This window comes from Neoarius graeffei, chromosome 14 (assembly GCF_027579695.1).
Source record: "Neoarius graeffei isolate fNeoGra1 chromosome 14, fNeoGra1.pri, whole genome shotgun sequence".
Classification (NCBI taxonomy): Eukaryota; Metazoa; Chordata; class Actinopteri; order Siluriformes; family Ariidae; genus Neoarius; species Neoarius graeffei.
Genome location: NC_083582.1, coordinates 14,029,323 through 14,101,411, shown reverse-complemented (window position 1 = coordinate 14,101,411; position 72,089 = coordinate 14,029,323). Strand labels below are relative to the sequence as shown.

The following is a 72,089-nucleotide window of genomic DNA, read 5'->3' as shown; positions in this document are numbered from 1 at the left end:
CCGCCTTTGAACTGCTGCAAGGCGCCACAGTGTTCACCAAGCTAGATCTCCGGAACGCTTACCATCTGGTGCGAGTGAGAGAAGGCGACAAGTGGAAGACTGCGTTCACCACCCCGACGGGACCTTATGAATATCTGGTCATGCCATTCGGTCTCACCAATGCCCCAGCAGTGTTCCAGGTGCTGGTAAATGACATCCTTAGAGACATGCTCAATACGTTCGTTTTTGTTTACTTGGACGATATTTTGATCTTCTCAAAAACCCTGTCTGAACACACCCACCATGTCCAGTTGGTCCTGCGCCGCCTGCTTGAAAATTCGTTGTTTGTGAAAGCAGAGAAGTGCGAGTTCCATGCTCAGTCTGTCTCGTTCCTGGGATATGTGGTGACCGAGGGCAGCATTCAAATGGACCCTGTGAAGGTGTCGGCAGTGACATCGTGGCCGGTTCCAGAGAGCCATAAGAAACTGCAGCAGTTCCTGGGGTTCACCAACTTCTATAGGAGGTTCATCTGGGGCTACAGCACCATGGCAGCCCCACTCACCGCACTGACCAGCATCAAGCAGCCCTTCCAATGGACTGCAACAGCTGACAAAGCCTTCGAAACCCTCAAGGCCCATTTCACTTCAGCTCCCATCCTCCGGATGCCTGACACCGAGCGGCAGTTTGTGGTGGAGGTAGATGCTTCAGATGTGGGAGTCAGGGCAGTGCTTTCCCAGCAAGCAGCAGAGGATGGAAAAATGCACCCCTGTACCTTCTACTCCTGAAGACTGACCCCAGCAGAAAGCAACTACGACATCGGCAATTGCGAGCTACTGGCTGTCAAGCTCGCCCTTGAGGAGTGGCGCCACTGGTTGGAGGGGTCCAAGGTTCCGTTTGTGGTCTGGACAGACCACAAAAACCTGGAATATATCCGGACAGCCAGGAGGCTAAACTCCCTCCAGCGCCGGTGGTCACTATTCTTCACCTGATTCAACTTTGTCCTTTCCTACCGTCCTGGCTCCTGCAACATCAAGCCCGATGCACTCTCCCGGATGTTTCAGAGGGATGAGGCATCCAAGGAGGAATTAACACCCATCCTCCCAAGCCCCTGTGTCATTGCTGCCCTGACCTGGGACATCGAGGAGCAGGTTCGAGAGGCCATCAGGGACCAGCCAGGCCCCAGTGTAGACTGGTGGACCAGTCTACACAGTCTGGCGACTGCTCCGCTCTCGATGAAGGGGTAGGGGCATCCAATACTTGGTAGACTGGGAGGGTTATGGTCCTGAGGAGAGGGCATGGGTCCCCGCTGGAAGGATTTTGGATCTGGCCCTCATCGCCGACTTCCATCGCCTACACCCTGACCAGCCCTCCATCCAACGGGGTTGACGTAGGGGTTCTCACCATATGGAGCCACTTCCGGACCCTGCCACCACCCCTGCTCCAGCGTCTGAGTCTTCTGACAGTGAAAATGGTGTGGAGGCTATGGACACTGACCAGTCAGAGGAATTCTGACCCTCCACCGGTATTCCCCCTCCTCCCGCCCATCTTGGTGGGTCTGTGCCTAGGGACTTCTGGAGCCGTCCCTTGGGGGGGGGGGGTTCTGTCATGGTCCTACCTGTGGTTTTCCTCTCTTCAAGTAACAATTCCACTCCTCTCCACTCAGTATTACCTGCCACGCCCGCATACTCCTCCTCTTATTAACTTTCAGTAGCTGTCATTGGCTGTTGCCTATCACCTGCTCCTCCTCTGTGGGTATTTAAACTGCAGTCCTCCCAAGCTTCAGTGTCAGATCATCTTCAAGGCATCGACTCTGTCAACTCTTCAGTCCTGGTAACCTGACCCTGCATTTCTGTCCCTTATCTTGCTACCTGATCTGTGACTCTGTGTTCCAGCCTGTTCCCTACTACTGCCTGTTGTGCTGTCCTGTCTGTCTGCTGAGGGACTGCTTGCTGGGAGACTGCCTGAAGCCCAAGTGCTGTCAGCTTACAGCCATGCTACTCTGACAATGCCTGATCCCGTCTGATCTCAGAAGCTAAGCAGGGTTGAGCCTGGTTAGTACTTGGATGGAAGATTACAGCTATCCCTGCCTCTCTGGCCACTGCACTTCACACATGCACATCCTCCCAACTCCCTTCCCCTGCTATCAATAAAACTCAACATTTAACTTGCGCTCTTGGGTCCTCATCTGTTTATCCTGACAGGGACCAAGTACAAATTGTAAATAAAAACGGAATGCAATGATGTGGAAGTTTCAAAATTCCATATTTTATTCAGAATAGAACATAGATGACATATCAAATGTTTAAACTGAGAAAATGTATCATTTAAAGAGAAAAATTAGGTGATTTTAAATTTCATGACAACAACACATCTCAAAAAAGTTGGGACAAGGCCATGTTTATCACTGTGAGACATCCCCTTTTCTCTTTACAACAGTCTGTAAACATCTGGGGACTGAGGAGACAAGTTGCTCAAGTTTAGGGATAGGAATGTTAACCCATTCTTGTCTTTTTTTTTCAGCTTTATTGGGCATGACTTTTCACATCAAATTACAAAAATACAAAAATAAATAAACAAACAACAACAAAAAAAAGAACTGACAAGAAAGCCACCCAAAGGGGTCGGTACGAACGGGACCCGAAAGTACCCATGCGAGACACCGCCCAAATAATTAAAACTATGTATAAATGAATAAACACAATTAAGGTAAGCTAAAAAAGGACAATTGACATGATACTGATATTAAACTCTAACAATGACAAGGGCATGATCTCACAAGCGACCAAGTGCATGGTTGGTCGACATCGAAAGTGTTTTCCAAAAGGTGGAACAAGGTTTGCCTGACGTAGGTTTGAAAAGAGGTCGGAGTAGAAAAACAGATTTTAGGGACATAGTTACAAGTAGAATTCCACAGTTTGACAATTCTATTAAAATAGGAAGCCTGAAAAGTAGACTTTTGCAGGGAGGAGTCTTCAGATTTAGCGAGTTGCTCTGTCTTGTACGGCCGTGTGACACAAATGATACAAAGTTATGTACATTTAGATTGGTATGTCCGTACAAACATTTGTAAAAAAATACAAGGTCTTTCAGTTCCCTATCATATGCTAATGGTAGAAGATCAAGCTTAAAAAGCCTGTCTTTGTAGGACATCTCGCCTACACGGGATCTTAAAATCCAACGCGTGGCCCGCCTTTGCACCCTCTCTATTTTGGCCATCAGATAGAACTGGCTGGGCGACCAAACCTGGGTCCCAAAATTGAGTTGTGACTTGACATATCCAAGATAGAGTGTCCTTCTAGCTGTCATGTCCGTTAGCAACGGGCAGGTGTGCTTTAGGAGCCCAAGCAGTTTATTCACTTTTGCAACAACAGCATAAATGTGGTTTTCCCATGACAGTTTACAATTAACTATCACACCAAGATCTTTCTCTTCAATAACGCGCTTGAGCGGAGCGTCGTTAAGAGTGTATACGTGGTTGATAGGCTGCTTTTTTCGTGTGATTGTTAGTACCTTGCACTTTAAAGTGTTAAACTGGATATTATTGCGTCTCGACCAGTCGTCCAAGTTAGATAGACTGTCTTGTATGACTGCACAATCTCCAGCAGATTTCACAGCAGTGAAGATTTTTGTATCATCGGCGTAAAGTGCAGAATGAACTCTGGCCTTTATTACATCTGGTAAGTCATTAATAAATATCACGAAGAGTAAAGGTCCAAGCAGACTCCCTTGGGGCACCCCGGACGTGACGGGAGCCCATTGTGAAAAGGCACCCTGAAGTACGACCCGTTGCACTCGGCCTGTTAGGTAGTCCTCCAGCCATGATAAAAGACGACCGGAGACCCCGTACGCGCGTAGCTTAGCTAGAAGGATTTTATGGTTCATGCTATCAAATGCTTTTGCAAAGTCTAGGTAAAGCACATCCGTTTGGATGTTCTTGTCTAAATTCAGTCCGATAATATGAAGAACTGAAAGCAGCTGTGTTACACATGACCTGTTTTTCAAAAACCCATGCTGAAGATCTGTTATCAAGCATTTTAAATGGTCATAAAGACGGGTAAACACACAGCGTTCAAGGACTTTACTAACAATTGAAAGCAGCGATACCGGGCGATAATGTTCGACTGGTTCCTTGGAGTCTTTTTTATGTATTGGTGCAATGTCAGCAGATTTCCAATCTCTTGGGAGGCTAGTGCTATTAAGTGATTGATTAAAAATTGCACATAGACTTGGGGCAATTTGATTGCAGCATTCTTTAAGAAGTCGGGCGGGAATTCCATCTGGTCCGCTAGCTTTAGAGGTGTCAAGACTATTCAAGTAATCCTGCACTTCATCAACAGACACCTCGACCTCCGAGATTTCTATGTTGGAAATGCAAATCGAATCTATATTTACATCGGAGACTGGTCGAAAAACAGAAGAAAAGTACTGATTGAAAAGCTCAGCTTTATCTTCTGGTTTCTGTGCGGAGTTACCCTCATAGGTGATCACAGATTCCATGCCAATCTTACTTCCCAAGAAGGCCTTATGGTAGCTCCAGAACAGTTTCAGATTATCTTTGAATCCGGATTCAATTTTTACTAAGTACTGTCGGTGTTTCCCACGGATTAACTGTTTAAGTTGTTGACTGAGCTCACGAAGCTTTTGCTTGAGCTCGGTGGTTTTATTATTCCTGTATTTCTTCAGGGAAGCGTACTTTTTCCGGATAAGGCGACGCACCTCGGCATCAATCCACGGCGGAGAGTTCTTATCGCGCACTGTCTTAACTGGGATGTGCTGTTTGACTGCAGCCAGAAACAAGTCCTTCCAATTTGTCCAGTACTCATTAATGTCGGGTGAAGCTGCTGAACTAAAAGGAACTCTTTCCAGGGAGTCCTTCAGGGCATTGAAATCCCCGTTCTTGTAGTCGTAGATAAGACGCTTCATCCCCTTAGTATGCTTAAACTTGTGCCGGATCTCAAACTCAATTACATAGTGATCGGAGGGAATTTTTCCTTCCCTTGGATGAGAGGTAAACACATTTTCAATTGCCTCAGGACAATTGCAAAGTAGTAAGTCTAGTTTATTTCCCGTGATGTGGGTAGGGCCATGCACAAACTGATGGAAGAAGTTATCCCCCATAAGATCGCAGAAAATATTGTGATCCTCTCTGGCTCCCTTGTTCACAGGAGCACAGCAGTCCGACCAGTCTAGTTCGGGAAGATTGAAATCACCGACTACTATGACACAGCTAGACTCGCTTCTTTCCAGAAGTGAAGAATTCATTTCCACAAGCGGCTCCAGTGCTTTGTCAGGGTGGTAGAAGCAGTACAGAAAGACTGTTTTTCCGTTGTCCTTGTTGAGCTCCAAAACAACTAGTTCGACTTCGTCCCTCTCAAGATCAATTCGCCTGGAAGCTTTTATGTCGGGCTTTACAGCTACGAGTACCCCGCCTCCAATGCGATCCTTTCTATCTTTTCGAAAGATTAAGTATCCCGGAAGTATCTCGCCATCAAAGACCGTATGATTAAGCCAGATTTCAGAGATACAGACAATGTCAAAATCTCCGTCATATACGAGCTGTTACAATATGGTAATCTTACATATCTTGGTTGAACTTTCTTCTGCCAGGCGAACCATAGCTTTCAGACTCTGAGCGTTTAGATAAATTGCACGAAAACAATCGCTAATGCGATCAAGCCCAGGATTCGGGCAGCCATCTTGAAAAATGGCGGCCATCTTGACTCCTCCCCCCTAGTTGGCTAGTTGGTAAATGAGACTTTTAACTTGTCTAATGTAGGATTCTAGTTGCTCAACTGTCTTAGGTCTTTTTTGTCATATCTTCCGTTTTATGATGCGCCAAATGTTTTCTATGGGTGAAAGATCTGGACTGCAGGCTGGCCAGTTCAGTACTTGGACCCTTCTTCTATGCAGCCATGATGCTGTAATTGATGCAGTATGTGGTTTGGCATTGTCATGTTGGAAAATGTAAGGTCTTCCCTGAAAGAGACGTTGTCTGGATGGGAGCATATGTTGCGCTAGAACCTGGATATACCTTTCAGCATTGATAGTGTCTTTCCAGATGTGTAAGCTACCCATGCCACATGCACTAATGCAACCGCATACCATCAGAGATGCAGGCTTCTGAACTGAGCGCTGATAACAACTAGGGTTGTCCTTCTCCTCTTTAGTCCGAATGACACGGCGTCTCTGATTTCCATAAAGAACTTCAAATTTTGATTCGTCTGACCACAGAACAGTTTTCCACTTTGCCACAGTCCATTTTAAATGAGCCTTGGCCCAGAGAAGACGTCTGCGCTTCTGGATCATGTTTAGATACGGCTTCTTCTTTGAACTATAGAGTTTTAGCTGGCAACGGCGAATGGCACGGTGAATTGTGTTCACAGATAATGTTCTCTGGAAATATTCCTGAGCCCATTTTGTGATTTCCAATACAGAAGCATGCCTGTATGTGATGCAGTGCCATCTAAGGGCCCGAAGATCACGGGCACCCAGTATGGTTTTCCGGCCTTGACCCTTATGCACAGAGATTCTTCCAGATTCTCTGATTCTTTTGATGATATTATGCACTGTAGATGATGAGATGTTCAAACTCTTTGCAATTTTACACTGTCGAACTCCTTTCTGATATTGCTCCACTATTTGTCGGCGCAGAATTAGGGGGATTGGTGATCCTCTTCCCATCTTTACTTCTGAGAGCCGCTGCCACTCCAAGATGCTCTTTTTATACCCAGTCATGTTAATGACCTATTGCCAATTGACCTAATGAGTTGCAATTTGGTCCTCCAGCTGTTCCTTTTTTGTACCTTTAACTTTTCCAGCCTCTTATTGCCCCTGTTCCAACTTTTTTGAGATGTGTTGCTGTCATGAAATTTCAAATGAGCCAATATTTGACATGAAATTTCAAAATGTCTCACTTTCGACATTTGATATGTTGTCTATGCTCTATTGTGAATACAATATCAGTTTTTGAGATTTGTAAATTATTGCATTCCTTTTTTATTTACAATTTGTACTTTGTCCCAACTTTTTTGGAATCGGGGTTGTAATAACATATGGGTCTTGATGAATAATTCTCTGGACCACAAAAACAAATATTTTATGCAAATTCTATACCCAAACTAATGTTAACAACAAGCTTTATAGGTTACTGGTATCACTTATCAGACGTCATCAAATGCACATAACAATCGTAACGCCCATAACACGTGTGTAACAGTATCTAATGGCATTAATAGCTGCGTGTTACCTTCTCTTGGTGAACTAGACATACTGTAAGTGGTCTGTGCTTTATTTTACATCTCCGATAACTGACATTTTTCCTAGACATGACAGAAATTGCTGTAATAGGATAAACAAAATGCACCAAAATGAACAAATAATTCCAAGTTCCACACAGTGTGGGCAAAATTTCTAAGTATTTCTTGGTTATTATCATAGTAAGATGCTTTGAAGGGCATTGACCATAGACAGTACTATTTAAACAAGGGCTCAACCTCCTTACAAAACCCAATCTGTCCACTGCTGGTAAGGTCAGGTGTCTCTCAATTTGGCTAGAAAATAAGCCAGTAAAATATTTGTACCATGTATTTTGAATAGTTGACAGGACTTCAGGAAGAAGGCCAGTGCCTCCACACACATATACTGACCTAGGTTTCTGCCTGTGCATTTCTTTGCTACATAGACCGGAACATGATTTGTGTCTGTCTTATGTTCAAAAAACATGTAGAGTCACAGATTTTTCAGGATGTGTGTGTAAACAAAACCCTTAGGTGAAGTTGGATACCAGTGGTACTTTGTGCTCATTTTTAAAACAGGTTTCAACATTTTTTATTTCATTTCTAATGTAGGCTTTCATTAAATTAAGTATTCCAAATGCACACATTATTTTCTGAAATGTTTTTAAAGAAGTATCACCCAAACTCAACAGATCTAAAGGCACGAGTCAGACAAAGAGTGATTCTAATGGTTCTCGTTAGAAAAGACTAAGTGTAGCCAAACTTCAATGGGTATGTTATCTAATCTTTCTGCTTTCTTGTTTTTAAAGCCTTTGACACATTTAACCATTTCTTCCATGGATATGTTTTTGTTGTTTATGGGCAGGGTTTCTTCCACTACTTTAACTGTGGCCTTTGATGACACAGTGGGTGGTTGGCCAAGCATATTTAAGAAGTGGTCTTTCCATTTCTTGACATGGTCATCTAGACTTTTAGCTCTAATTTGACCCCTGTTTGTACCTTTTCTACCAGTTAGCTCATTGACTGTTTCCCGTGCAAGTCCTAATTTCTGATGTTTGATCGCATTTGTAATGGCACGCACTTTTTCATTTACATACTTTTCTTGGTCTAAATTGTATGTATTCTGAAGTTCTTTCTTGGCTTCCTGTACTTTTCTTGTACTTTCATTTGTTTTCTTTCAGACATTCTCCTCATAAGCCTTCCTCACATTCTCTCTTTTTGCAATGATGTTCTCGTTCTCCCATGGTACACACTGTTTTGCCTTAGTTTTCACAGGGATGCCATATCTTGGTGCTTCTTTTTGGGCTGACATGATGTTCTTGTATATTTGGTTTGCATCCTCATCACTATCAAGCTCTTTCAAAGCTTTGTATTGATTTTGTACTTCAACAGTGTATGATTCCTTGATGTTGTTGCCTGTGAGGAATTTCTGCCAGTAATACCTGATCTTCTTCTTACTAGATGTTTTGTTTTGATGCAAACTCAGTCTTATTATCAGTGATGATGTGATGGTCAGATCCAACTGTGTAAAAGGTATTATATCTCTCATAGTTTAAAGCACTATTTTTCAATTTGTTATTGATAAGGATGTAATATATCTGGGTTCTTGTTCCAGTTGATGTATGTGTCCAGAGTTTGCCCATGCATTTGATATAACTAGTATTCAAAGCTTTCAGATTGCATTCTTGCATGTAATCTAGAAAGTATTGACCGTTCTCATTGGTTGTGGCATTGTAGACTGAGCCCTTTACATTTCTGCTTCCTATAAAGCATTGTGTTTCGGGATCTTCTTTGTCAGTTCTGCCAATTCCGTGTAGAATGCCTCTTTCTCATCCTCATTTGATACGTTTGTAGGGCTGTAACATGAGATGACAGTGACAGCAGGATTTCCGTTGAAAGTAGCAATGAGTATTCTAGGATTAATAGCTTCTACAGCATTTAAAGACTTGTGTGCTTTTGGACTGAGTAGTATGCCAACACCTCATATTTATGAATTGTTTGTAGCTTTTTCAGCTGAAGATGTTATGATAACCCATCCTTTTTTTTCATGTTACAATGTTTGATGGTTATATCATCGTGATAGATCAGATGTTCTTGGAGACAAATGATGTCAATGTTCTGTTCCTGAGCTAGAGCAGTCAATTCTCCCATCTTTTCATTTGAGCTCAGAGAACAGCAGTTCAGTGTAGAGAAAAAGAGTAGTCTTTCTGCACTTCAGAATCCAGGTATCCTTTGAAGAAGTATTTTGGTCAGTAGCATTCTTTTCAATCTCAGCCTGACTTCCCACTGGGGGACATGCTCCTTGTTGTCCCACATGATAAGTGATGTGGTATGAAGAAATGGAATTACTAGTCATGGTGTTTTTCTGTTGTATTCACACTTCCAGAGGGAGTGTGATTCAACTCTAGTGGTCACAACTCCTACTAACAACCACAGTATTCTACTAATTAGAATTGGTTGATCCATCCTGTTGTGGTTGACTGTTGACATCCTCCACCATTGATCACTACATACGGTATCAAACCAAAGTACTGATCTATTGATATTTGCCTATCAGTGCAACTGGAGAGTTCCTGCCCATTCCAGGTTTTTTGTCATTGAGGTTTTCTCCTCTCAGGTGATTAAGATTTTGTCTGGCTCCTGCCCTTTGACCTGTCTGGCTTGGTTGAAGCTATCGGGACATGAACTCCCACCAGCATAGCTTTCCAGATCGCAGGAGCACACAAGCCACTCCAACACATCAGGGTACTTAATCATTGTACCTTAACCAATTAAGGAAGTGACACCAGGAGTTATACACATTTTAGTGTGAGGTAAACACTCAGCAGTTTCCAGAATTATAACTTTTACTGAGGTAAAATGTAGCATATCGACAGTCCCCATGGGAAGGGTTTCCTACAACATTTATACTGTATTTAGGAACCAATCAGAAACTCCACCACCTGTAATAACCTATTAATGAACAGTATACATTTGCATGTCCCAATCAATTTATATACATACGTTCCTTGTGTGCTTAGTTTGGCAGCTCACAGTTCAACTCAAAACACACAGCAAGTTTGGCTTAGCTCCTGTATTTGGGCTGATTCAAGATTGAATTGCTTTCTTAGTGCAACTCAAATGCTATAGAGTTTGACTGGAACCATACCAAGCTTCAGTAATAGTTTACAGGTTTTACTAGTGAACCTGAACAGTTGATCTGGTATATCCTCTTGACCAATCCAAGATTCTTTATCTCTTAATATTGATTCATGCCCATCTGCCACTCCCTGAGTCTTTATTGACTCATGATGTCTATTTTTTACCCATTGTAGCCTTTCAGTAGTAGTGATCTTTTCAGAATTGAAAATTGTTCTTTCTTTTGCACTTTATACATTGTTTACTCTAGATTAGGTATTGCTGACACTGATGCAGGGAGCATTTACAGATTTTTCATCATCTATCTGCTTAAGATTCTTCCTTTACTGGAATTGTGTTTTGTGCTTATATGAAACTGCAACAAATAAACAGTTTCAAGTTTCACTAAAAGTTTTGGTGTGATGATGAGCTAATTTGCTAGAATGGCATATTCTCTCTGCCTCATCAAGTGTTAGATTAGCATCTCTCCAAAAAATGTTCCCTGACATTTTTGTCATGAAATCCAAGGAATCTTTCAGGTGTGTAAAGTCGCAAGCTTGCAGTTACTTTCACTTTTAAATCAGTGATAGTGATCAAAGGTCTCATTCATGTACAGAACACGTATCTTAAATGCTATGTTGCTCTGTGGTGAATTCTAACACGTCGTCAGGTCAGGTTACTTTATTTATACCTGTAGGTAGATTTGTTTTGCAGCAAAATAAGACACCTCCAATTTGGCACCAGATTACAGAACAACCATAACATGACACCAGACAACAATAAAAAAATAAAAAATAAAATAAACATTTGTGGGACCATATACAGCTAGAATTGTGACTTCAAAGTCCTCCAGGTACTGGCCAGGATTTTAGGAAATTTTCAACATGCTGGAAGTCGGAAACTTTCAATAATTGACACCACATTTCAGTAACTAGACATTTACCGCTGGAATCATGTTATAATTTCTTCAGTGAACACAAAGCGTTTTCGCAACATACAGCTTTTTCTATTCCCCCCCTTAGGCATTTAGCAGACACTCTTATCCAGAGCGACATACAACATACCCAGAACAGCCTGGGGAACAATTGGGGGTTAGGTGCCTTGCTCAGGGGCACTTCAGCCATTCCTGCTGGTACAGGGAATCGAACCAGTGTCCAGAGACATGCAGTTAGGTTAACATGGGATGGCCTTGGGCTGAAGTGCTCAAGAGTGGCGGTGTGCACATATGCAGTGGTTTTGCTCTCCTATGATGAACTAAAATTTTGTTGTACATTTGTGCAGTGACAATTAAGGCATTCTATTTTATTCTATTTTGGTCCCAAAGCTGCTTCTCTTACCATTAGGCCATTAGTTCTTTGTTTGAATGTTTTGTCCATTGGTTGTGGCATAGCTCCAGACCCAGGTTGGGCATCAGTTTCCTCAAGCCTTGGCCCGCCATGGGTGATGAGTGTTCTGCTCCCTATGGACTGCAGTGAGCTCATTGTTCTTTTTAACATAGGCGTTGTCCAGCGCTCTGTGCAGTGTTGCTACTGTGCTCGCTTTCTGGATCCAGGGAGAGGTCTTTCGAGTGCTGTTACCTGGTGGCGTCATGGTGGCTGTGCAGGTGGTGTGGGATTTACTGTACCTTCATGCACATTTTGGTGGGAATGTGGCCAGCTACACCACTGGAGTTACATCCTGACCTCTTTTGGTGGACTTTTTTTTTTTTTTTGGTAATTGTGAAATGACCTTTGGTGTGAGAAAGGCACTATATAAGTTAAAATTATTATTATTATTATTATTATTATTATTATTATTATTATTATTATTATTATTATATCCAAGCATACCAAACCACTCCCACAATGTAGTTATGTGTTATCACACAGTGAGGTAGTGATGTACAAAAGTTTTGTGTGTTGAGTGAAAAACCCATGCAAACTTGATAACACAAGCAAGGGAAACGCAACAGGATTTGATAACAGGGACTACTGAGGAGTAATAAATAAGCAAAACAGGATTTACACTACCGTTCAAAAGTTTGGGGTCACTTTGAAATTTCCTTATTTTTGAAAGAAAAGCACTGTTCTTTTCAATGAAGATCACTTTAAACTAATCAGAAATACACTCTATACATTGCTAATGTGGTAAATGACTATTCTAGCTGCAAATGTCTGGTTTTTGGTGCAATATCTACATAGGTGTATAGAGGCCCATTTCCAGCAACTATCACTCCAGTGTTCTAATGGTACAATGTGTTTGCTCATTGCCTCAGAAGGCTAATGGATGATTAGAAAACCCTTGTACAATCATGTTAGCACAGCTGGAAACAGTTTAGCTCTTTAGAGAAGCTATAAAACTGACCTTCCTTTGAGCAGATTGAGTTTCTGGAGCATCACATTTGTGGGGTCGATTAAATGCTCAAAATGACCAGAAAAATGTCTTGATTATATTTTCTATTTATTTTACAACTTATGGTGGTAAATAAAAGTGTGACTTTTCATGGAAAACACAAAATTGTCTGGGTGACCCCAAACTTTTGAACGGTAGTGTATCTTCTGTTTTGCATGTTTACCTTGGGTGTTTTTACCTTAAAGTGATAAATACAGCCAGAGTCTACAGTTAGATTAATTGAGTGCCTGTAGTGTGATTTTACTGCAGCCTGGAAATCACTTCAGGAACAGAAACTGAACAAGCAAATTAGTAATGAATGAATAAATGAATGAATGACAGGTATTATATTTGTCAAGTCCTATTTTTACCAAACAAAAGGATACAGGCTTGCTCATTGTGGATAAATTAGGGATAAAATTAGTTCATGTTTAAAGACTTTAGTTTTCTGTAAAGCTGCTTTGCGACAATGCCTGTTGTTAAAAGTGCTATACAAATAAACTTGACTTGGCTTAATGTACCATTTATAAGTTTTACTAATGATACAGGTTATATATAATAACTAATATAATCAGGTCATAAGGTTTCTTAAAAAGATGACACAATACAAATCAAATCAAATCAAGTTTATTTGTATAGCGTTTTTAACAATAAACATTGTCACAAAGCAGCTTTACAGAATTTGAACGACTTAAAACATGAGCTAATTTTATCCCTAATCTGTCCCCAATGAGCAAGCCTGTGGCGACGGTGGCAAGGAAAAACTCCCTCAGACGACATGAGGAAGAAACCTCGAGAGGAACCAGACTCAAAAGGGAACCCATCCTCATTTGGGCAACAACAGACAGCCTGACTATAATATTAACAGTTTTAACAGGTATAACCCTCAACTGTCCTCATGGGGCCGTCCTTCACAGGAGCAGTGCGATAAAACTCCGACCAGACACAGGGCACCAGGATGGATCAAGCAGGTCTGAGGGGCAGAAGAGGCCAGCATCTCAATCCCAGGATCAACATGTAACTCAGAGGGACAGATTGGGGGGGGAGAGAGAGAGAGAAAGAAAACACAGGTTGTTAGGTATGCCCTAAAAATGACAAGTATTAAATCTGTGTGGTAGGCTCGCAGAGACGAGAGTCTTTACATCAGGCATAACACACAACAATGGCATGTTAATATGGTAAAAAATATCATGACCTGCTCTGGCTGGATGCTTGATTGGGTGATGGGAGCACACTCCTCAGCAATGATGAGATGCAGATGGGACCCTTAGGGCTGGCCAAGACAATTCAGTTACATTTCACCAGGTCTGGGACATGCGACAGAATGTCTGACGGCCGATTCCCTGCAGGCTACGATAGCCAGTCGAGGTCTCCACCCTCTCCACCAAAAGATTTCCTGTTGACTCCATGTAACTCAGAGGGACAGATTTGGGGTGGGGGGGGAGGGAAAGAAAACACAGGTTGTTAGGTATGCCCAATGTCACCTGAATAAGTAGGAGCAGTATACATATTGCACTGAGTACAAGCAGGGACTCCGGCAACTAACTATGGCATGCATAACTAAAAGGAGAGAGCCAGAAGGTAACACAGGCATGAGGGAGCCCCGGGACATAAAGCAGCCAGCCACTACACCGTCAACAAACTCGAGTGAGCAAGTGAGTGGGGACTGACAGCATCCATACATCCCAGTTTACCAAAACACTCTATGTCTGAGGACCCTCCAGATCTACTCCTTTACCTCATAAACACCATTAACAAAAGGCTTGACTAAACAGATATGTTTTCAGCCTAGACTTAAATGCTGAGACTGTGTCTGATTCCCGAACATTACTTGGAAGGCTGTTCCATAACTGTGGGGCTTTGTAAGAAAAGGCTCTGCCCCCTGATGTAGCCTTCACTATACGAGGTACCAGCACATAGCCTGCACCTTTTGATCTAAGTAGGCGTGGCGGGTCATAGAGGAGCAGAAGTTCAGTCAGGTACTGTGGTGCGAGACCATTTAGTGCTTTAAAGGTCAATAGTAGTATTTTATAATCAATACGAAATTTGATTGGGAGCCAATGCAGTGTGGATAAGACAGGCGTGATGTGGTCATATTTTCTAGTTCTAGTAAGGACTCTTGCTGCTGCACTGCGTTTTGAACTAACTGGAGCTTGTTTATGCACTTATTGGAACATCCAGACAGTAAGGCATTACAATAATCCAACCTGGAGGTAATGAAAGCATGGACTAGTTTTTCTGCATCATGCAATGACATTAAATTTCTTATCTTTGCAATATTTCTGAGATGAAAGAAAGCTATCCGGGTGATGTTATCAATGTGAGTTTCGAATGAAAGACTGGGGTCAATAATCACTCCGAGGTCTTTTACTGCTGCACGTGAAGAAACAGAAAGGCCATCCAGAGTCACTGTGTAATCAGAAAACTTACTTCTAGCTGTATGTGGTCCTAGCACAAGTACTTCAGTCTTGTCAGAGTTAAGCAGAAGGAAATTAATAAGCATCCAGTGTCTAATGTCCTTAACACATTCCTCAATTCTATTAAGCTGGTGTCTCTCATCAGGTTTTGCAGAGACATACAACTGTGTGTCATCAGCATAACAGTGTAAACTAATACAATGTTTACGAATAATATCGCCCAGAGGTAACATATATAGAGAAAAAAGCAGTGGACCCAAGACAGAACCTTGTGGAACACCAAACTTTACCTCGGTACGTCTAGAAATATCACCATTTATATCAACATACTGATAACGATCAGTTAGATAAGACCTGAGCCAGGAGAGGGCCATTCCCTTAACTCCCACAACATTTTCTAGTCTATCCAGAAGAATGGAATGATCAATGGTATCAAATGCTGCACTAAGGTCAAGCAACACAAGTAGCGAGACACAGCCATGATCAGACGCCAACAGTAGGTCGTTTACTACTTTAACCAGTGCTGTCTCTGTGCTATGATGAGGTCTAAATCCTGACTGATACATTTCATGGATGTTATTCCTATGTAAATATGAGCATAACTGCTGTGCCACAGCTTTTTCAAGGATCTTGGAGATAAAGGGGAGGTTTGATATTGGCCGATAATTGGACAGCTGACAGGGATCAAGGTCAGGTTTTTTAATCAGGGGTTTGATAACTGCTAGTTTAAAGGATTTGGGTACATAGCCAATCATAAGAGAAGAATTTATTATTTTTAGAAGTGGTTCAATTACTCCAGGCATTATCTGTTTGAATAGATGTGTCGGTAAGGGATCTAGTACGCAAGTTGAGGCTTTTGATGTAGAGATTAATGAAAGTAATTCAGTTTCTTTTAGGGGAGTAAAACATTCTAACTGATGATCTGATACAGTTATATTGTTAACTACAAGGTCACTTTCATTGTCTAACCTTAAATTAGTAGTTTGAATTTTTTGTTGGATATTCTCAATTTTGTCATTAAAAAAATTCATGAAGTCGTTGCTACTACATACTGCAGGTGTGCATGTGTTGATAGTGGACTTATTCCTGGTTAATTTTGCTACAGTATTAAATAGGAATCTAGGATTATTTTTGTTATCTTCTATTAGGGAGGAGAAATATGTTGATCTCACAGCACTAAGACCTTTTCTATACTTCAGGAAACTCTCCTTCCAAGCTAATTTGAACACAACCAATTTTGTTTGACACCATTTACGTTCCAATTTTCGAGTGGTCTGTTTTAATGTGCGAGTGTCATCATTATACCAAGGTGCTAATTTTTTGTCTCTGACCATTTTCCTTTTTAGAGGAGCTACATTATCTAAAGTATGGCGGAATGTTGACTCTAAGCATTCAGTTGCCTGATCAAGTTCTGCAGGGGCTGACAGTGACCCAATCAAAGTTGACAGCCCTGGGAGATCATTTATAATGCTCTGTGCAGTAGTTGACCTGAAAGTACATTTAATACAGTAGCGTGGTGAGGTGCATATATTATTACTCAGACATGTCTTGAATGAGATGAGACAATGATCTGAGATAACTTCAGACTGTGGAAGTATGACTATATTATCTACGTTTAATCTGAATGTTAGTGTTAGATCAAGGGTGTGACCACCATTATGGGTCGGTCTTATGACATTCTGCTTAATCCCGACTGAGTCTAAGATGGACACAAACGCTGTTTTTAAAGGGTCTTCTGGGTTATCGAAGTGAATATTGAAATCTCTGACAACTAAAGCTTTGTCTAAGGAAATAACCAGATCTGAGATAAAATCTGCAAATTCAGAAAGAAACTCAGAATATGGCCCCGGGGGCCTGTAAATAATAAGCAATGGAATTAACTGGGTAGACTTATTTTTCGAGGCTACATACATTATATGAGTATGAAGAACTTCAAATGTATTAAATTTATAACCAGGTTTTTGTGTTACACCTAGATAATCATTATAAATAACCGCGACGCCTCCTCCTCTGCCAGTTAGACGAGGCTGGTGTATATAACTGTATCCAGGAGGACTCGCTTCATTTAATGCTATATATTCATTTGGCTTAATCCATGTTTCTGTTAAACACAGTACATTAAACTCCTGATCAGTAATGAGTTCATTAACCATTACCGCTTTAGATGTAAGAGATCTAATATTTAATAGCCCCACCTTTAGATCAAAGGTGCTGGCAGCAGCTGTACAGTCAGCATGATCTAATTTTATATTGATTAGGTTACTGGAACAAACTCTCTGAAAATTTCGACCTTTTTGTTGAGCTCGGGGAACAGACACAGTCTCGATGTAGTGGGCCCTGAGTGACGACTCTGTGCAGCTAGCAGACAGTCGGTTTAGCCTGTTCGTCTGCTCCCTGGCCTTGGCTCTGTATTGTCAGAAATTAACTAGGCCTGTTCTGAGACTATGACCTATGCTGCAGGAAATGAGAGCAGCACCTTCCCGAGTGGGATGGATACCGTCCCACCCTAACAGGCCAGCAGTGCCCTCAAAATTAGCCCAATTATCTATAAAGCCCACACTGTTTTCAGAGCACCACCTGGACAGCCAGCAGTTCAGCGACCATAACCTGCTGTAAGCTACATCACCACGCTGCATTGGGATGGGGCCAGAGCATACTACAGCATCGGACATCGCCTTCGCTAATTTAAACACCTCTACAAAGTTACTCTTAGTAACCTCAGACTGACGAAGGTGTATATCATTAGCTCCTGCATGGATAACTATCTTTGAGAACCTGTGCTTGCCTAGGACCCTAAGATTACCTGCTATGTCCGGTGCCCTGGCTCCCGGTATACACCTGACTAAAGCTGCTGGTGCCCCTAAAGGCTGAACTAATTTCACATGCCGTATGATAGAGTCCCCTATAACCAGAGTTCTTTCAGGTTTCTCAGTGGGTGCATCACTAAGGAGAGCAAACCTGTTCGACACGTGACGCGGAGAGGAGTGGTGCTCCCGTGGGCGAGCCTCAGTGGTAGCTTTGGCTCTACGCTTATGCCGCCGAGCCGTCACCCATTCGCCCCGCTGTAAGGGCTCTAATGCCGGAGTTGGGGGATTGCTAACTCCACCTAGGGCGTCCAGACTTTCCCTAACAGAAACTACACTGTTCTCACACTCACTAACCTGCTCTAAAGCCTGGACACGCGCTTCTAGCACTGTAATCTTCTCCATCAGAGAGCTAACTAATCTGCACTTATCACAAGTAAAGCTAATAAAGCTATCGCTAGTGACGGAGGAAGAATGACTAAACATCCTGCACTCAGCACACTGAACAGGCTGAAGGTGTGCCATGATGAAAAGATTCACGTACCTTAAATGAAGATCTGTTGATATTAAAGCAGATCAGATGTGGATGGCCTCCGCTTGTGGTCTTTACACAGGAGGAGAGAAAAAGAAAACAATACAGTGCTGTAAATTTGGTTTAATATTAAATTCACACCTCACACTTCTAATGCCAACAGAGCCAGTGAAAAAGTGCATTCTGAACAGAAAATCGTTCGCATGCTTTGAGCTTTACTTCCATAGTATGATTGATTTCTGATGTTAGTACTGTATTGAAGTGAAAATAAACCTCTGCATCTGTTTTTACAGGTTCCTAAACATCCCATACACCAAGCGAGCCTCTCAAGTGAGTTGTAGTTTTGAGCCATAAAAATAGAAATTCCTATCTGAATGATATCAGTGGTCATTTCCATCCATTGGTTTTGTTGTGGCAGGAGGAAAATGAGGACAGATTCACGTAGGTTTGGCAGGTATGAAACAAATCTCTTTGAAGGACACATGAAGGTAGAAGACTGATTGACTGACTCTCTGACTGACTGCTTTCTTTCCATTTCAAATATGCTCTAAGGTCACTCCTTCTCTCAGTACTGCTGAGGGATTCTCAGATGTTCATCTTATTTCTTAGAGCGTCAATGATGGAGCAGCATCTGTTCATAATCCTATATTTTGCTGGTGAGAGAAAACATCAATGTGTGTTAATTTAGCTGTCGTAGATCAGCATTTATATTCACATCTTAAATAATGTTGATTGTTTTTATTTGTGTTTGAATATTCACTAACAAACAAGACAAGTTTTGTAAAGATGTTCTTGATTGATGACCCAAATAGCTGTAAGGTTCAAATACAGCTGTAGCTTGTCAGTAATTTTATCTGGTAGAAATATTTCAAATCTTGCTTTTGTAAACATCATGTTCCTGAACTACAGGATCAGGCAAAAATAGTGATGATGGAAAAGTCAGTGGAAGAATTTGATACTGATACATTTAGGTGTGTAAGGTCCTGCGAGTTGTCTCAGTGTCCTTCTGACAATTGTCAAAATGCCAGGTCTTTCAAGCAGAGAGAATGAGATGCACTGTAACCCTTTACTGTAAATTTACAGATAATTTCTAACGGTATTTTATTGTATTTCCTTAAAACAATAACATACAGTATGTGTTATAGAATGCCTGTAAAAATACAGCAGTTTTCTCTTTTCAGCTTGCTTCATCCCCTAATATCAGCTCATACTGTTGACTTTTTCATGGTTATTTCAACTTCTAGAAGATTCTAGGTCTCAGTGTATTGTGTTTAAAAAGTGTTTTATTATTATTTTACCCTTCAGGCTTGAATGTGATGCTAGGAACAGATGCTTGTCCCAAACTTAATTTGTCAGGGCAACATTAATGAATAGAACCCACAAATAATTCATTTTAATAAGATAAGCCAGTGGTGTGTGAATTTGTGTGTTAAGCTTTTGTGAGCTTCAGCTCGCTTTCTCAGCATTAGTTTGCCTGTGGTGAAGGATAAATGGACAGTGCTGAGTGAGAAGATGGAGAAATACATTTTCATCTGAATTAGCTAACATCTTCCCTGTGATGAGGTTAAATGGACTTTAGCACATGAAAAGATGAATAAATAATTATTCATCTGAGTATTGATCTGATAAACCAATCTTTTTTTTTTTGAGCTATTCATTTGCACTTCTACTTTGTTTCCATGAAGGTTTGACCTTGGGAATGTTAAACTTTAGTGATGTCCACACTAACTTAGCATGTTTAGCGCTCTTCCTGAGCAAACAAGTTACTCTGTTCTCAATTCTTCACCCAGTAACTGTGATATTTCATGTAACACAGCAAAAGTTACCATATACTGTATCCTTCGTACAACCGCCAATTTCAAAATATTTAGGACACTGTGTAAATAAAAACAATGCAATGATTTACAGATCATGGAACCTTCATATTTCATTGAAATATCACAAAGACAAAGATTTATTTACATTTTACACAGCATTCCAACATTTTTAGAATTGGGGTTGTAATATGTGCCTTGGAAACGATTTTGGTAATTTATTTATTAATTTATTGTCATTTCAGGCTCAATAATCTGAAGAATGAAAGTGAATGAACAGCTGGAGCTAAAAGTTCAGCTTGTTCATAAAAGGCAATTTGCTGTCCTTTGCTTTAAAAAATAATTGTTTTAAAACTCAAAGTAGATTGTTTTCCATTTCCTATTGCCAATATTATTATGGAAAATTACAAAAGTATGATATTTTTTAATTATTTAATTACAAAAAATTAATCAAGAAATACAACAGGAAACACAACATAACAGTAGGATATTGTATCTGGTAATAACATTACTATATTGTTAGTGTTGATTACAGTATCAGTCCTGCCAAAAAATACAGTACTTGCAGGTGAAGCTGCTGCCAGTATTTTACTGTAAATCTACAGCAAAGAGTTTTACAGTGTGGAGCATTATGCAAACCAATAAAGCTTCTTCACCTTGAAAAAAGAAGAGTATAAACAAACTTGATAGCACATGCAAAGGACATGCAACGGGATTGGATGGCAGGAACTACAGAGGAGTATGTCTTTCAAATAAGCAAAAGAGAATTTGTCTTCTGTTTTTCATGTTTGCCTTGGGTGTTTTTACCTGTGTTTTAAAATGAAAAACATAGTCAGAGTCTGAGATGAGTCTGTGAGATGGGTTAACTCAATATAATCAGACGGTTTCTTAAAAAGATGCCAGAAGAGCCTATGAAAAATAAAATGTTCTTAACATGGTTCTTTATATTGGACATACAATTATGCATGTGTGACAAAGCTATCTGCTGTACCTCCATGCCAACTGATTTACATTTTTATTTCCTGACATTAACATAATGCCAGCTAGTAGTTTTCTGCTTGTGAGGTAAAGTTATCTTTCTGAACCCAGTACAAAAACATTGGACAATTTTATTTTCTATTTCTAAATAAAGTAATGCAATGCTGTAAATAAATAGCCTATATCATTGCTTAAAAGATGGACAGGAATGGGAGATGGGTTGAAGGAGAAAAAAAAAGTTTTCACCATTATGGCCCTTTTCCACTACCCTTTTTCAGCTCGCTTCAGCTCACTTCAGCCCGACACGGCTCGCGTTTCGACTACCAAAAAAGAGCACGACTCAGCTCGCTTCAGCCCTGCTTAGCCCCTAAAACTCGCACCGTTTTGGAGTGGGGCTGAAGTGAGCCAAACCGTGCCGAGTGAGGCTGGGGGCGTGAGGAGACACTCCCCTGTGCACTGATTGGTGAGGAGGAGTGTCCTCACATGCCCACACACGCCCCGCGAGCACGCTGGGATCTGTAAACACCGTAAACCCGGAAGAAGGAGAATTACGAATTACGAGAATTATGAAGCCTTATGCGCCTCGCCTCATCTATGCACTCTTGCCAGTATCTGTTGGCGTTGTCGGTGACAACAAGCCACAGCACCAAGACCAGCAACACTAATGATTCCATGTCCTCCATGTTTATTGTTTACTATTCGGGTGGTGAGACTACCGCTTAAAAGCTCACTGATGTCACTGTTTGCGCTGCTTAACAACATCACGTAACGTCCACCCACTTTTGCTAACTCCACCCAATGTGTCCACCCACTTCCAGCCAGCACGGTTCAGCATGGTTGTAGTCGAAATGCAACTCCAACAGCCCCGCTCAGCTCGACTCAGCCCAACTCAGCACGGCACGGCTCAGCCCGACTCAGCCGCGTTTGTAGTGGAAAAGCGGCATTATAGTACTCTGTTTTATTTATATATATCACACAGCACCCTCCACAATTATTGGCACTCCTGGTTAAGATGTGTTAAAAGCCTTAAAATAAATTCAACTTTTATTGCAGAAGCATAATCTCACACTGAAAAATGTAACCTTTAACTCAAGTGAAATAAAAAAATAAAAAATCCCTGATGAAGAAATAATTATTTTTCATAAAATCACCTGTTCCAGAATAATTGGCACCCATAACAATTCCTAGAAAATAAATGTAATTGAAGCATTTCTGTCATTTCTGCTGTAGTTTATAAAGTTGATTAGAGTATCTAGGAACCTTTAATTAGTAATTCATCACATCCTTTTTCCATGGGGTATAAATATGATGTGACACAGAGGCCTATTTCTCTTATCCACTCTTCAACATGGGAAAGACAAGAGAACACACCATTCAAGTAAAGGCAGATGTGTGTCGACCTTCATAAGTCAGGCAGTGGCTACAAGAATATAGCCACTCGCCTACACCTGCCCATATCTACAGTCAGAGGAATCATCAAGAAGTTTAAAACAACTGGAACAGTGGCGAACAAGCCTGGAAGAGGATGCAAGTTTATCTTGCCACCACGCACAGTGAGGAGGATGGTAAGAGAAGTAAAAAGTTCTCCAAAGCTCACTGTTAGAGAATTGCATCAAAGAGTAGCATCTTGGGGCCACAAAGTCCTCATAACAACCATCGGGCACTATCTACATGCCAACAAGCTGTTTGGGAGGCATGCACGGAAAAGCCTTTTCTCACTTACAAGCATAAACGTAAACGTCTGGAGTTCGCTAAGCGGTACTGGGACTTCAACTGGGACCATGTGCTTTGGTCAGATGAGACCAAGATAGAGCTTTTTGGCAACAAACACTCTAAGTGGGTCTGGCATAACACAAAAGATGAGTATGCGGAAAAGCACCTCATGCCCACTGTGAAGTATGGGGGAGGATTGGTGATGCTGTGGGCCTGTTTCTCTTCCAAAGGCTCTGGGAACCTTGTTAGGGTGCATGGCATCATGAACTCTTTGAAATACCAGGACATTTTAAATCAAAATCTGGTGGTCTCTGCCCGAAAGCTGAAGATGGGTCGTCACTGGGTCTTTCAGCAAGATAATGACCCTAAACATGTGGCCAAATCTACACAAAAATGGTTCACCAGACACAAAATCAAGCTCCTCCCATGGTCATCTCAGTCCCCAGACCTCAACCCAGTTGAAAACCAGTAGGGTGAGCTGAAGAGGAGAGTGCATAGGAGAGGACCCAGGACTCTGAATGATTTAGAGAGATTGTGCAAAGAGGAATGGTCAAAGATCCCTCTCTCTGTATTCTCCCATCTTGTGAAATGTTATAGGAGAAAAGTAAGTGCTGTCTTGTTGGCAAAAGGGGGTTGTACAAAGTATTAACATCAGGGGTGCCAATAATTGTGGCACACATGATTTCATGTAAAATAATTATTTCTTAATGTGGGATTTTTTCCAACTGAATAAATGCACTTGAATTAAAGGTTGGATTTTTCTCCTTTTTTTTTGCATTGTTGTCCTATATTATTTAAAAAAATGAATTTATTAGAAGCCTAAGAACACATCTTAACGAGGGGTGCCAGTAATTGTGGAGGGTGCTCTGTGTGTGTGTTATATATATATATATATATATATATATATATATATATATATATATATATATATATATATATATATATGTGTGTGTGTGTGTGTGTGTGTGTGTGTGGCTGGCATAGTGTACAGAAACATCTGTGCCGAGTAGTGTACAGAAACATCTGTGCTGAGTATGGACTGGAAGTCCCAAGGTCAATGTGGGACAAACCTCTGAAGGTGTTTGAGAATGACCAATCTAAAATCTTGTGGGACTTCCAGATACAAATGGACAAACTGATAATGGCTAACCAATCAGACATGGAAGTGGTGGACAAACAGGAGAACAAAGCTGTGGTGATAAATGTGGCAATACCAAGTGAAAATAACATCAGGAAAAGGAACTTGAGAAGCTCAAGAAGTATCAAGGGCTGAAAGAAGAGCTAGAAAACATGTGGAAGATGAAGACAACAGTGGTCCCTGTGGTGACAGAAGCCCTGAGTGCAATGACCCCCAAACTGGGAGACTGGCTCCAACAGATCCCAGGAACCACATCTGAGATCTCTGTCCAGAAAAGCGCAGTCCCAGGAACAGCTAAGATACTGCACAGGACCCTCAAACTCCCAGACCTCTGGTAGAGGACCTGAGCTTGAGGGGGAAAAAATGCCCAAAGGAGGGGCGAGTGGGGTATTTTTCTCATATATATATATATACATATATATATATATATATATATATATATATATATATATATATATATATATATATATATATAGTCAAGTTTATTTTTATAGTGTGTTTAACAATAGACATTGTCGCAAAGCAGCTTTACAGAATTTTAATGACTTTAAACATGAGCTAATTTTATCCCTAATCTATCCCCAACAAGCTTGTGGCCACAGTGGCAAGGAAAATCTCCCTCAGATGACATGAGGAAGAAACCTCGACATGAACGAGACTCAAAAGGGAACCCGTCCTCATTTGGGTGATAACGGATAACATGATTATAACATTTTTAACAGTTTTAGCATGAAGTCTGTTTCGCTGATGTTATAAACTGTTCACTGATGGAAACTTGAGTGCAAAACTGTTCATGACAACAGCAGTCCTAAAGGTAGCAAGTCAACTGTACTCCTCAGCCATAAAAGCATGACTGTAAGTGTCCAGAGCATCTACCAAGTGTGACTTTCAACTGTCCATACTGGGCCATCTTCCACAGGAGCAATGTGATGAGACTCCAGCCAGAAGTAGGACAACAGGATGGATCAAGCAAGTCTGAGGAGCAGAAGCAGAATCTCAGGATTGACATGTAGCTCAGAGAGACAGACAGAGTGCGGGGAGTGGAGAAAAAGAGAGAAACAGAGCAAGAGAGAAAACACAGGTTGTTAGGTATGCCCAATGTCACCTGATGATTAGGAACAGGATACATTTTGCACTGAGTGCAAGCAGGGACTCCAGCAAAACTAACTATGACAACACAACTAAAAGGGGAGAGCCAGAAGGTAACACAGGCATGAGGGCACCCCGGGACATAAAGCAGCCAGCCACTACACCATCAAAAAATTCGAGTAGACAAGTGAGTGGGGGACTGACAGCATCCATACATCCCAGTTTACCAAACACTCTATGCCTGAGCACCCTACAGATCTACTCCTTTATCTAATAAAACTATTAACAAAAGGTTTGACTAAACAGATATGTTTTCAACCTAGACTTAAATGCTGAGACTGTGTCTGATTCCCGAACACTACTTGGAAGACTGTTCCATAACTGTGGGGTTTGTAAGAAAAGGCTGTGCCCCCTGATGTAGCCTTCACTATATGAGGTACCAGCAGATAGCCTGCACCTTTTGATCTAAGTTGGCATGGTGGGTCATAAAGGACCAGAAAACCATTCATAAAGGTGGCACAAAACCATTCGGTGCTTTAAAGGTCAATAGTAGTATTTTATAAACAATACGAAATTTGATTGGGAGCCAATGCAGTGTGGATATGACAGGGGTGATGCAGTCATATTTTCTAGTTCTAGTAAGGACTCTTGCTGCTGCATTTTTAACTAACTGGAGCTTGTTTATACATATATATACAGTTGTGCTTGAAAGTTTGTGAACCCTTTAGAATTTTCTATATTCCTGCATAAATATGACCTAAAACATCAACAGATTTTCACAGGTGTGAGTGGGCACCCTGTTTTATTTAAAGAACAGAGATCTATCAAAGTCTGATCTTCACAAGACATGGTTGTAGAAGTGTATCATGGCATGAACAATGATTTCTGAGGACCTCAGAAAAGCATTGTTGATGCACATCAGGCTGGAAAAGGTTACAAAACCATCTCTAAAGAGTTTGGACTTCACCAATCGACAGTCAGACAGATTGTGTACAAATGGAGGAAATTCAGGACCATTGTTACCCTCCCCAGGAGTGGTCTACCAACAAAGATCACTCCAAGAGCAAGGCATGTAACAGTCGGCAAGGTCACAAAGGACCACAGGGTAACTTCTAAGCAACTGAAGGCCTCTCTCACACTGGATAATGTTTATGTTCATGAGTCCACCATCAGGAGAACACCAAACAACAATGGTGTGCATGGCAGGGTTGCAAGGAGAAAGCCACTGCTCTCCAAAAAGAACATTGCCCTTCATCTGCAGTTTGCTAAAGATCATGTGGACAAGCCAGAAGGCTATTGGAAAAATGTTTTGTGGACAGATGAGACCAAAATAGAACTTTTTGGTTTAAATGAGAAGCGTTATATTTGGAGAAAGGAAAACACTGTATTCCAGCATAAGTACCTTATCCCATCTGTGAAACATGGTGGTGGTAGTATCATGGTTTGGTCCTGTTTTGCTGCATCTGGACCAGGACAGCTCGCCATCATTGATGGAACAATGAATTCTGAATTATACCACCAAATTCTAAAGGAAAATGTCAGGACATCTGTCCATGAAGTGAATCTCAAGAGAAGATGGGTCATGCAGCAAGACAATAACCCTAAGCACATGAGTCGTTCTACCATAAAAATGGTTAAAGAAGAAAAAAATTAATGTTTTGGAATGACCAAGTCAAAGTCTTGACCTTAATCTCATCGAAATGTTGTGGAAGGACCTGAAGTGAGCAATTCATGTGAGGAAACCCACCAACATCCCAGAGTTGAAGCTGTTCTGTACAGAGGAATGGGCTAAAATTCCTCCAAGCCAGTGTGCAGGACTGATCAACAGTTATGGGAAATGTTTAGTTGCAGTTATTGCTGCACATGGGGGTCACACCAGATACTGAAAGCAAAGGTTCACATACTTTTGCTATTCACAGATATGTAATATTGGTTCATTTTCCTCAATAAATAAATGACCAAGTATAATATTTTTGTCTCATTTGTTTAACTTGGTTCTCTTTATCTACTTTTAGGACTTGTATGAAAATCTGATGATGTTTTAGGTCATATTTATGCAGAAATATAGAAAATTCTAAAGGGTTATAAAAGTATATATATATATATATATATATATATATATATATATATATATATATATATATATATATATATGGCAGCATGGTGGTGTAGTGGTTAGCACTGTCGCCTCACAGCAAGAAGGTTCTAGGTTTGAGCCCAGTGGCCAATGGGGGCCTTTCTATGTCGAGTTTGCAAGTTCTCTCCATGTCTGCATAGGTTTTCTCTGGGTGTTTCAGTTTCTCCCACAGTCCAAAGACATGCAGATTATGCAGATTAGGCTAACTGGTGGCTCTAAATTGACCGTGAGTGTGAAGGGTTGCTTGATGGATATATATATATATATATATATATATATATATATATATATATAAAGATGGCGGGCGGCATGGTGGTGTAGTGGTTAGCGCTGTCGCCTCACAGCAAGGAGGTTCTGAGTTTGAGCCCCGTGGCCGACAGGGGCCTTTCTGTGTGGAGTTTGCATGTTCTCCCTGTGTCTGCGTGGGTTTCCCCCGGGTGCTCCGGTTTCCCCCACAGTCCAAAGATGTGCAGGTTAGGTTAACTGGTGACTCTAAATTGACCATAGGTGTGAGTGTGAATGGTTGTCTGTGTCTATGTATCAGCCCTGTGATGACCTGGCAACTTGTCCAGGGTGTACCCCGCCTTTCGCCCGTAGTCAGCTGGGATAGGCTCCAGCTTGCCTGCGACCCTGTAGAAGGATAAAGCGGCTAGAGATAATGAGATGAGATGAGATAAAAGATGGCTTGATCAAAGCACCTCAACCCCAACTGCTCCCCAGGCTGCTCTGGGTATGTTGTATGTCACTCTGGATAAGCTGTCCATTAATGTAATGTAATGAACATAAGTTTGCATGATGACTCTGAGGCCTTCAATGAACTCTTTGAGGGTACAGTGAAGGTCTATGCTTCGTTGATCATGTGGTCCGCTTGTTGCCACTACTGATCTCCCAGTCACCAACCTGCTGGAGTGCCTGGACCTGAAGCAGGTCTTCTTGCAATGGCTCAGCCACACCCTGGAACAGCACCACCAGTGCTTCTGTTTGCAGATGTTCAGTGAGCTCAGCCACCCAATTTGCCTTTGCCCAACAGCTCCACAACACTTGGAAGTGGCTACTGGGTGAGGAGAGCGACGCCGATGATGTCATTGACCATGCGGTACTGGAGCAGTTTGTTGCTCACCTGCTAGAGGGGATGGCAGAATGGGTCCATTGCCATTGCTTGGCATTCCTAGAGAAGCCAATTCAACTGGCTGAGAACCATGTGATGGCATTTCCTGAGACAGGCGGACACCCTGCCCCTTCTTGTTCTCTCTCTTTCTCTCTCTCATCCTTCCCCTTCTTCACCCTGCTCTTTCCCAATCCTGGCACCATGGAAGCAGGGGCCAATTCCCTTTAAACTGGCTCCCCAAACCCATATTCCACTCTGCTTTTGCTCACCCCATTCCTCTTCCTTATCAAGGTTTCCACTAACCAGAGGTGGGACAAAGTCACTAATGTGCAAGTCACAAGTAAGTCTCAAGTCCTACCACTCAAGTCCGAGTCAAGTCACAAGTCAAGGCACTTTTGACCAAGTCAAGTCCAAGTCCAAGTCCTACCCAAGCCAAGTCGAGTCCAAGTCCAAGTCTCATTTTTTTCCAAGTCCCTAACAAGTCACCATTTATTCTACAAGCAATCAACACATTTTTGATCACAAATGTATTACCTCTCCACACTGCAGTGTATGTCCTCCTTTGCCAGTCACCTTGGATAAAAATGTCTGCTAAATGTAATGTAATGTCAATGATTCATAGAGGCAGCACAAGTAACTACAGTACACCCATTCTTTTCCATTTTAAAATGTTTGAGCTTGTGCCCCAAGACAATCAAAGAATCTCAGAGGAGACAATGATTAGTTAGTTAACGTTAGTAAAGCATCCTAAATTTTCAGTGAGTTTAGTTTGAGTGAGTCAGTGTACATCTGAGGCTAAGGGTGTGAGAATGAGTGAAAGTATGACCATTTCCTTAAATTTTTTATTGGAAAATTAGTGAGAAATTAAAACAAAATTCTAAACAAAACTAGTACTGTGTAACAAAAATCATTTTCTTTTCATTTCATTCATGTCATTTTTCACATAAAAATGCTTTTCATGTGCATTTTAAGACATGAAACTCAAAGTCCAAGCTAACAGATGATCTGTGTACTTTTAGAATCAAAGAATGGTTTTCCTTCTGAAGTTAGGCACTGTCCCAACATACAACATGACATGCCTTTAACACAATACAATGTGACTTGAGTACGTTTGTGTGTGTGAGAGAGACCAACTAACTGACAAAATTCCAGAAATATCTGTTCTCCACTACTGAGAGAGGGATGTTGCATCCAATGACCAAATCTGTTAGTATTGAATTTGTGATGGCTTTTTGTTGTGGGTGGGTAGCATTGTACTGTCTATCTTTTGCAGTAAGGAATCCAGAAATGGACGGCTGCTCTGTCTCACTTGGGATGATCTTGTTCTTCAGATATTCTGCAAATCTAAACAAGAAAAAAAAAAAGTAAAATTAGTAGGCCTACTTGTTTTCTGTTTTTAATCATGTAGACATTAACATGTTATCATTTTCAATATCAAAGTCTGAGTTCATTTAATCCGAACATATTTGTTTATACACAGTATAATGTTTAATACAAGCCAGCCAGGATGTTCCCTTAAGCAGTTTAGCTAGATCACAATGCATTCACTAAACACTCGCTAAAATACCGGTAGCCTCAGTAAATACAGAACGTTGTGACGATGTAGCCAGAATCAGAGTCCTCTAGGGCTCTGGCCAGATTGTGAGAATGAAGCCCTGGCAACATTCTAGAGAGCCGTATAATAAAGTAGAATAAACAGTTGTTGTGAATTTCAGAATGTTCAGCGGAATCCTCCAGATCCAAGTTGCGTGCTTTTGGCGAATTTGGTTTCTCGCCAGAGACTAATAAATGCACTGGTAAAGCCACGCTATGTAGAGGCATTGTGTGCCCTGTCGTTTGGGTAAGACTGTGGGATAATGCTTCGCGTTGGAGTAGGCTACACTCCAATCTGTCGGGATGTACTGCGCTATAAAACGTCAGCTGAGCTTACATTTTACATAGCCCAAATGGCCCATTATTCACATTGCCTACATGACACCAGAGAGAGGAAGAGAATAGAATTGAATGTCTCTGATGACACGTAATCCCAGCACTAATAACACACATCGCACAGCGTCCACGACTTGGTGCAGTATGTAGCAAACAGTTAAACACCTGGTTTAACTTGCATTGCTAGTCATCTCGTCTCAGTGGTTTAAATGCCTTTCATGACGAGCACTGACTTTCCCACTGCAAAGAGCGAACTTCTGTTTTACATACTTAGTTTGCAGTCTGGGTAACTGTTTATTTGATTCACGTTTTATCCTTTGCTGTCCGGTTCTTATCATAAGTCTGTGTCGTTCTGACCAGAGCCTTTATAACAATCTTGTAAACTTTCTCTGCTCTGACCAAATCACCACCTTCTGGCTATGCCTTCCCAATGTGTGTTAACTGGTAGCCTAGCCCACATAATCTAACACTAGACTGAACACAAAAGCAATCCAATAAAAAAAAAAAAAAATCTACTTCACTATTTTATATTCAGCAAAGCAAAACAAATCCTTGACAGCGTTAATACATTAACACATTCCACTTCTAGCCACCAACTAGCCTGTACAGATTCTTGCTACCTGGCTTTGTTACTTACTTTTCCTTATGCAGCCTCAGGTGACGAGCGAAGTTTGATGTGGTTGACTGGCTGTCCGAAATTGTGGCTCCACATGTTCTGCACGTAGCAATGCGTTTGCCCTCTGTATTGGAGTATTCTTTAAATCCAAAGGAAATTACGTGGGGAATCATGTTTTTATCCGTCCGTTCATCATTCAGCGTCCTCGTTGCCCATCACCGTTTGGTTTTTCATTTGAACCAGTTGAAGTGCTTGAGCAGGGCCGGAGTGGGCCCTGTTTTCACTCCGGGAGTTTAATTCACATTCAGGCCACTTTGAAATGGAGGAGGAATTTGAGTACATTAAAAAAGATAAAACAAATAACTGTTCTTTCACAATGCTTTTTATTTGGTTTAAATTCAGGTAGTGACAATGTATGTTGTTCGTCGTTCTCTGCATTACTTTAGGGTTAATAAAACTTCCATTACGCGGTAGTTTAATGACCACAAACGTAATGCAGAGACCGACGAACGATTTCATCTAGTATGAGACGGGGCTCCACTTAAAATTGGATGGTGTGTGGCCGCGTGTCTAATCCGCAGATACATTTATCTGTGTCACCAACATGTCCCAAAGTTCCTTAGTGAAAATATTTGAAAACACATCCAAAGGACATGCATCTTCAGAAATCGGCATCTTCGGCCCGGGTGTGGGAATGAACTTTTACGTCGGGGGCGAAATCCAGCTGACTGCCACTCCAAATAGCAAAGCAGCGAGTATGGCTGATTGTTTCGCGTTATTTAAGACGAATTACACAACACATTTTTAGTCACATAGTCTTAAAACAACGAAAGCACCCATCTCGCGTGCATTTGAACCAATGCTTGTGCATTACATGCCGCATACGCCTCAAAAATAATGGCAAATCAACAATGCTGGGTACTCAGCAACCGGCAGATAAAGCGTGAGGGCGCATTAGGCAACTCAAAAATGGTTAAATGAAATGTAGGCTAAAGCAAGTGTTCGATTCTGCTTAGAATATTGGCATACACCTCTTCTAAGTTATATATTTAACAACAATTATTTAACATCAAATTTATGACTTCTAGGCCTATGTGTTCATAACCACAATGTGCGCACGCCTGCGGAAATGCACGGTGTGACAGCGAGATGAAATAGGCTGGATGAGGAAATAACGCGCAACAGCACATTTGGGACCTGTTCATCTAAAATTGTTAATAACTGGGATGTAAAGCAATGTCCGGTTCTTCTTAGAATTAAGACATACACCACATCTATACCGTGTAAATTGCGAGATTTCACATGACATCAAAAAGCTGAATTGACATCGCAAACTATCGACACATTATAGGCCTAGCATAGACTGATAAAATCGACAAACAGGGTTATCATACTCCATATCTTTCGTAACCTACCAGCTGGTCTTGAGAACATATCTGTCAATTTGGCACATTTTGCTGCCACCTTTTTTAAGCTTCGCCCTTTCGGTTCCACCTGACCTCTTTCTGCCCTCCATCACTGACGCGCGCTGTTTCGCGCCAATGTTGTTTAAGTTCCCCGCAATACAGAGGAGGAGACTTGGACCAAACCAACTGCAATAGAGGGGAGGGGAGAATTTCCTTATTTGGTAGCGCCTATTTAATCTGCTGCGATGCTGTCGGCGTCTGGGCTGCCATGTGAAAATGCAGAGCGCAGTTGAATTGATGATTAATGCAAGAATAAGATCAGTGACCAAAATTAGTGAAAATTATTTTCCCCATGCTCCAAGCAGGCCACCATTGATGGTTTGGGCCGGGGATGGTCCCGGCTAAATATAGGGCCACCCCGGCATTGTGCTTGAGTCACACCTAGTGCTAGTGGATTGAGCTGCCGTAGCCTAGGACAAGGAGCTACACCGCATTCAAATAATAACGAGTGTACTTGGATTCAAAATCGGGGGGGGGAGAATATTTATACCTGATACGCCAAGTCATTGCAAGCTAAAACTGTCAAGTCCAAGTCAAGTCTCGAGTCAACAGCGTGCAAGTCCGAGTCGAGTTGCAAGTCATTCCTCATCTAGGGATTTCAAGTCTCAAGTCATCAAAATGGTGACTCGAGTCTGACTCGAGTCCAAGTCACATGACTCGAGTCCACATGTCTGCCACTAACTCCCTCTCTCTCTCTGCAAATGTGGAATCGTCTGTTTGGACCAGGATCAGGGCAAATCCCTGGCAGATGTGCAGGGGCGACCCATCAGACTTGTGCACCAAGACCACTTGACTGCTCCCTTCTGGGAGTATGAATCCTGATCTGGATTCCTGATGTGCCTCAGGCCTCCCCCAATTGAGCAGGAATGTACCATGTAACAGTGACTATTCAAGAGAGTACACATCAGGCTTTGGTGGACTTAGGATATAGTCAGAACACAGTTCGTCAAAGCCTGATTCAGTGTGTAGCATTGTGGCATGATTGGTGAAAGTGAGGTGTTTACACACAGATATTAATGAGTATCCACTGATGTCCATCAGAATTAATTCTGGGGAGAAAAGCATAATGGGGAGTTGGCCGGGGTTTCAGGCATAGGTATGGTGCCTATTTGTGGATGGCTCCTGCCTTAGTAAAACATGGGGGGGGGGGGGGGGGGGTTATAGGCAGGTGCATTCCTGGGGCTAGCTAGCTATTATAGAAAGTTTGTACCTAATTTTTTGGAGATCACAAAAGCATAGCATGGAGGTGGTAGTTAGTCCTCGCCTCACCCATCCACTAATTCTGGGGATGAATTGGCCAGGGTTTTAGGCATTAGTGAAACATGTTTGTGGCTGGGTCCTGCGGTAGTGAGGCACGGGAGAAGCCAGTGTAACATTGGCTGGGGAGGTGGGACACAGAGGGAGGGGAGGACTGTGCCTTTCCACCTTTTGTAGGCCTTTCCTCTTTAGCAGTCACACAATGCTTAAACATGCTTTTGATCAGGTGAAAATAATCGATGGTCAGGAAATCTCATCTCATCTCATTATCTCTAGACGCTTTATCCTGTTCTACAGGGTCGCAGGCAAGCTGGAGCCTATCCCAGCTGACTACGGGTGAAAGGCGGGGTACACCCTGGACAAGTCGCCAGGTCATCACAGGGCTGACACATAGACACAGACAACCATTCACACTCACATTCACACCTACGGTCAATTTAGAGTCACCAGTTAACCTAACCTGCATGTCTTTGGACTGTGGGGGAAACCGGAGCACCCGGAGGAAACCCACGCGGACACGGGGAGAACATGCAAACTCCGCACAGAAAGGCCCTCATCAGCCACGGGACTCGAACCTGGACCTTCTTGCTGTGAGGTGACAGTGCTAACCACTACACCACTGTGCTGCCGGTCAGGAAATCTGAAAAGAGAAAATGACCCAGTTATTGGTACCATTTGGTAAATTGTTATTTCAAGCAGATCACTGTAATCTCCTATAATTGCAATGACTATTCTGGAGAGGGAGGAGCTAGGACCAGAGGTAATTCTCTAAAAAATGGTAGCTCAATCCACCCTGGTCCCTTGTGGAGACCACGTCTTGCCATCCCAAATCACGGAGGTTACCTAATTGCAGGCAGAATTTTCCATGTTCTCACCTCCACCCAGCCACACTCACCTCATAGAACACCCACATCGAAATGCCTCAGAGAACATTGCATTGAATTGTCTGCCAAAACACAAGAAAAATTTGGTTCAGCGTGGTTCAGGCTATGTTCTTAATGGGAGTAATCGAGGAGTCCCACAGTGATTGGAGCAGCCCAGTGGTCTTAGTACCCCAGACCAAAGGGTTGGTCTGTGTTGACGCAGCCATTTTCTGTATGCTTATGTAGGGATAAATTATATCATTTTGTATGGAGGAAATAATCACACTGCTCACATTGGTTTCTCATAGACCGGAAAAAAGGACTTCTTTATTGGTACAGGCGCATTTATACTAATAGCCATGTAGTGTGCATGACGCATGAGATCACATGCATTAATACCCCCACTTGATCTCATACAATTCAGATCATAAACATCAAACTCATACAACACAGCATACTTACTACTGTAACAGTCTAACAGACACATTCTTATCTCATATCTGGGTGGAGTTTACCTTTTACACACCAAACATAAATTTCACAAATTTCTCCATCTTAAACTTAGTCATGGGCTTAGTCATGACATCTGCCACCATATCCACTGTAGGACAGTACTCAATCAGAATTTTCCCATCAGTAACTGCTGAACGAATAAAATAATGATACCTAATATCAATGTGCTTACATCTTTGGCGGCAAACTGGATCTTTGGACAACGCTATTGTACCTTGATTGTCCTCAAAGATTTTCACTGGTGCATACTGACAGTGTTTCTCCATCCCATTCATCAGTTGTATAAGATACAAACTCTCCTGTGTGGTTGCGGCTAGCACCATGTATTCAGCTTCACATGTTGATAAAGCAACTGTGGCCTGCTTTTTGGACTTCCACGAAATCAGTGGATCCTCTTCAGTAAGACTAAAGCAATATCCTGTGGTGCTTCATCTGTCATTCAAATCAGCTGCCCAATTAGAATCGCTGTATGCTACAAGTTTCAGATCCCTTTCACTTTTTCTGTAGCATAACTCATGATCAGTTGTACCTTTCAGATACCTCATCACATGCTTAGCTGTTAACCAATGTTGTTCATTTGGTTCAGACATATACTGAGACAATTTACTCACAATCCAGCTTAGGTCAGGCCTAGTACATGTCATGACATAAATCAGACTTCCTACAACCTCACGGTAAGTCTGAACATCAACAGGGTCAGCATCACTGTTGAACTCTCTCTTTTGTTCACATGGGGTTGACCTTGGTTTGCAACCTAACATGCCAAATCTTTCCAGTACTTTGGTTATGTACTTTTTTCTGACTCATTTTTACACTCCCATTATCCTGCTCAAAATCAATCCCAAGAAAATGTCTCAGTTTTCCAAGATCCTTCATTTTAAATTTTACATCAAGTGTCTTCTTCACATCTTTCAACAAATCATCATTGCTAGCAGCAATAAGTAAATCATCAACCGAAATTACAAGTATTGCTCTCTCATTTCTGATTTCTTTTGTATAGACACAATGATCTGCAGGGTTTTGAACAAAATCATTTTTAGTCAAATAATCACTAAGCATTTTGTTCCAGTTTCTACCGGATTGCTTGAGACCATAAAGTGACTTGTTCAGTTTACAGACTAACTTTTCACCTGTGTCAGATTTCACCTCAAATCCCTCTGGCTGTTCCATATACACATCATAATCAATAGGTGCATGCAAATATGCCATCTTGACATCTAGCTGGTGTAAATCAAGATCATATTGTGCTGCCATTTGCATTAGAACACGTATTGAGGCGAGATTGGCAGTTGGAGAGAAAGTCTCCTGGTAGTCTACTCCAATCACCTGACTATAACCTTTGGCAACATATCTGGCCTTATAGGTTTCTGTCTGATCTGCATCACTTTTGATGGCATAGACCCATCTACCCCCCACTTCATGTTTGCCCTCTGGTAGGGTAGTCAGTGTAAATGTATCATTCTCCTGAAGAGAATTCATCTCATCTTTCATAGCTTTAGCCCAAATCTCTGCCTTAGGTGAGCTCATAGCTTCTTTGAACGTTTGTGGCACATCACACATCCTATAACAATAGTCAATGCTAATTAATGCCTGATCATTAGACTTTGTATTAGTGATATACTCAGAGAGGTACTGTGGGGCTCTCCTATCTCTCTTGGGGTAACGAGGCTCAATTCCCTCAATCTGAGCTGTATCAGTCATATCCTGGCTATCAGAAGTTCCCTGGGGTTCATTTGTCTTCCCTTCCTTCTGGTTATTTACAGTTACGCTTGGTCTAGGTGACGCATATGTTTTCTCAAGAAAATCATCAATAATCATTGGGTCTGTCTGAGTTTCTTTCTCACATACATTCTTCGTGACAAACCTCACCAGTCGGTGTTTCAGAACTTTCTTTGTGTCAGGGTAGTACACAAGATATGCCGGGCTATTTTTGTCATAACCTACGAAAATTCCCTTATCACATCTTGAGACTAACTTCTTTTTGTCATGCTTGTATGCGTAACACACAGATCCAAATACTCTCATCCTAGACAAGTTGGGTTTCTTGCCTGTAAGCATGTAGTAGGGCATTTGCTTTGTTCTTCTATTAAAGCATCTGTTGCATGTCACAGCAGCTGTCATTACAGCATACGTCCACAACTCTTTTGGTAGGTTACTCTAAATCAACATGCACCTCGCCATGTCAAATAGTGTACGCCAATTCCTTTCTGCTGTGCCATTTTGATGTGGCGAATACGGTGCAGAGGACTCATGTCTAATGCTATTCTTGGTAAGCAAGGACTGAAATTCCTGTCCTGTGAATTCAGTGCCATTATCTGACCTAATGCACTTCACTCTCCCATAAGGGGTTACATCAGCAAGAAATCTTTCTGTGCCTTTTGCAGTATCACTCTTAACTTTCAGGAAATATACAAACACTGTACCCAAGTAGTCATCTGTAAAAGCAAGAGTATACCTAAATCCATCTTTTGCTATTGGGTCTATAGGACTGGCCAAATCAGTATGAACAAGCTCAAGTGCTGCTTTTGCACAAGCATCTGCTTCTCTGTTTCTGCTCTGCACAAATTTACCTTGTGTGCATATCTCACAATTCAATTTGGACTTGTCAGACTTTCCCTTAATCTGCATTCCCTCTACGACTTCCTGCAACCTGGAAACATCATCATAATTGCAGTGACTTAGTATTTCGTGCCAAGTTTGAATATCGTAACAACCATTACAAAAATCACTGGTATCATTACTGTCACTTTCATTCACAGTGTCCAAGTAATACAGTCAATTATATTCTTTTATCTCAACCCTTGTACTGTTCTCATGGACGAGTTCATCATGTACCTGCTCGAACTTGATTGAAGCTCTGTTGGTCGTCGCTGCTTTCACTGAGGATATGTCCTGTGGATACGTTGGGATGAACAGCACATCTCTCAGTGTAGCCTTGACTCTTTCTCCCTCGCAGCTCATCAGGTTCACCTCTGCGTCGCCTCTTTTCAGCGCAACACCGTTTGCCTTGGTGCCGTCGGCCAATTCGATGAAGTGTTTCTCTGGCTGGAATGTGTGATCAAACTTCTTAAACTTCCCGATGTCTGTGATAATGTGCGACATTGCTCCGGTATCGACCATCAGGCCTCTGTGTGTCAGTCCGCTTGGCTGAAGATGGCTGGCCCTGAATGCATATGCATGTTTGCATTCTTCCTCATCAGCTATGTGTTTTGCAATGTCCTTACTTTTACGTTGGCAAAGTGCATCTGTGTGTGTCGAGCTTTTGCAGTGTGAGCACCATTGCCTTTTCTGTCGTTCGCTTGGACATACCTGAGCCTTGTGTCCCTTCACTCTGCAGTTGTAACAGACAATGTCGGGGCCTGTAGCGATCTCTCTCCTTCAAGACATAGCAGTGGCCTTCATCACGTTATCATCCGAGTTGTCACAATATTTCTCAGTGTCTTCAAAGCTTCTCAGTTTTGTCTTAAATTCAGCAAAAGTGAAATTCTCGTCACCTTGCATAACATGGATAACAAATGCCTTAAATGACTCTGGCAAACCTTTCAGAATCATTGCAATCAAAAGTCCATCACTCACGCCCTGTCCACACGGCAACGGATTCAGGTGAATCTGATAAAAATTTTTATCGTTTCGGCCTGGCGTCCACACGGCACCGGCATTTTGGGTGCCCCAAAACGATATTTTTTGAGAACGGGTTCCAGAGTGGAAAAATCTGGCAACTGCGCCGTTGCGAAGTCGTCTGGATGAGTAGAACGGATTTGTTTACGATGACGTCATAACCACATGACTAGAACAAGCAGCACTCTCGCGCGCATCATTTGTAACAACAACAGCAACAATGGCTTTTAAATAATTTTAAATAATTATTTTAAATAAACAAGTAACTGAACCATTTCTTGAATTTCTTTTTTTTTATTGGATAAGACTGCTTTTCAAAATGTTCACACACAATATAAAAAGCCATATAAATTATATAAAAATGCTTTTCAAAATGTTCACACACAATAAGAAAATTAAGTTATATAAAACTACGCACACTAATAAAACTAATTTGTAGACACAGAAGGCACGATTTCCTTGCGTAGTCGCAGCCATCTTCTTCTTGTAGTTGTGTGTTTGTTCCTGTGAGTGCTTCACGCCGGGTAGAAGAAGGGGTTTATGCGCATGCGTCCTACTTCTCCTATTGTTCTGGTGTCTCCGATGGGACCGTCTTACAGTGCACGTAGAGGTGTGGCATGTGTATTGCATCGTTTTCAGCAAGCGTTGCGTTGCCATATGTACCTGATATTTTACTGATCCGTTGCCCATGTGGACGCGATATTTTTTTTACCCGCAAAAAATCTCGTTGCCATTGTCGTGTGGATGTAGCCTCAGTCTTTCTTCAGCTTTCCTAAGTGCTGTAATTGCCGTTTCTGCCCGAATAATATAATCCATAACACTTTCATCTGCACTTTTCTGGAGAAACATTAACTCCGTGTACAGGTTAATCACTCTAGGTTTCCCTTTTCCTGCATAATAATCTCTCAATATCCGAAGAGCTTTTCTGCCGTTATCCGTTGCATCTCTCATAACTAACGAGAGGCTTTTATCATCCAAAAACTGAATCATTTCTGCATATACCTCTTAATTTTTCTTTCTGTCGTTTTCAAATTCTTTGTCGTCCTCATCGTCTGAGGCGGGCTTGTTCAGGATGGTATCCTTCAATCCTAGCAGGCGTAGATGGCCTAAAAACTTGGTCTCCCAAAGTTCGTAATTCTTCTCATCTCAGTCAAAGCACAACCTATACCACCTACTTCCTACATCTCTCTGCCTGGGCCCATAACCTGTTGACGCAGCCATTTTCTGTATGCTTATGTAGGGATAAATTATATCATTTTGTACGGAGTAAATAATCACACTGCTCACATCGGTTTCTCGTAGACCAGAAAAAGGGACTTCTTTATTGGTACAGGCGCATTTATACTAATAGGCACGTAGTGAGCATGACGTATGAGATCACATGCATTAACAGTCAGGTTATGGGTGAACTTAAGAAAAGTCAATGTTGTGTCTAAATTTAATACATACCCAATGCCTCGTATTGAAGCACTGCTCAATCAGTTAGTTGCAGCTGGCTTTTACTCAACACTTGACAAAGGGATATTGGCAGAATCCCTTGACTCCCTTATCCCATGAGAAAATGGCCTTTTCCACTCTGCTTGGGCCAGGGGCAGGTGCATCACCAAAATGGTAAGACCACAATGATTGCATCCTGCCTGAGACCCAATACCAAAATAGGTGAGACAGTGTCTGGGACTGGCTGGCTATAATCATAGCTTTGTGCCTCACTAAAAAAGGTGTGCCTGATCTGGTCCACTGGACAGAGTCATGCCAACAGGCTTTCACTCAGGTAAAAGCTGCACTCTGTGGTGGACCACTCTTAGGCCCAATCCCTGTTCCCTTAGTCTCCCTTCTCTTAGTCTCTGTGAGTTCTTGTATGTTCTTTAATGTTTGTTCAATAAAAATAAATTAGTTAATTAAAAAACTCTGCCTAGAATGGGAATATCTCATCATTGGTGTATTATGTATGCTACTGATGATGCAACAAGTGGTGTCCCATTTCCTAGCTAAGGATTTCAATCCCTACCCCTTGAGTCTTTGTTTTGAAGGGCTGCTACCCAGTTGAGGGCACTCCGAAACTAGGGGTAGGACCTAGGTGAGGAGGATTGGGCCCTACACTCTCCAGACTTCCCTCTCCCTTTTGTGTTGCAGACTCATGCATCAGACAGGGGGCCATGTTGTCACAGATGGTGGAGGGGGAGGATCACCATGTGCTGTACATCAGCTACAAGCCTTAGGTGTGATAGACGAAGTACAGCACCATTTGAGAAACCATGTCTGGCCATCAAGTGGGCAGTCCTCACCCTCTGTTACTATCTTTTAGAACAGGCCTTCACCCTCTGTTTGGACTATGCACTGCTCTAGTGGCTCCACCGCATGAAGGATGCCAATGTACAGATTATTCAATGATATCTGGCACTTCAGCCATTTAATTTTGTGGTGGTTCACAAGCCAGCAGCACAGATAGCTGGGGTGGATTTCCTCTCTCGGCAAGAGAGGAAAATGGTGGCAGGCCGGATGGGTATGTGGGAAGTTGGGAGGTGGGGGTATGTGGAAGAGGAGGTATGATTGAGTGCTGGTTTGTGAATGGAGAGCAAAGCCGGGAGAGCTGAGTGGTGAGGATGTACACCTGTGGGGATTGCTACTAATGAGTGTTCAGTGTTGCAGTGAGCAATGAGAAAGGATAAAGAGGAGAGAGATGAGGGCCGCAATGGACACACAGTCAGTTGAGAGCCACTGAACACACATATGTGTGTTTGTGCAAAATAGAAATCCATCCATCCATTATCTGTAACCACTTATCCTGTGCAGGGTCGTGGGCAAGCTGGAGCCTATCCCAGCTGACTATGGGTGAGAGGCAGGGTACACCCTGGACAAGTCACCAGATCATCACAGCAAAATTGAAATACTTTTATACTTTGTTAAAAACAGAAAGTAATGGAATAAACGCAACCCCTTTAAGTTTCACTCACCTGCCTTCTGTCTCTTCATTTCCCGACGAAACTGCAAATTCTACATTATATTTTTGATTTGTGGGGGCGGCACGGTGGTGTAGTGGTTAGCACTGTCGCCTCACAGCAAGAAGGTCCGGGTTCGAGCCCCGTGGCCGGCGAGGGCCTTTCTGTGTGGAGTTTGCATGTTCTCCCCATGTCCGAGTGGGTTTCCTCCGGGTGCTCCGGTTTCCCCCACAGTCCAAAGACATGCAGGTTAGGTTAACTGGTGACTCTAAATTGACCGTAGGTGTGAATGTGAGTGTGAATGGTTGACTGTGTCTATGTGTCAGCCCTGTGATGACCTGGCGACTTGTCCAGGGTGTACCCCGCCTTTCGCCTGTAGTCAGCTGGGATAGGCTCCAGCTTGCCTGCGACCCTGCAGAACAGGATAAAGTGGCTAGAGATAATGAGATGAGATGAGATGTTTTTGATTTGTCATTATGGATTATTGTGTGTAGATTGATAACCAAAAAAAGTAAATTTAATCAATTTTAAATCTAATCTATTGTGCAAAAAAATGAAGGGGTCTAAGTGCTTCTGTTTTTTTTTTTGTTTTGTTTTTTGCTTTTGAATAAATAAATATCGTGAAAATCTGAATAATATTTTAACTGAAAATCATTCTAACAGCTCTGATATACAGCAAAGTACATACTTCACTTCATCAGTGAGTGCTAAAATAGGTCCATCCAGCAGATGTTTGCTGCTGACAGTGCTGTCTGTCAGCTGATTATGAACATGTAATACACAATGCAGGTAGGGAAAAAAGTTCACAGGGCTCAGTCACAGCTTTACTTCTTTTCTTGAGTTTATTGATGGATTGTTGGTCCAGGGTTTCCAGATCTGTGTGACAGTACATTAATACACTGTATTATACTATAACATACACGTCCAACCTCCAACCCAGGGACCAAAAAGATCACAAAGTCTACCAATTCTGGGGTAAAATCTCAGACATGGCAACTGTAATCCATGCTTGAGCTGTACACCACAACTTACTGTAGGGATCCTGTACATATACAATTTAACAATGTAGGTCAGTGAGTTAAAATGCCTCTTCAGGTTTGGTCTGCTTGGTGCTATTGCAAAAAAAGAAGATATGAAAAAGAAAAAAACTCTACAAAAATGTATTTCTGCCACAGACCTATTACTGTGTCTGTTCCACAGGTGTCATCCAGCTAGTCCTGTGCGCTCCCTTGAAGTACTATTTGATTCAGCAGCCGAAAACATGGAGTGATGCTAGGGCATATTGCCAAGCCAACCATGATGACCTGGCTACTACTGAAAGTGAAGACAACATCATCCGATTTCAGAATGAAGTAAATAGACAACAATTCATGTCTAGTGCTTGGATTGGAATATATCGTGACATCAACAGCTGGCGTTGGTCTCTTAGAAACGAGCCAGTAGGCATAACAATGTGGGCTTTGCACTGGGCACAGCCTAACAACGGGTTAAATGAACAGTGTGGCGGGATAGATGAATGGGGTTGGTTGGATGCACCATGTAACTTTTTACTACCCATTGTGTGCTTTGATGGTAAGGAACAACATTGTTCTATTTGCCGTTTTGTGTGCTTGAACTACATATAACCCGTTTGCTGTCTTTACATATGCTCCTAAGTGTTAAATATTTTAAAAAGAAAATCTTACAGTGCTTTAAAAAGCACTTTTGAACTGGAGAAGCTTTTTTATAGTTCTGAGTACTGTTGGAGAACATTCCCCTTTTTTGTGTGTCTGCACTGCAGAATTGTAGAATGACTGTCATTTTTAGAATGCCATTTTGAGGTGCTTTCTTAGGTCCTACTTGAGGGTAAGTACTGTACTCTCCCAGCACAAGAGGAATCATGAGTGATGTAAGTGTATGGTGATTGGTCCAGATGTAAATGTTCATTGATTAGTTGACCATGAGCCAATGTAGCACCAGCAACCACTGTTTTTAAAAATCCATATTCACTACTTTTACATTACCCATAATGCTTTGCGCTGGGGGGGGGTAACCAAAATATAAACAAACTAAAACACGGTGTCTCACACCGACAGTAATCTTTCAAATTTAAATCTCCCTAAAACCTTCAAAGAAATGTCAAAACTAACTAAATCAAAACTTAATCAAATCTGCAAAGCCTTTTCTGTGGACTTCTAGAAATCAACTGGTAAAAAAAAAGCGCTTATAAATATCGTATTGAACGCTTTGAATATCTCTACTTCGGGTAACAGTCACCAGCATTCTTCCTCTGTCAACACGGGTGTTCCAACAATTAATTATCTGCAGAAGTTAAAAGATTGAGAGAAGAGCTTCAAAAGATCGACACTGATCATAGAAGAACCCTGTAACGGTTCCCTGATGAGGGTGGAGTACAGAAGCACGGCAGGCAGGAATTGATGTTCACACAAGCTCTTTATTTTCTTTTATTTTCTGCTTTTCAGCATCACACACTCACACTCTCCCAGTTACACACACGCACACGTACGCACACACACACACACACAAACACGTGTTCTGGTCGGGAGAGCTTCCTTCTCTCTGCTCTCTCCCTCCTTTTCTATCCTCTGTCATTGCAACACAGACACACATTAATTAATAATGTGTGTCTGTGTTGCAGTGTTACAGACAAACATAATTAATTAGTCACAGGAGCATTGATTTTGCCACTCACCTTCCCTGGTCCTGCCCACCATTCACAAACCGACACTAGGCTATGCCCCCGCTGCCACATACCCCTACTGCTGCAGCAGACTCCCCCGCCCCCAACGGGACAGGAAGGCCACCACTACCATCTGCGCCCCCAGCCTGTGGACCACCTTGAATTTAAATGGCTGGAGGACTAGATACCAGTGGGTGATCCACACACTGACATCTTTCATGTGGTGGATCCACTGGAGGGGCACGTGGTCTGAACAGTGGGTGAAAGGGTGCCCCAGCAGGTAGTATCAGAGGGTGAGGACTGCTCACTTGATGGCCAAGCACTCTTTCTCGATGGTGCTGTACTTACTCTTGCACATCAAGAGCTTGCGGCTGATGTACAGCATGGGGCGTTCCTCGTCCTCCACCTCCTGGGACAAAATGGCCCCCAGCCCTCTGTCCGATGCGTCCGTCTGCAAAATAAAGGGGAGAGAGAAGTCAGGGGAGTGTAAGAGTGGCCCCTCATACAGTGCAGCCTTTACTCTGGTGAAAGCCTGTTGGCACTGCTCCGTCCACTGGACCAGATCTGGTGTTCCCTTTTTAGTGAGATCAGTCAGCGGGCTGGTTATGTCCGAATAATTAGGTATGAACCTACGAGAGTAGCCAGCCAGCCCCAGAAACTGTGTTACCCCCTTTTTGGTCTTAGGCCTCGGGCAGGCCGCAATCGCTGCTGTCTTGTCAATTTGGGGATGCACCTGCCCATGACCCAAGTGGAAACCCAGATACCATAATTCCACCCACCCAATTGCACACTTTTTCGGGTTGGCTGTGAGACCTGCCCACCTCAGCGACTCTAGGATGGCCCTAAGGTGTTCTATGTACCGTGGCCAGTCACTGCTGTATATAATTATATTGTCCAAATAGACTGCCGCATAGGTGGCATGGGGGCAGAGGATCTTGTCCATGAGCCACTGGAACATAGCAGGAGCCCCAAACAACCCAAAAGGAAGCATGACAAACTGGTGTAATCCAAACAGCATGGAAAAATCCATTTTCTCTAGGGATAGAGGAGTCAAGGGGATCTGCCAATATCCCTTCGTCAAATCCAGTGTCGAATAAAAGTGAGCCGCACCTAACCGATCAAGCAACTCATCAATGCGAGGCATTGGGTGCACGTCAAATTTAGACACTGCATTGACTTTTTGGTAGTCCACACAGAACCAGACCAATCCATCGGCCTTGGGTACCAGGACCACCGGGCTGCTCCAGTCACTATGTGACTCCTCAATTATGCCCATCTCAAGCATGGCCTTGAGTTTGTCCCGAACCACCTTTTTTTTGCGTTCAGGTAAGCGGTACGGGCAGCTATGCACCACCACCCCTGGGTTTTTTTCAATATGATGTTCTGTGAGGTGGGTGCGGCTGGGAAGGGGCTAGAACATGTCAGAAAATTCCTCCTGCAACTTGGCTACCTCTCTGAGTTGGGCCGGTGAGAGGTGGTCTCCACAAGGGACCAGAGCAGTTCAGGTTGTGGTTTTGGTTATTTTTACCTCTGGCCCCAGTTCCGCCTTCTCCAGAACTACCGATGCCAATGCCACAGGGACCCCCTCATTCCAATGCTTTAATAGGTTGAGGTGGTATATTTGTAGAGCCCCACCCCTATCCATTCACCTCACCTCATAGTCAACATCCCTGACTCACCGTGTGACCTTGAAGGGCCCTTGCCATTTGGTGACTAATTTGGAACTCGACTTGGGCAATAATATGAGTACTTTGTCTCCCGGAGTGAACTCTCTAAGGCACGTACCCCAGTCGTACAGCTGGGCTTGACGTTCTTGTGCCTGCCACAAATTCTCCTGGGTTAAGTGAGCGAGTGTGCGGAGTTTTGCGCGCAGATTGAAAATGTATTGAATTTCGTTCTTATGAGGCAAAAGTCCCTCCTCCCAATTTTCCCATAGAACATCCAAGATGCCACATGGCTTTCGCCCGTATAATAATTCAAACAGGGAAAATCCCATGGATGCTTGCGGGACCTCTCATACTGCAAATAACAGGGGCTTGAGCCATTTATCCCAGTTACGTGCGTCTTCACTTACAAATTTCCGAATTAGATTTTTAAGTGTTTGATTGAACCTCTCTACCAAATCATCCATTTTTGGGTAATAAATGTTGGGGCGGATGGATTTAATCCCTAATAACCCATACAGCTCGCGTAGTGTGCGTGACATCAACAAATTGCCTTGATCTGTCAGGATTTCTTTCGGAATCCTGACCCGGGAGATAATACAGAAGAGCACTTCTGCATAGTCCACCAGAACTAAAATAAAGCGATATCCTCATGCTGACTGATCTAATGGCCCAACGAGATCCATACCAATTCTTTTGAAGGAGATCTCGATTAGAAGGAGAGGGTGCAAAGGTGCTTTTGGAGTGGCCACGGGATTTACTAATTGGCATTTGTGGCATGCCACACACCACCGACGAACGTCCCCGCGAATCCCTGGGCAATAGAACCAGGCCATTATTTGGGCTAGTGTTTTATCCTGCCCTAAGTGTCCGGCCATGGGATTAAAGTGAGCCACATGGAAGACGAGTTCCCTATGGCTCTTAGGGATTAACAACTGGGTTATTTGTTCACTGGTTTGAGTGTCCTGTGTCACTCGATACAGTCTATCTTTAATAATTGCAAAGTATGGGAAGATGGGTGCCGCATTTGGCTGGATAGTTTGACCATCGATTACTCTCACTTGGTCAAACGCATGCCACAGAGTCTCGTCACATGACTGTTCTAAAGAGAAATCCTCGAGGGAATCCCCAAGGGCAGCAGGATGGGAGGGCTGCTCCTCGCTCCTCATATCGTCCTGACGCAGTGATGATGTGGACAGCTTTGTGACAGCTTCTCCAGTCAATGCCACACTGTAATCCCCCCGTGACATTTTATGACAGGACCCACTCCCTACTATGTATTCCAATAAAGTTTGAAACCCTAGCCAATCTGTTCCCAAAATCAGTGAGTGGGTGAGACGAGGATTAACCGCCGCCTTAACTCTATGCTTTTGGCCCTGAAATAGAATATAGACAGACAATAGAGGATAATTGTGAACATCCCCATGTACACACAACACCCTCACCGCTTGTGCTCTCCCCAATGCCTCACCTTGCACCAGGCTTTGGTGGATTGAGGTCTGATTACAACCAGAATCCACCAACACATGATATGTATCCCCTTGAACGCTTACCGGTACGCGATACGTTCCGGCCCAATCAGGAGTGGTCTCTGGTGCATCAGGGATGCAGATCACAGCTCCCACCTCCGTTGCGGAGCCCTGACTCAGGAGATGCTCCAGCTCCCCGCCGCACCAGCACACCGGCCCAGGCTTTCCCTTTGCACCAGCGTTATGGGCATCACTCACCTGAGGGGGAGAAGACACAGACACGAAAGAGGGAGATGGGAGGACTCCATGGGTGCGACGGGCCAGCTGGGGAGGAGTCGGCCACCACCTCCGTGGTGGGGGAACAGGGAGCGAGAGAGAGAGAGAGAGAGAGAGAGAGAGAAAGAACATGAGGAGAGGCACCTCGTCCACCTGCCATCAGAACTGCCTCCAGATGATCCTCCACCAACTCAATGGCTCGTTCTAGCGACACCGGGTGATAACACTGGACCCATTCTGCCATTCCTTCTGGAAGTTGAGAGATGAACTGTTCCAGTGCCACCAGATTGATGATCCCGTCTGCATTGCGGTCTTCTGCCCTCAGCCACCTCTGGCAGGCATCCCGGAGTTGCTGGCCGAGTACGAACGGCCGGCCAACCTCCTCCAGTGTCACTGTCTGGAAGTGCTGGCGGTGTTGTTACGGGGAGTGGCCAACACACTGCAGGATGGCTTTCTTCAGGTCGGCGTACCTGAGCCAGCTGTCAGCAGGGAGCTGCAGCACTGCGAGCTGCACCTTGCCAGTCAGAACCAGGAGGAGGCATGCAGCACTGCTCGAATGGCCACCCCCACATTTCGGCCGCTTGCTCAAAAAGAGCGAGGAAAGCTTCCGGATCATCCTGCAGGCCCATCTTCATGGGGGTGGTGTGAGGAGGGTCTGCCATGGTGCTGGTCAAAGCCCCTGCCGACAAGAGCAGATGCCAGAATGCCTGGTGATCTTCCTGCTGGGCCAGCATCAAGGCTTCAAAGCATTGCTCCTGCTCCTTCCAGAAGGCGATCAGCACTTGATGCTGATTCTGTTGGGCAGTAGTGAGGGCATGGATGAGCTCTTGGAATGGGGAAGACTCCATGTGGTGGTTCCCTTCTGTACTCCCAGGTTTTGGCACCACTGTAACGGTTCCCTGATGAGGGTGGAGTACAGAAGCACGGCAGGTGGGAATTGATGCTCATACATGCTCTTTATTTTCTTTTATTTTCCACTTTTCAGCGTCACACGCTCACATGCTCCCTCCCACTCACTCACTCACTCACTCACTCACTCACTCACTCACACACACACACACACACACACACACACACGTGTTCTGGTTGGGAGAGCTTCCTTCTCTCTGCTCTCTCCCTCCTTTTCTATCCTCTGTCACTGCAACACAGACACACATTAATTAGAAACAGGTGCATTGACTTTGCCACTCACCTTCCCTGGCCCCACCCTCCATTCACAAACCGACGCTAGGCCACGCCCCCGCTGCCACAAACCCATAGTGAAATCGTTTTTACTGGGTATTGGTTACGAGAAGATAGCTGTAAAAAAAAATACAAAATGCTTCGTGCATGGGAACACAAGCAAGGAATTCACTCAGTCAAATAAGTACTATAAACACAGCAGAATTGTCAAATATATATATTTTTAAGTTTCAGTTGATTTTGGTTTCCTTCACTCTGATTTTCTGAGAGCTCATATGCTACCAGATTATGACAATCTTTGGGCTGTTAGAGGAAGCCGTTAGGACTACAGGGTCAAATACTATATTCGATCTACCTATATAAACACTAAAAGGGGAAGTACATGTAAGCTTACTTACACTGCACCGTTTGTGCTTTGTTTTGGGAGCTGATCCTCCAATAAAGTTGTTCTTTTCAGTTCTTTGACTTGTCCTTGTTTTTCAGTTTTCACACTTTTTTGACTAAACACAAAGACAGCGAGGTTGTAGGCTTTGTGACTTGGATCATCAGACTTTACTCCACCACTGAAGTGTGCAGAAAACAGTTGTGTGTTGTCTGTCAGTGTAAAATTTTGACAGTGAATTCTGTCTAAACCATGCTTTTTGGCACTTAGCCTCTTTAGATATTCTATAAATCTTTAAATCAGGAAAAGTCATTTTTCCCCATGTGAATTTGAAGGAATGACTGAGGTTATCTGACTTAGTAAACAAATATAGCACCTGGTTACCCCCAAGGCGCAAAGCATAATAGGTATTTGAAAGTAGTCAATAAAACTTTAAATGTAAAGCGACAAATGGACTGATGCAAAAGTCCAGGCTTTAGCCTATATGTGACAGAGGGAACAGAGCACAATTTTGATGCATCTATGTACAATCTTCACAAGCACTTCCTGCTAGCATAATGAGAGCAAGCCAGCTTATGTCATTTCAACATTCCTACTGGCAGTGTGAATGCAAACAGAAAAAAAAAGCCCTTGAAGGTATGTAGTTATCAGGGGTTCGGCAGTTGGGAGAAGTGTTTAGTCTGAAAGTGCCTAAAGGGGACAACAAACAGAAAACTGCTGGTTTTTAATGTCTTATTAGGCCGTAAGGTGAACCCCGTTTTCGTTTCATCTCGCTCCGACGTCTCCGAACTACGAAATATTTATTTTAAAACTAAGAATGAGTACTAGAAAGTGTGGCGAAAAAAGTTCTCACCTTATAATCCTGTCAATTCCTCGCACCGAGCGATCGCGTGGCGAAGTATTTTCCTCTAAAAATGACGTGTCGGGACATCACGTGACCGGTCTGGACCAATTGCGTTGCCGATTTTTGACCACAGATCAGCTGACAGCTTGCGTAATTACAGTCACATTAGTAGAAAAAGTCTCCAAAACACCCTCCAAAGTGGGTGAAATGTCTTCTAAGTCCTAAATAGTGCTTTAAATACATCACTAAGACAATATTGCATATATGTGGTATATTGAAGTGTTTATATTATTATTAGAATAAAAATAATTTTTATTATCACCATTATTATAGTACAAAATATGGTGTAATGGTCTATGACTAGGACCATTCATGTATTCATTCTCTTAGGTTATTAACTATAAAGTACTGATCAACCATAAAACAATTTGCTTGAAAAACAGACCTACAATGTTACACAGGCAGTAATGGAATAGAGTATTGACTCGTCATTGTGGGCTCACTCTTAAAACACATGTGCTGAAAATAACACAACTTGCGTTGTTTTTTAACACATTATTTGTTATTTGTGCAATTTTGGTGTTAAATATTTCTGAAATATAACACAACTCTTGTTGAAATTAAACTTGCACAAAAGATGTGTTGATTTCCAACACATTCGTTTTAAGAGTGTATACACACCATGGATTAGCCATAAAATGGCATATATAATATATAGGCAATGCGTGTGATTTCAGATCAAGATTTAAGAAATTGTGCAGGAAGGAGAAGAGTCCATAGGAATAATAATACACAATAATAATAATAATAATAATAATAATAATAATAATAATAATAATAATAATAATAATAATACAACCTATATATAATATTGCAGTTCTATTGCTCAGTTCAGAGGCACAATGGCAGGGATTCAAGTATTCACTACCTATGCAGCGGCACAGTAGAGGCAGGTAAACGCACTAGGCAGCACTATGCACCTGCAGCAGCGGCAACAAAGAAGATGCAAGACTGAGTCATCATACATCACACAACAGAACTATGTGGCAAATTGCAAACTTTAATAGAAAATGTAAACAATAAAACAGTGATATATACACATTACAAATGCAAATTTATATATACACAAAAAACCTGGAACCTGTTCTGGAATCTTATTCCGCGGTGCCAAAATATCATTCCGTGCCGATGACATTAGTTCGCTTTTTCAAGCCTTCGTGCGAAAAATTGACAGCATTACAAGGTGAGAACTTTTTGATGACATCATTTCATAATACGTCCATTTTTAAGAATTGGATATTATGTAGTTCGGAGACATCAGAGCGGAATCTTGTTTCTGAAAGACTTTTCGGGGTTCACCTTACGGCCTATATTGTATTCAATGCAGTGGGGAGATGGAAAGTGCTGATCTTTAGAGATTTACAGGCTAATAATGATAATCAGGAAAATTAGTTTTATTGTTTTATTGTTACGCCATTCTGTAGAGCAGAAATTCTTTTATACGGTGGATATAAAAAGTATACACACCCCATTAAAATGATAGGTTTTTCTGATGTAAAAGAATGAAACCACCATAAATAATTTCAAAACTTTTCCCACCTTTAATGTGACCTATAACCTGTACAATTCAATTGAAAAACAAACAAATCTGTTAGGGGAAAAACATAAAAAATAAAAAATGTGCAATAAGCTGGTTGCATAAGGGTGCACACCCTTAAACTAATACTTTGTTGAAGCACCTTTTGATTTAATTACAGTGTTCAGTCTTTTTGGGTACACATCTGTCATCAATTAAAATTACTCTGATTAACCCCAAATAAAGTTCAGCTGTCCTAGTAGGATTTTCCTGATATTTACTCAGTTGCAGCCTCCAGCAAAAGCTATGGTTTGCAGCCAGCTTACAAAGCATCAAAGGGATCTCATTGTTGAAAGGTATCAGTCAGGAGAAGGGTACAAAAAAATTTCCATGGCATTAGATATACCATGGAGCACAGTGAAGACAGTCATCAAGAAGTGGAGAAAACATGGGACCACAGTGACGTTACCGAGAACTGGACATCCCTCCAAAATTGATGAAAAGACAAGACAAAAACTGGTCAGGGAGGCTGCCAAGAGGCCTACAGCAACACTGAAGGAGCTGCAGGAATTTCTGGCAACTACTGGTTGTGTACTATATGTGACAACAAGCTCCCATATTCTCCATACAGTATGTCTGGACTATAGGGTAGGATCACAAGATGGAAGCCTTTTCTTACAAAGAAAAACATCCAGGCCCAGCTAAATTTTGCAAAAAAAATACATCAACTCTCCCAAAAGCATGTGGGAAAATGTGTTATGGTCTGATGAAACCAAGGTTGAACTTTTTGGCCACAGTCCCAAAAAGTATGTTTGGCACAAAAACAACACTGCACATCACCAAAAGAACACCATACCCACCGTGAAGCATGGTGGTGGCAGCATCATGTTTTAGGGTTGTTTCTCTTCAGCTGGAACAGGGGCTTTAGTCAAGGTGGAGGGAATTATGAACAGTTCTAAATACCAGTCAATTTTGACCCAAAACCTTGAGGTGTCTGCTAGAAAGCAGAAGATGAAGAGGAATTTCATCTTTCAGCACAACAATGACCCCACACATACATCGAAATCAACAAAAGAATGGTTTCACCCGAAGAAAATTTAAAGCTAGAGCCCAGACATAAATCCAATTGAAAATCTGTGGGGTGACTTGAAGAGGGCTGTACACAAAAGATGCCCTCGCAATCTGGCAGATTTGGTGTGCTTTTGCAAGGACGAGTGGGCAAATATTGTCAAGTCTTGATGTGGCAGGCTGATAGACTCCGACCCCAAAAGACTGAGTGCTGTAATTAAATCAAAAGGTGCTTCAACAAAGTATTAGTTTAAAGGTGCCCTTCCACCAAAAATGCTTAATACTGGCTCTTTTTGAAATACCATAGTTCACTCCGAGTTGCATATGCATGCTGCATATGAAAATGTAATTCTACTCCCATTCCCTATATTAGCTTATGAAAGAAAATAGTCGGAAAAACAAGCGGATCAGAAAAAGCTATACGAAGTTACGTCACTTTGAAAATTAGTATTCATGGCCTCGCCCACCTTGGCCTGCACCCACCCATGGGAAGAAAGTTCGGATTTAAGCGCGAGGAGAGATAGCAGAGCCCATCTCGTCAGTAGCTCATGAAGAGGACCTAACAGCAAGTTGAAAACATGTCTGGACAAGTTCGTACCTGTGTTATTTAACGAATAGGACCTAACAGCAAGCTGAAAACATGTCTGGACAAGTTTGTGCCTGTGTTATTTAATGAAGAGGACCTAACAGCAAGCTGAAAGCATGTCTGGACAAGTTCGTGCCTGTGTTATTTAACGAAGAGGACCTAACAGCAAGCTGAAAACATGTCTGGACAAGTTCGTGCCTGTGTAATTTGTGGCAGTAACACATCAACGTTGCATGTTTGGGGAGGCTGGGACCTCCCCTGCACGAGTTATGAGCGTTCAAAGTCGGGCTGGAGCTGCCGACAGAAACGAAGCCTAAGCGGAGCGCTGCAGCTCGCCTCGGGGCGAATTACATCCCGAGGCGTGGTGCTAGCCCGCCCTGGCAGCGCTGGTTCGCTGGGGAGAGGGCAGAGGTCTCTGGCTGGCAAGTTTGGGGAGGCTGGGACCTCCCCTGCGCGAGTTACGAGTGTCCAAAGTCGGGCTGGAGCCGCCGACAGAAACGAAACCTAAGCGGAGCAACATTGCAAGATAGAAGAGCTGAAGAAGAAATGGTTGGAATTTATCTTTGGAACACCACCAGCGAAGTATAATGCAACGTTAGTACTGTGTTCTGATCATTTCAACCACAGTGACTTTTCAAACTTCGGTGCCTTCAGTAGTGGTTTTGCTTCGAGGTTGTTTTTAATACTTGGATCTGTAGTCAAGACGATCGACCACCAGCTCACAAGCGGTAAGTAAAACATGAACTTTTTGTTCGAAGGATTTTGTTACAAAATAGCATGTTCATATTCTCCACGTTAGCATGCATGACATGGTCACAAGCTAGGCAGGGATGAGAGTTTTCTGCTTTTCGGCGGATTTCTGCTTTTTCTGAGTAAAAATCGACCTTTTTGTATTATGCCAAATCCATTGAGAATTTTTTTTTTATTAATTTCAGGGGGTTGGGGTATGTTCCTTCATGCTGTTCAAACTTTATTAACTCCAACGATGTTTACACATTATTTGTAAGTTGCCATCTTTAGTTTCGTTTAAATCTTGTTGAATGTGATGTAAAATTCGTGTTATCTACATTGTTATTGGTCAAAACATCGATGTCGAGACCATAATAGCCAATCAAAACAGTTTTTACAAAGACACCCACATCCGCTTGTTCTGACCCACTGGAGGTCGCGTCACAGTGCTGTTAGCCAATCAGAGGTAACACATTTACTGATTGCTGTTAGCCAATCAGAGGTAATACATTTACATGTCATGAATATTAATGAGTAAGAGCTGAAATCCTGTCGTTCTCCCACCACCCACTCCTCCACCAAACTAGAACAGCCTGAAACAGGAGAACCACAGCATTTTTTTCACCAAAACCATCTCACAGGGCATTCATTCATACTATAGACCACCGCACAATTAATGAAAAAAATGATGCAAGGAGACCTTTAAAGCTCATAGGCAACAATTTTAATTTTATGCACATTTGAAACTTTATATGTTAAACCCTCTGTAATTTTCTTCTGGTCCCAAGAAATATTGTTAATAAGTAATAATTAAAATAAGTTAGCGTGGATCATGGCGAATTTCTGTTCAGCTATTTTCGTGACCACTTGGCGCGTGAGGTCATTTAAGCCAAATAAACCGCTTGAGTTGAGTCCACTTCCGTTTACTTACATTGCCGTTCAGCTTGAGTGCAGACGTGCATTCAGGAATTTCCAAAGAAAAAACATGCCTTATTGTTGTGCAGTGAACTGTAACAACGGGACCGGTTCAGGAAGAAGTTTTTACCTTTTTCCGAGAGAGGAGAAGAGGCAGAGAGAGTGGATTGGCTTTTTCCGGAAGAGGAGAAGAGGCGGAGCGAGAGGATTGGCTTTTTCCGAAAAAGGAGAAGAGGCGGAGTGAGTGGGTTGGCTTTTTCTGAAAAAGGAGACGAGGCGGAGCAAGAGGGTTGGCTTTTTCCGAAAAAGGAGGAGAGGCGGAGTGAGAGGGTTGGCTTTTTCTGAAAAAGGAGAAGAGGCGGGGCAAGAGGGTTGACTTTTTCCGAAAAAGGAGAAGAGGCGGAGCGAGTGGGTTGGCTTTTTCCGAAAGAGGAGATGAGGCAGAGAGAGTGGATTGTGTGCGTGAAGCCAGAGGTTTGTTTTTTTTCCAGAAGAGGAGACGAGGCAGAGAGAGTGGATTGTGTACATGAAACAAAATCAAGCAGTCAAAGAAGAAACAGAGCAGCAACGCTCAAGCAAAAAGGAAAAGATTGGAGGTAAACATTTTTACTTTTGCTTGCAATTGGCAAGTCAAGAATCCTGAGGGATCCTGTACAATCATTGTGGAAATGAGACAAAGGGATATTTCCTTGCTTAGAGTAGGCTATAAATAGTATAATGCCATGGATGGCAGGCTAATGTGGCCTACCGGCACACTGTCAAGTAATCGTTACCTAAATTCACTAGGGAGGGCGGTTTAATTATTCTTCAAAAGGGCTCTTATTTAGTATTACGATGAAAGTAGGAATTTATCATAATTACCAGGATAAACTGTTTGGGCACTAGTCTTGTTGAGGTCCGGGGTCACCGTGATCAGAGTCGGCCGAGTTGCTGTCCAATTCCGAGGCCGCACGGTCAAACCAGTGAGCCACATTCACCAATTGCTTCGCAGTGGCCATAGGTTCATACATATATGGTTTCACCTCTCGATATTTAATTTGGAGAGTTCCTACTTCAAAATCGCTATCGCTTTCAGACATTTTACACAACCTTTCACGACCAAAGTCCGTACACGTGTGCTCGGTTTGCAAGTAAACACAGAGCTGCTCCCAGTCTGTTTGGCTTAAATGACGTCACGACGACGGTCCCCCGGCGGTGAAAGTGCGCATAAGTGAGATGTAAACAAACCTTTGGAAATTGGGCAAAACAGTATATTTTAACCGTTTTATTCAATTTTAGGGTGCAAATTAGACACTAGGAAGATTGAATTCACTTTTTGGGTCGTTCTTCTAGACAGTAAAGTTGATATTCTACGTTTCACCTCTGACCGTTGCCTACCTTTAAGGGTGTGCACACTTACGCAACCAGCTTTACTGTATGGTTTTTTTTTTTATGTTTTTCCCCCTAACAGATTTGTTTGTTTTTCAATTGAATTGTCCAGGTTATAGGTTACATTAAAGGTGGGAAAAGTTTTGAAATTATTTATCGTGGTCTCATTTTTTTACGTCAGAAAAACCTATAATTTTAACGGGGTGTGTACACTTTTTATATCCACTGTATGTATTCAAAGATACTTTTACATATTTCCAGTGCTGCTGAAGGCCATTTTCCATGTCTTCTAGCACTACTGCTGATTTTACAGATTTACACTGATTTTTCCAATTTTAGCAAATAATTTATCTTGGCCAAAATGAGTACAGTGTCTTGCTACTGTTTTAATCTCTGATTATTGTTGTGGAAACTTTCTACTTTGAAAAACTTTCTATGTTTTTCAATTTAACTTGAATATTCCTGGTAGAAAGTGTTATACATTTGCTCACAGACAGGTACACTGGCAGTGACAGCTACATTAGCATCCCTTCTACGATGACATGGCATGAGGCTCAGAGTTACTGCAGACAACATCACACAGACCTGGCCAGTGCCAGAAACCAAACTGAACAGTCATTTATACAGGGAAAGATCCCTCAGTTCTCTTGGATTGGCCTGTTCAGAGACTCCTGGAAGTCGGTGGATGGGACCAACATCTCCAGAATTACATGGATGCCTGGAACACCTGATAATGCCCTGGGAAATGAGAACTGTGGATATGCATTTCAAAATCAAGTTGGTGATGCACAGTGTTCATATGTATGGCCTTTCTTCTGCTATTCAAGTAAGTTAATGTTGTAACCAGTCTCAGATTTAAATTACTTAAATTGATATTAGAAGATTAAGTGTGTGTGTGTGTGTGTGTGTGTGTGTGTGTGTGTGTGTGTGTGTGTGTGTGTCATCCCTATCTATTTCTACATCCAGTAATTACAGGAAAAATACAATATATAAAATTGCAGCTCATTTCTGGTCAGGATTTGCTTGATCCTGCAGTCCAGGTGACCATTTTGGAGAAGGTTGGTTTCATTCATTCCTACTACATTATTTTAATACATTTCTAATATAGTTTCTCATCACTACAGCCTTCATTAAGAACCTTCATCAAAATGTAACCATAATCTGACTGTTGTATTCTTGAATTATTTAATTAAAAAAAAAAAGTTCTGTTCTTTAGATCAAACAGAAACTGCTGGATCATGGGATGGGAGAGAACACCACAGTTAAATGGAGAACGCAACCAGATGGTCTGGTGTTTCACAAGGAGACGGAAAGAACACAATTCTAGGAATTAAAACAATGGAGTAATGTAACCTCTTGGCTTTTGCTATGTTTAAAATGGTGTACTACCCACAGATATCACACACAAAAAAGTCTGTAAATATATGCCTAAACACAATTGTTAGCCCTGGAACACCAAACAATTTTTGCACTCTGGGGACATGCCCTAAACAAGCATGATTTTAGACATTTTTAAAAAGGTGGATCCACCAAGCCAGAACGCAACTGTAAGGCTGATTGATTTACTACATGGTGATGCATGATGCAAAACGTTAGTGCTTATTTTGAGATATGTAATACTGTAGTAGATAGCGTACATAGTGTCTTGTCTAAGAGTTAAGTACAGGGCAAGTGATTTGGATATATCTTTCTTTTAATTGAGAAATGTAACAGTGCCTGAACTGCACAACTCACAACAGCTTGGCTTGGCATAAGAACTGGTCTGAGTGTGTTTGAGTGGCCGAAGTGTGAGACAGGACTGTTATTAACTGTAACAGAGCTTTACTTTTATATACAAGCAAGAATTTAAAATTATGAATTCACTTAAGTCTTTTACTTTATTATGTTGTTGTTGGTGGTGGTAGTGGTAGCAGTGTTGTTGTTTTATTTCTGGCGATTACATAATAATGGATTTGTTGGAAGAGTTGGGAATATAGTAGTGTAATTGCAATGAGTTTTATTGTCATATGCTTTGCCTATGTATGTATCTTCACTATGGTAGCTTGTTAGAAGGACAAAGAAAATAAAGTAAATAAACACAATATGAAAGAGTGTCATGAATATATCTGAAGATATAATAATGTAAACATGTCACTATGTGTTTGGTGAAACTTACAAAAACTTGCATGTTATGGATGCACAGGTTTTATTAGAGGAGGAGGTTACATTTAATTACAGGCATCATCCAGAAATACAAATTCTCTTCAAAATATTGCACACTATGATCAATTAATTGCAAAAGTGTGTCGTAAATGCAACAACAACAACAACAACAACAACAACACACACACACACACACACACACACACACACACACACACATTTTTTTAATTTCACTTGCTAGGTTCCATTTTCCTTTAAAATGTAATGCAAAAATTACAGGGTTTTTTTTAACATTCTTTATTTGAGATTATGCACATAAAAATAACACAAAACAATACACTGAAAACAAAACACAACAGACAAGGAACAATTGGTGTCTCAGCAAACCTACAAACCCAATTCAAGATCTACTTCACAAATGGATATCCCACAAAACTAAGCCCTGGATAGGGGGGAGAAAGTACACCCGACAGGAGACCTCCACAAAACAACAACAAAAAACACCTTATTTTTCACGACCAGCTATTACCAATTCATCTATCTGTCCATCCAAAATGAGAAATGGCAGGGGCCCACAAAACCAAAAACAAATCCATTTTTATATGAAGTTTTGCAGTTATCTTCTCCATTAAATAAACATTCTTTAGTCTCTTTTGCCATTGTTGAAGGGTGGGAGGCAGAGGCTTGAGCCAGGACAGGGTTATCATTTTCCTAGCCACAAGTAAGAGAAGCTGTAATGGTTGGACTTTCCTCTTCCCTATATCTTTCCCTGGAGTCAAACCCAGTATATATTGTAATGGATTCAGTGGTAAATTTATTTTCAGAATGTTTTGAATTTCTGCTTGGATCCCTTGCCAAAATGGAATCAATATCGGGCAATCCCAGAAAATGTGAGTGTGGTCCCCGATCTGTTTACATTTCCTCCAGCATAAATTTGAATTATTTTTGTCATATTTTGATGTAGTGGAAGGTGTCTTGAAGTATCTCATTCTTAATTTCCAATTGAATTCCTTCCACACTGGACTATGAGTGATTTTATGACCCTGTCCACACACCACCTCCCACTCTTCATCTTCAATAACGACATTCATTTCCAGTTCCCATTTTTCCTTTATATCTAAAGGGTTTCCTGCAAAATGTGTTTGTAAATGTTTGTATATATTAAATACAATCTTCCTCTTACTATTCTCCTCTATACATCTCATCTCATTATCTCTAGCTGCTTTATCCTTCTACAGGGTCGCAGGCAAGCTGGAGCCTATTCCAGCTGACTACGGGCGAAAGGCGGGGTACACCCTGGACAAGTCGCCAGGTCATCACAGGGCTGACACATAGACACAGACAACCATTCACACTCCCATTCACACCTACGGTCAATTTTAGAGTCACCAGTTAACCTAACCTGCATGTCTTTGGACTGTGGGGGAAACCGGAGCACCCAGAGGAAACCCACGCGGACACGGGGAGAACATGCAAACTCCGCACAGAAAGGCCCTTGCCGGCCACGGGGCTCGAACCCAGGATCTTCTTGCTGTGAGGAAACAGCGCTAACCACTACACCACCGTGCCGCCCCTCCTCTATACATTTTACCAGAAAATTTTCTAAAGGTGATGGTTGTTGTTTCAAAGCATTCCATTCAGTGTGCGACAAAAAATAATCCCTTAATTGTAAATAACTATAGAAATCCTTGGAACACAATCCATATTTATCTTGTAGTTGCTTAAATGATTTAAGTGTTTCTCCCTCAAACATCTGGTTTATAGTTATTAGTCCTTTCCCTGCCCAGATCTGGAACCCAGCATCCTACTTATTTGGTAAAAAATCAACAATCTTAGCTATTCTTACTGCATGTGGTATTGTTAAAGGTGCACCTATTTTTTCCTTACCAGAGACCAAACCCTGTGGGTACAAATAATCCATTCATTATCAATTTTTAAATCTCTCCATTTTTTTTTGTTCCATAAATGGCATCGTCTCAAGAGGTACTAGCGGGCACGCATGGCTCTCTAAACCAATCCAGTTCATTTCCTCATCATGAACAACCCATTCAACCATACTACGTAGTTGCGCTGCCCAATAGCATAACTTCAAATTAGGCAAGCTAAGACCTCCTTTTACCTTTGGCCTAAATAGCAACTTCTGTCTAATTCTAGGCTTTCGCTTTTGCCAAATAAAAGCAGAAATCATTTTATAACACATTTTGAGATTAGAAGCTGGTATCCAAATAGGAAGCAACTGGAAGAGATATGTCAATCAAGGAAGTATATTCATCCTGACTGTTTCAATTCTACCTAAGAGGGACAGAGGGAGAATCTCCCATCGAGTCATGTCTGATTTTATTTGTGTGATTAATCTGCCATAATTTTCATTAAATAGCTGAGGTTTGTATTGTAATCATTATGCCTAAATGTCTGTCTGAATCCCCTTTCAGAAAAATTAAATGTAACTTTTTTATCTAACTCTGTAGGTCACTTGCCTACTAACATCATGGCCTCTGATTTTGTTTCGTTAATTTTGTAACCTGATATTTCCCCAAATTCCCCTAAACAGGTTAAAAGCACTGGAACTGAATTCAAGGGGTCAGTAATATATAGAATAACATCATCCGCATATAATGAGATTTTATGAGTCACTCCACCAATTGGGGCGGCATGGTGGTGTAGTGGTTAGCGCTGTTGCCTCACAGCAAGAAGGTCCGGGTTCGAGCCCCATGGCCGGCGAGGGCCTTTCTGTGTGGAGTTTGCATGTTTCCTCCAGGTGCTCCGGTTTCCCCCACAGTCCAAACACATGCAGGTTAGGTTAACTGGTGACTCTAAATTGACCGTGAGTGTGAATGGTTGTCTGTGTCTATGTGTCAGCCCTGTGATGACCTGGCAGCTTGTCCAGGGTGTACCCTGCCTTTCACCTGTAGTCAGCTGGGATAGGCTCCAGCTTGCCTGTGACCCTGTAGAACAGGATAAAGCAGCTAGAGATAATGAGATGAGATGAGACTCCACCAGTTGAAACTCCATGAATTCTAGGGTCTACTCGTATAATTTCTGCCAAGGGTTTGATGCAAATAGTAAGCGCCAGAGGGGACATCCCTGTCTAGTTCCTTTTTTCAAGCCAAAGCTCCTTGATGTATATCCATTCGCCTGCACTTTTGACATGGGTCCTGGATATAACACCTCAATCTAATTGATGAAATCTGGATGGAATCCCATTTTTTCCAATGTGTGTTCCAAATACTTCCAATCCACCCCATCGAATGCTTTTTCAGCATCTAGGCTGAGAAGCATTGATGGTTCCTGTTTTTGTTTCACCACTGAAATCATGTTTAGAGTTCTCCTAATATTGTTTATCCCTTGATGACCTGGTATAAACCCAGTTTGGTCTGGTTTGATTATTGTATGTATACACTTTTAAATATGCTTTGCCAATATTGTGGTTAAAATTTTCACATCGCAGCAGAGCAAACTTATTGGTCTGTAAGAGGAACAGTTTGTAGGGTCTTTGCCTTCTTTGGGGATTATGGATATTATTGCTTTGAACCAAGATTTTGGGGGGTCATTCTTTGTAAGGGCATAATTAAATACTCTTTGTAAGAGGGGCATAACCTCACCTTGAAAACGCTTATAGAATTCACCTGGGTATCCATCTACTCCCGGCGCCTTATTGTTCTTTAGATTTTTTATGGTTTCCTCAATTTCCTTTCTTGTGATTGGTCCTTTCATTGCTTTGGAATCATTTTCAATTTATTTGGGTAATGTAATTTTTTCTAATATGGTTTTAATCTTCTCTATTTTGTTGTCTGACCCCTTTGAGTCATAAAGTGTCTCATAGTAGACAGAAAAAGCTTCAGCTATGTCTTTAGGGTGGGACAATGTTTTTTTAGTAACAGGATTCACTATCCGGGCGGCAAGGTGGTGTAGTGGTTAGCACTGTTGCCTCACAGCAAGAAGGTCCGGGTTCGAGCCCCGTGGCCGGCGAGGGCCTTTCTGTGTGGAGTTTGCATGTTCTCCCCGTGTCCGCGTGGGTTTCCTCCGGGTGCTCCGGTTTCCCCCACAGTCCAAAGACATGCAGGTTAGGTTAACTGGTGACTCTAAATTGACTGTAGGTGTGAATGTGAGTGTGAATGGTTGTCTGTGTCTATGTGTCAGCCCTGTGATGACCTGGCGACTTGTCCAGGGTGTACCCCGCCTTTCGCCCGTAGTCAGCTGGGATAGGCTCCAGCTTGCCTGCGACCCTGTAGAAGGATAAAGCGGCTAGAGATAATGAGATAATGAGATGAGAGGATTCACTATCCTTGCCACTGTGCGATCTGCTTGTGCCTTGCGCAGTTGAAATGCTAATAGCCTGCTGGCCCTATTTCCTGATTCATAATATTTTTGGTTGGCAAAACATAATGCACCCTCCACCTTGTGTGTCAATAAATCATTTAATGTTTGTCTGTGCAGGCTAAGAGACTTCAAAATATTCTTGTCATTTGTCTTTTTATGCTCTATTTCTAACTCCTTTATGAGTTTTTCTAATTTTCCTTGTTCATTATCACGATCTTTTTTTAATTTTGGATGACAGAGCAATCAAGTTCCCCCTCAGCACAACTTTTGCCACTTCCCATAAGATGGATACTGAAACTTCTCCATTATCATTGTGTTCCATATATTCGTTCCAATCTTTTTTTATACTTTGAATTATCTCTGGGTGATTCAGAAGTGAAACATTCATTCTCCATTCTTTAGGTTGTTTTTCATTCGCTAAATTTATTGACATAACCACTGGACCATGATCTGATATTGTTATGGGTTCAGTATGGCAGTCTATAACTTTATAGGCATCTCTTTTTAACACACAAAAAATCTATTCTGGAGTAACTTTTGTGAACCTTTGGAAAAAAAAGTACAACCCCGATTCCAAAAAAGTTGGGACAAAGTACAAATTGTAAATAAAAACGGAATTAAATGATGTGGAAGTTTCAAAATTCCATATTTTATTCAGAATAGAACATAGATGACATATCAAATGTTTAAACTGAGAAAATGTATCATTTAAAGAGAAAAATTAGGTGATTTTAAATTTCATGAAAACAACACATCTCAAAAAAGTTGGGACAAGGCCATGTTTCCCACTGTGAGACATCCCCTTCTCTCTTTACAACAGTCTGCAAACGTCTGGGGACTGAGGAGACAAGTTGCTCAAGTTTAGGGATAGGAATGTTAACCCATTCTTGTCTAGTGTAAGATTCTAGTTGCTCAACTGTCTTAGGTCTTTTTTGTCGTATCTTCCGTTTTATGACATGCCAAATGTTTTCTATGGGTGAAAGATATGGACTGCAGGGTGGCCAGTTCAGTACTCGGACCCTTCTTCTATGCAGCCATGATGCTGTAATTGATGCAGTATGTGGTTTGGCATTGTCATGTTGGAAAATGCAAGGTCTTCCCTGAAAGAGATGTCGTCTGGATGGGAGCATATGTTGCTCTAGAAGCTGGATATACCTTTCAGCATTGATGGTGTCTTTCCAGATGTGTAAGCTGCCCATGCCACATGCACTAATGCAACCCCATACCATCAGAGATGCAGGCTTCTGAACTGAGCGCTGATAACAACTTGGGTCGTCCTTCTCCTCTTTAGTCCGAATGACACGGCGTCCCTGATTTCCATAAAGAACTTCAAATTTTGATTCGTCTGACCACAGAACAGTTTTCCACTTTGCCACAGTCCATTTTAAATGAGCCTTGGCCCAGAGAAGATGTCTGCACTTCTGGATCATGTTTAGATATGGCTTCTTCTTTGAACTATAGACTTTTAGCTGGCAACAGCGGATGGCATGGTGACTTGTGTTCACAGATAATGTTCTCTGGAAATATTCCTGAGCCCATTTTGTGATTTCCAATACAGAAGCATGCCTGTATGTGATGCAATGCCGCCTAACGGCCCGAAGATCACGGGCACCCAGTATGGTTTTCCGGCCTTGACCCTTATGCACAGAGATTCTTCCAGATTCTCTGAATCTTTTGATGATATTATGCACTGTAGATGATGAGATGTTCAAACTCTTTGCAATTTTACACTGTTGAACTCCTTTCTGATATTGCTCCACTATTTGTCGGCGCAGAATTAGGTGGATTGGTAAGCCTCTTTCCATCTTTACTTCTGAGAGCCGCTGCCACTCCAAGATGCTCTTTTTATACCCAGTCATGTTAATGACCTATTGCCAATTGACCTAATGAGTTGCAATTTGGTCCTCCAGCTGTTCCTTTTTGTACCTTTAACTTTTCCAGCCTCTTATTGCCCCGTCCCAACTTTTTTGAGATGTGTTGCTGTCATGAATTTTCAAATGAGCCAATATTTGGCATGAAATTTCAAAATGTCTCACTTTTGACATTTGATATGTTGTCTATGTTCTATTGTGAATACAATATCAGTTTTTGAGATTTGTAAATTATTGCATTCCATTTTTACTACTTTGTCCCAACTTTTTGGAATCGGGGTTATATAATCACGCTCGTTGGTGTGTTTTTGACACCATATATCTACCATCCCCAGTTCCTCAATCATATTGCACAATACCTTAGTATTAGTACAGCTATTAGTTTGTTCATACTGCTTATTTCATGTTTACCTGCTATACCTCAAGTGCCCTTGACTGTTTATTTGCTTCAATTTATATATATATATGTGTGTGTGTGTGTGTGTGTGTGTGTGTATGATGAATGATGAATGAACCCTTTATTGTCACTGTTACCAGCAAAATTGACCATCAACCTGTCCCCACATACATACATACACATGGGTATAGACAGGACAGGAAGACAGGGATAAAAGACAAATACAGAATAGAATAACAGGAGGAGAGAGGAGGAGAAAAAAGCAACCCCCACACTATGCTCCTGTGAGGAGCACAGTATGGGAGCATTAAAAAACCTCAGCACATAAGCACAAATAACACAAATACACTTTACAACATGAAAACTCAGGACTCGGGACTTGAGGAGGGGGAGGGGGAGGGGGGGAGGTAGAGGTAACCCAGCACAAGCAAGCAGCCATCCACTCCTGGAGCCATGACGGCGCTGGTCACGCACCCGCTTGTCACACTGGGGGTAAAACAGCGACCGTGGGAAGAGGGGGGAGGAATACAAGAGAGTCTAACAGCAGTGTCCTCCAGGTGAATAGTTGTCCCAGCAACGGCCTTGGCCAGGCCAGTGCTGGCTTCAGGAAGCCAAAAAGGTAGATAAAATTGGAATTTGTTTAGTCTTGGTGAGCAGACGCATTCTTTGCACGCCTACTCTATATGTCCATTTTGTCCATGTTGGTCTCCAAAACGATCCAATTTCCATTGCAAAGCCGAAAGCTTCTCCACAATGTTGTCCACATTGCAGTTCAAGTTCTGAATAGCCACAGTCTGAGTGCCGACAGCTCTGCCCACCGCTTCAATCATGTCGGGCAGCTTTATGGGGCTTTGAACAGCTGTCACCACTTTCTGATTTCCTCGATAAACCAGGGCAATGCCTAATCCAATCAGCAAAAGTCCTGTAATCATGGTTCCAAATAGGTAGATGTCTTCAATGTCCTCCACAGAAAGAACCGCCAGGCACACGACCCACCAATTCTCCCACGCATCTATCGTGTAGCCGGCTGCGAACGTTCCGGCAGGACAGGCTGGTTCCCCCAAACCCAGGCTTCTCGTCGAGAAGATTGTGTCAATTGCGTGAAGAGACCAGTTTATCAATTCCATGGTTTTTAGTTCGGAGAGCAGTGCGGAGAGAGTCTCTCAAAAGTATAGACACTAGACAGACAAGACAGCAGAAGCAGGAAAGGGAAGGGAAGGGAGAGGGAGAGAATGCGACCGCCTTCCGCGAGAGCACAGATGAAAGTTATATGTGTGTGTGTGTGTGTGTGTGTGTGTATATATGAGTGTTTAGTCTATGTCTAGTTCTTATCTAGTGTTTATACTGTTTGTGTTGTTTATTTCAATTATTCTATTTTTATTTGAGGGTTAGTCTATGTCTAGTTCTTATCTAGTGTTTATACTGTTTGTATTGTTTATTTCAATTATTCTCTTTTTATTTATTGCATTGCCTGTTTGCACCATGTGTCAGAGAGGACTGTAATTTCATCTATGCTGTATGTCGAGCATGTATAGCATATTTGACAATAAAGTTGACTTGACTTGACTTCACTTGACTTAGTTTTCTGTAGTATAGCTCCCTGTTCAAAAGGATGTTTATCTAACTTTTGGTTCAACACACAATTAAAATCCCCTCCCACTATGATAAATCCTTCAGCCTGAGTGGTTAAAAGAACTGTGATTTCTTTAAAGAAGTTGGGGTCATCTTCATTTGGAGCGTAAATGTTTAAAAAGGACACCTTAACCCCTCTGAGTCTGACTGTACCTGTAACCAAAATGTAGCGCCCCTTCTTGTCTTCATATGTGTTCTCTGAAGTAAAACCTAGTGATCTGTGACACAGAATTGCAACTCCTCTTTTTTTACCCTTTTCACATGAAGCACTGAAAACCTGCCCTACCCATTCCCTCCTAAGCTTTTTGTGTTCTATATCATGAAGGTGGGTCTCCTGAAGTAACGCAACTGAACAGTTCAATCTTTTCAACTGGTTCATAATTTTCTTATGGGATGATTAACTCCATTTATATTGTAACTCACTACCATCAACTTGTCCATTTTTGTAACTTAAAGTATTTTTATTGAAACCTGTTGTTTTAATACTCTGACAGTATTTTTTTTCATTCAACCGTACCATAATACGTAACTGAGATCAAGATAAAATCATAAGCCATAGCTACCTTGATGATATTGTTTGCCAAAAGACAGAACATTCATAACAAAGAGATAGAATGATTTTTTTGAACATGAAAAACAACTGTGAACTTCCAGTACTCCCGTGGATTGCCCCTGAAATTAAATGAACAGAGTCTCAACCTTACAAACAGATTCAGGGGATTTCCACTCCCAATCTTCACTGGGCAGAGAGAAAGGTCTCTCTGGGTAGAATGCACAAAGTGCAATAGTGACGGTCCACCAGGTTGTCCCAGAGATGTCCTCACGTCGCCACAGTAGCAAAGTTCGCCTCATATTAGATGGTGATCATATCCCCCCATCCCACCCCGACCCTAATACTCAGCTTATTTTCTTATAATAATACTATAGCCTGAATCAATTATTTCCAATCAGTAATTTACGATAAACGATGGTCCTGTTTCATCTCAGCGTGTCCCCATTTTAACCTTATTCCCAGCAGGACCAATCTTTTAGTGTCTCTTTCCTTTTCTTCTTCCTCACAAGTCCAGTCCCATAGTGACTCTTTCTTTCTGTTGCTATTATTTATTATTATTATTTTTGATCATCACCAGTCGAGTCTCCAAGTGTTTTTTGTCATCATTCATCACAGGTCTAATCTTATGGTGTTTTCATCTTTACTCATGACCAGCAACTCTCGCCTCTCTGATATCACCCTGAATGATGGCTCTGATCTCTGCTGGATTCAGCTGTTGGTTCTTCCTCCGGTTCTACTGTATTGTCCATCCCTCTTGTGTCAGCTCCATTTCCAATATTTCTCAGTCCTCCATTGCTGTTTCGATGCCAAGTTCTTTCGATGTTGACTGTGCCGCCAGGAGTGAGAGGAACAGTTTTGTGCCACCATCCAAGAAGAGTCTTAGCTGGGCTGGGTATGGAGACTGAGCTCTGATGTTCTTTTCTTTTAACTTTTTGATAACCTCTCTGACTTTCTTCCTTTTCCTCTGCAGGTCGGGCAAGTAGTCATGGTCAAAATAAATCGTATGCTCTTGGAACTGAACATTTCTCTGCTTCCAAGCCTGCAGCAACACCTTTTGTTTTACATTAAAGTCCAGAAACCAAGAAGTGGATCTAGGTGGTGCAGCTGCGGCTTTGGGCTTTGGACCGAGCACTCTGTGCGCTGTCTCTAGTTTAATGTCGACTTCTCCTTGAAACTCTAACGAAGTACTCAGAAAGTCTGTTAGAAAAGATACCATGTCATCCTTCTCTGCGCCCTCTGGAACTCCATACAGCCTGATGTTGTTGTGGCGGAGTCTGTTTTCCATGTCATCACATTTGGCAGTGAGATTAGCCTCTCTCTGCAAGAGATAGCCCAGTGTCCTCTCCTGCCATATACTTCTGTCTTCCGTTGTACCCACTCTACTCTCGGCATCAGTCGATCTTCTGTCTAGCCTTTCAGTTTGTTGTTTTAATTCCTCCATGGATGACTCCACTCGGTAGAGAGAGGTTTTCAAATCCCGAAAGGAGTCACTGTTCTCCTGTCGAAGTTTCCTCAGCTCCGCTAGCATCGCCGAGTCCCCGCCAGCATCGCTGGCTGATTTCAGTGGTGTAGCTTCGGCTAACGTTAGCTGCTTGGAAGCTGTTATAACGTCGTCATTTTTACCAACTTTCAAGTCTTTCTTGCCTGTTTTATGACTGGAACTTTAGCAACCTTTTCCTGCAGTCTGGTACTCATTTATCATTTTTTGTTACTTTATCAGCTATTTATCAATGGGTCTGGTGGAGCTGCGAGTCTACGCGTCTGTCTACACCATAGTGTCACCCGGAAGTCTCCCAAAAAATTAAAGGTTTTAAAGTAACATGTGCTGCCACCCAGAAGATGTATTTTTCAGGGATGTCCCTGTTTATTCCAGTAAATCAATACTAAGCCACATTCTGCACATTTTACAACAGTGTGGCTTCATAGTAAAAATGTGCAGGTGCTAAACTGGACTGTCTGCCTCCCATTGAAAATGTGTGGCACCTTATGAAACACAAAATATGACAACAGAGACCCAGACTTTTGAGCAACTGACGTTGTACATCAAACAAGTATGGGAAAGAATTTCTCTTTCAAAACTTCAACAATTAGTGTCTTCAGTTCACAAACACTTACTGAGTACGGGCATCTAATTCAGAATGAGTGTATATTTACAAAAAACAACAAAGTTTATCAGTTTGAACATTAAATATCTTGTCTTTGTCTTGTATTCAATTGAATATACTGTAGGTTGAAAAAGATTTGCAAATCATTACATTCTGTTTTATTTATGTTTTACACAGCATCCCAACATTTTTGGAATGAGCTTTCAATTAAATAATTTGCGCTACTGTCAACACGTTATCACATCAGTTACACTGTCGGCTAGCTACTGAGGTAACTACTGAGCTAAAGCAAGGAGTTTGGTGGTGCTAGCAAGCAAGTTTAGCTTATAAAAAAGCCAGATTTATGATGAACAAAGAAAGTGACCAGTCCATATTTTCAGTTTTCTTTTTTTGCAAATGTGAAGGACAAATGTGTGTGCCTCATATGCAGTACCAGTGTTTCAATTCGTAAAAAGATCCAATGTTGAGCACCATGTCACTCAAGTCCATGGCAACTTTGCACTGGACTATGAACGGACAAAGTGACTGAGCTGAAAGCAACACAGCAATCTCTTTTCACCAAACTGACAAAGAGGGTCAACATAGCAATGGAAGCATCGTTTAACGTGGCACACACCCAAACAAGAAGCTGTTCACTGATGTCAGGACAGGGAAAGAAGCGATGTGATGGCTGAAATGTTATTCAGGGGCCATAAAATAAAGGTAGAAATTAAAAAACATTTGCACCTAATCATGTCCTGTTCCAACTGCCCTATTGGATCTTCAGAAAGTGCAGAGACTCTCCTTTCTACTGTATTAGCATTGAGCTATACAATCCAATGTGATGAGTCAGTGGACTCAAGTGATACTAGCCAGTAGGCTGTCATTCAGATGGTTTGACATGCTGCTGATGTGAATTTAAGATGTTTTTAATCCAAAATGTGAAATCTGGATATTGACATTTGATGCATGTATTTACAAAAAGTAGATTGTAACAGTTCCTGATGTGGGTGGAGCACAGAAGCACGGCAGGCGAGAGTTGATGTTCACATACATACTTTTTATTGTCCTTATTTTGGCTTTTCAGCTTGATTGATGCATGCATTCATCCATTCATTCAGCCAGTCAGTCACACACATGCATTGGGGAGCTCCTCTTCTCTGCTCTCCCCCTTCTTTTATGCTTGATCCCTGTGACAAACAAACAAACACACCCACACATATTAATGGACACCAGGTGTAATGACTTAGCCACTTACCTTCCCCAACCCTGCCCTCCATTCACAAACTGCCGCTTGGCCACACTCCCATTGCCACATACCCCCACCACCCGACTCGGGCCAGGGAGCCGTCCGGCCTGAAGCAGACTCCCCCCCGACGGGACAGGAAGTCTGCCGCCACCATCTGCACCCCCGGCCTGTGGACCACCTCGAACTTAAACGGCTGGAGGGCGAGATACCAACAGGTGATCCATGCATTGGCATCCTTTATGCGGTGGAGCCACTGGAGGGGAGCATGGTCCGAACAGAGAGTGAAAGGGCGCCCCAGCAGGTAGTATCGGAGGGTGAGGACCACCCACTTGATGGCAAGGCACTCTTTTTCGATGGTGCTGTACTTGCTTTCATGCATCGAGAGTTTACGGCTGATGTACAGCACGGGGCGCTCCTCGCCCTCCACCTTCTGGGACAAAACGTCCCCCAGCCCTCTGTCCAATGCGTCAGTCTGTAAAATAAAAGGGAGAGAGAAGTCAGGGGATTGCAAAAGTGGCCCCCCACACAGTGCTGCTTTTACCTTAGAGAATGCCTGTTGGCACTTCTCCATCCACTGGACCGGATCTGGAGCCCCCTTTTTAGTGAGATCGGTTAAAGGGCTGGTGACATCCAAATAATTAGGTAGAAACCTATGATAATAACCTGCCAGCCCCAGGAACTGTCTCACCCCCTTTTTGGTCTTGGGCCTCAGGCAGGCCGCAATCACTGCAGTCTTGTTAATTTGGAGACACACCTGCCCATGACCCAAGTGGAAACCCAGATACCGTACTTCCACCTGCCCAATTGTACACTTTTTAGGGTTAGCTCTGAGGCCCGCACACCTCAGTGACTTTAGAATGACCCTCAGATGTTCTAGGTGCCATGGCCAATCATGGCTGTAGATTATTATATCATCAAGCTATGCGGCCGCGTAGGCAGCGTGATGGCAGAGGACCCTGTTCATGAGCCACTGGAACGTAGTGGGCACCCCAAATAACCCAAAAGGAAGCGTGACAAATTGGTGTAATCCAAATGGTGTGGAAAAGGCCATTTTCTCTCGGGATAGAGGAGTCAAGGGGATCTGCCAATATCCCTTTGTTAGATCCAGTGTCGAATAAAAGTGAGCCACACCTAACCGATCAAGCAACTCATCAATGCGAGGCATTGGGTATGTGTCAAATTTAGACACCGCGTTGACCTTTCTATAGCCCACACAGAACCAAACCGACCCATCGGTCTTAGGAACCAGGACCACTGGGCTGCTCCAGTCACTGTGGGACTCCTTGATTATGCCCATCTTGAGCATGGCCTAGAGTTCAACCTGGACCACTTTTTTTGTGTGTTCGGGTAGGCGGTAAGGGCGGCTATGCACCAACACCCCTGGGGGCATCTCAATGTGATGTTCTATTAGGTGGGTGCGGCTGGGTAGGGCCGAGAACACGTTGGAAAATTCCTCCTGCAACTTGGCTA

The 72,089-nt window shown here is 42.3% G+C and overlaps 1 protein-coding gene across 1 annotated transcript; it reads left to right on the top strand.

The window, feature by feature from the left end:
- The first annotated feature begins 19,073 nt into the window (after positions 1-19,073).
- LOC132897478 (brevican core protein-like) lies at positions 19,074-58,042 on the top strand. Its single transcript, XM_060938748.1, has 4 exons — positions 19,074-19,110; positions 56,865-57,197; positions 57,338-57,429; positions 57,588-58,042. Exons 1-4 carry the CDS (start codon positions 19,074-19,076, stop codon positions 57,696-57,698), a joined length of 573 nt encoding a protein of 190 aa, XP_060794731.1. The 3' UTR covers positions 57,699-58,042.
- Positions 58,043-72,089: the final 14,047 nt, after the last annotated feature.

Bases quoted from the DNA above. Each gene is read 5' to 3' on its own strand.
- LOC132897478 (XM_060938748.1), top strand. From the start codon at position 19,074: ATGGAGCAGCATCTGTTCATAATCCTATATTTTGCTG. The intron at 19,111-56,864 runs GTGAGAGAAAAC...ATTTGCTCACAG, and splicing joins CATAATCCTATATTTTGCTG to ACAGGTACACTGGCAGTGAC. The intron at 57,198-57,337 runs GTAAGTTAATGT...TTCTACATCCAG, and splicing joins GCCTTTCTTCTGCTATTCAA to TAATTACAGGAAAAATACAA.